Source organism: Boleophthalmus pectinirostris, unplaced genomic scaffold, assembly GCF_026225935.1.
Source record: "Boleophthalmus pectinirostris isolate CB_2022bp ecotype Guang Dong unplaced genomic scaffold, ASM2622593v1 HiC_scaffold_23, whole genome shotgun sequence".
NCBI lineage: Eukaryota > Metazoa > Chordata > Actinopteri > Gobiiformes > Gobiidae > Boleophthalmus > Boleophthalmus pectinirostris.
The window spans coordinates 26,373,584-26,445,672 of NW_026571207.1; the positions used below are offsets into that span (position 1 = coordinate 26,373,584).

Consider the following 72,089-nt stretch of genomic DNA (forward strand, 5'->3'; position numbering starts at 1 on the left):
TTGTATAAATTTTTAATGATGTATTCCTTTTATTCATTCCATATTTTTGTGTGTATCCTCTAATATATTTTTTTATTAGTTCAGCAGTTACTTCATCTCCTGAGTTTTTTCTTCTGGGTTCTTTTTTGGCTTTTTGACTTCAAATAGAGGTGAAGGTTAATTTTTCAGTAGTTCACATGCTGCACTAGGTCAAATATCTCAAAGCTACCTGTACAAAGGTTAGATTAGTGTGTTAATGTGATTGTTCCACAGTATGCCATAAAATATATGTATCTGATGCTAAGTCAATTATAAGTATTTTTATTGCTCAAAAATACTTAAACTTAAAAAAATACTTAATAAAAACAGGCATTCTCATTGTCAGCGTAGGCACCTCTCTACAGATCTGACCTGTAACTTGGCCTTGTAGCATCACTTGGTTATTTCTTTGGAAACTGATATGTTAAAAGATGCACTGTGTAACTTTTTGGTTGAGGGTCCGTCACCTGCTGATTCCTATGAAGATGTCATTGCTCTGTGCAGAATGTTCCACAGTATGGCATTAAACAGCTCTACTTTATATTGATTCAATTACACATATGGTTTTATACCTCAAAAACACCTTGAAAAACACACATTCTGACTGTGAGTGGGGTCGCCTCTCCACAGATGTGACCTGTAACTTGGTCTGGTTTGGTGTCCATGAAGATAGGAAGTTTTAATGCCATACTGTGAAACATTCCAGACAAAGCAATTACATCTCCATGGAGAAAATTATGTGATGGACCCTCCATCAGGAAAGTTGCACAATGCACCTTCATGCTGTAGAAAATTCCAAGCTAGGCAAAGACGTTTCCATGGAAACAGAGTTGGCAGACCATCCATCAGAAAAAATTACACAGTGCATCGACCATCCTAAGCTTCACTTGATGATGATGATGATGATGATGATGAGGGTTCTGTTGTCCAGTGTTGTTACAGTTTTTCTGAATCAGTGCAGAGCTTTCACTAGTTTGATGTCCATCTTTGTGATCAGGTCATCTCCTTGTCTCTGGTCCACGGGAGGGTCATTCTGATCCAAAAAGATGATCACGTCTCCAGGCTCCTGGTCACCCTCTCCGTGGAATGTGATTTTCTGTCTGTCCTTCATACTTACGAACAGATGGAGAGCAGGTTCATTCAATATATGCCTTTTTTGTGGGAGCAATAAAGTCTAGTCAAAGTCTATACGAGGATATATGACTAAGTAAAACATCAATAAATTAAATAAAAAACAAACAGATAAGTACCTTTGTCAATGTGGACCTCCAGGATCTTCTGAATCATGCCCAGACCAATCTGGTGACCTTTGACCTGCACCCCTCTGCCTTTACACGATCAGGGACTTCTCCAGGACTCCTCCATATCCTGTGGAAGAAGATAAAGAAACAGATTAGATAAAGCAGGTAAATAACTAAAGAATAATTATTGTCTTGACTGTTTTGAGTTCACTGTATTTATTGCTTTTCTATAATTAACCCCGTTTTCAGTTCTTACTGAAAACTGAATAGTCAAAAGCACTTCTAGAGACTGTTATTGTTGCTTACAATTTTAACAACTTATAATGTTATAATGCTGTTATCACCTCAAGAACATGCCTGGAGTTGTGTTTTGTTTCAGTAATCCTCTAATATTAGTTTGTCTAAACTGCTACAACTCAAAATGCTCTCTTCCATCTTGTGATGTCATGTAGTGCTACTTTTCATGTTAACAGCTCCTTTTACCTTTAGTTCAGTAGTTTAAAAACACAGTGGAGCACTTTCTGTATTACTGCATGACATCACAAGGCGAAAGAGTGTTTTCAGTCTGAGAGAAGGACTCCAGCCAAACATGCAGGTTTGTGATGAGAAAACAACATTATAGCATAGATCAGACAATCGCGTTATATGGGCCTTTTAATTGTTAATCTATTTGAATACAGACGGATACAACAAAAATATACAAACGCTGTGCCCCGCAAATGCTGCGCCCTGCACCAACCTTAATAACTGTTGATCCCAACCACGACTCTTAGACCCTAGCCCGAATCCTAAAGCTTGACCTAACCCTAAACACAACCCTAAGCTTAAACCTAACCCTAGTCGTAACCATAACGCCTACCCTAACACTGCCTATTGTCTAAATTTTAGCAAGTATATTTAAAGGCGGCACGGTGGCTGAGTGGCTAGCACTCATGCCTCACAGCAAGAAGGTTCTGGGTTCGATCCCCAGGTTGCCCAGGGCCTTTCTGTGTGGAGTTTGCATGTTTCTCCCTGTGTCTGGATGGGTTTCCTCCGGGTGCTCCGGTTTCCCCCATCAACCCAAAACATGCTCCAGGTCTCCAGAACAGTTGATAGTCATGGTCAGTTAAATACAATCAGTCAATGAACCTGTCCAGGGACTACAGGTGGAAATTAGCACTGATGCTACAACCTGATATACAATGCATCTCTCCTGTCAAGGTTAATGCGAAAATTGTGCGCTGTCCCTGTCTCAAATAAATAATAAATAAATAAATAAATAAATATTCTATAATTATCATGTGAACATTTTCTTTGTAGTAGGGGAGATTTTGGTATTTTTTTGTAATTCAATACAATTTGAACTGTAGAGGACTGAATAGCTCACTTCTATGGCTAATTATTGGTTCATTCTGCTATTTATTTGTTGCAGTTCAGGCCTTTTGAATGACACTGTCTATTTAAAAATGGTTCACTTGGATTATCTTGCATTATCGTTATTGCGTCAGAGGCATAAAGTAGTTTCAGTATTATCGTTTATCAGAGTATATCTCTGTAACAATATATTCTGCTTCAAAATGTGTTATCGTCACAGGTTTACCAACAGCGAAATTTGAACTAAACTTTTAAAACCACCTTTTAGTGATTCTGTTGCTGTCCAGCTAATTTGGTTCATGTCAAACTTGCCCTTTTCCCCTGATTCTGAAAACATGAGCTCCAAGGGCAGAATGTCTACTCTCTGAAACATCCCATTTACAACCAGTCTCAGGTGTCAGGATAAAGAGGTGAGTTGCGTCAGCCACTTTAACTGTCAGTAAGACCAGATCTATGTTGCTCATTTATATATTAAAATAAACAAAACTGACAATTCTTAAAGAGCCCATATTAAATCACTTTCTGATCATGTTTTTGCCTCATTGCAAACATACCTGGTGTTGTGTTTTGTTTCATTCACATGTGTAACACACAAACCCTGCATATTTAGCCCGAGTTCTCTCAAACAGAAAACACTCTGCTCCACCTTGTGATGTCATGTGGTAATACAGGAAGTGCCCCACTGTGTTTTAAAGGCCATGCACCTTCACTAAAATAATTTGGATGATTTCAGCTCCTGATTTGCCAATCTGTACTGAACAAAAGGTAAAAGGTAGCTGTTAACTAAAAACTGCAGTTTCATGATATATGGTGGAGCAGAGCATTTAGAGCTTTGGAGATTTAGACAAACTAATAATAAAGAGTTATTCAAACATGTGTGAATGAAATAAAACACAACTCCAGGTGGCTTTAAGCTCACAGGAGTCAATTTGGTGTAATATAGGACCTTTAGCACAACCCATACACAAAAACAAAAAGACTTGAAATTCTAAAGGAATGAGTATGTAATCCATCAAAGAAAAACCCAGGAGTAAAATAATGGCCTTGAAAAGTGCACACATACGCAGACATGATTAAAGCAGCGATAGCCTGTCCACTAAGATGTATTGCCTGGCCCACTAACAAACAGCTCTTCATCTTAAACTGCAGCCAAACAAGAGATGATTAGTTTTCAGGGTTAGGGGTGTCCTGGTGAAAAGTACAGGCATCCGCAGAGCTGCAGTTTCACCATAATAATGAAGAGGCAGTAGTTTGTAAAAGTAGTAGTCACTCAGCTACAAACAATGCAATAAAGGCAATTTAAGTGCCAAAAATGTTCCTGAGGCTACAACTTCTGCTTTATCACCGACAGAAACAATGGGACTACAGGCTTGAAGTTTCAACACCCTGCAGCGCTGTAATAAAGGCATGGGCTGATTATATGTGTTTATTTTAAAGGGGACGGTGCTGTTTTATAAATCACATGATTAAAAATTTGTTAAAAAGCCAGAATTTATATGTATTTGTATTTATTTCTATTTATAGTGATATGGTAATGTGATTTTTTTTTAATTATTATTATTATTTTATTTTTTTCAGATCAATTAAATGTGGTTCTACAGAATACTCAAAGGTGCATTGTATAACTTTTCTGGTGGAGGGTCTGTCAAATGCTTCCTTGTGGAGATGCTATTGCTTTGTCTGGAATGTTTCCCAGTATGGTATTAAACTTTTGTAGCTTCACGGAGACTAAACCAGACCAAGTTACAGGTCAGATCTGTTTTCAGATCAGGTCAGAATGTCTGTTTTTCTAGGGATTTTTTTTTTTTAGCTATGAAATCACTTGTAATTGAATAAATGTAAAGTAGAGCTGTTTTATGTCATACTGTGGAACATTCCAAGCAAAGCAATGACATATCCATAGAAACAAGCAGGTGATGAACTCCTAACCAAAAAGTTACACAGTGGACCTGTGAGTAAATACAAAAATGTAATGACTTTGAGTTTGATCTACAAATAAAGTTGGTTGTGCTGGATGCTATATTCTGCTTTGATTGTATTAAGGAACATGTTTTGCCAGGTAAAGGTATATGTGGTTTTAATCCCTTGTGATTATTTTCTATATTTGGCCTGTCCTTCACCGTTGTGGTGAAGCGGGAGCTGAGCCGAAAGGCGAAGCTCTCGATTTACCGGTCAGTCTTCGTTCCTACTCTCACCTATGGTCATGAGCTCTGGGTAGTGACCGAAAGGACAAGATCGCGGATACAAGCGCTCGAAATGGGTTTCCTCCGCAGGGTGGCTGGGCGCTCCCTTAGAGATAGGGTGAGGAGCTCAGTCACACGGGAGGAGCTCGGAGTAGAGCCGCTGCTCCTCCACGTCGAGAGGAGTCAGTTGAGGTGGCTCGAGCATCTGTTCTGGATGCCTCCTGGGCGCCTTCCTCGGGAGGTTTCCGGACATGTCCCACCGGGAGGAGGCCCCGGGGAAGACCCAGGACACGCTGGAGGGACTATGTCTCTCGGCTGGCCTGGGAACGCCTCGGAGTTCCCCCGGTGGAGCTGGAGGACGTGTCTGGGGTGAAGGAAGTCTGGGAGTCCCTGCTTAGGCACCAGCCTAAGCAGGGACTAAGACGAAAATGCCTAAGACGAAAATGAATGGATGGATGGATGGCCCGTCCTTCAGTCTTGAGCTAGGATTGGTTAGGACTATCTTTGACAGAGAATTTTACCTACTGTGCCACAATGGTGAAGATTCTATTCATGCGTTAGAGGACTTTTGCTAATTGTTAAATGGAAACCGCACTTGAAACTCATAGATAGGTATGCTGGCTAAAGTAATATTTTTTGTAGCATTTTGCAATAATGCTTAAACCAGGAGTCTCCAACCTTTTTCTTCCATGAGCTACCCTTACAAAATGAAAATGCCAAAGAGCTACTTATTATGGTGGAAACTGGGCATAAGAAAGCTTAGATGGGGAGTTATGTATGTATGTATGTATGTATGTATGTATGTACGTATGCATGTATGTATGTATGTATGTATAGTATGTATCATAATGTTACATTTACAATGGTAGTTCATCAGATTTGATTCATTCAGCGCAATATGTATGAAAATCCTTTGGTGAGCTACTTGGAAGGGGATGGAGAGCTACTGGTAGCTCCCGAGCTACAGGTTGGAGACCCCTGGCTTAAACTGACTGGTCTATAAATACAAAAATACTATACATGTGTAGTAACAAGGCATATTTGCCTTTAAACAGGGATTTAGAATAGGTCTTTTAGAAGAAGACTGAATGTGTGGGAATGTATGGCCAAACTGCCCACTCAGGCTTAAATACTGCATATTTTTAACCCGTTCCAGTATGCAGAGTAATGAGTAAGGCATTTAATAGTTGTGTTTTGCTGTTTTCCTATTATCTAAAGGGTGTATTATAGATTTCCTTTAAATGGCATGGCCTGGCTTTAGACTTAACTAATTAAAACAAATCGAGTGTCTGTAGATGCCACTCTGGTCCAATAGTGCAGTGACACCTGAGATGTTTTTACAAAGAAGTGTTACTGCTGGACTGGTCTTAATTGTGATCCTACAAGCGCCACAAAAAAGACCCCCACCTTTGAATTAATGTCTGGCTCTGAGCTAAGACCTCTGTCACCATGGTTACCCAAAGAATAACTCGCAAATTGTCCATAACTCAAAGTCCGCTGCTTTATTGTCAGTTCTGCCACACGTCGCACACTGAGAGCACAGGGCGGAAATGTGCTCATTCCGAGACTCTGGGTGCACATAACACTAAATAATGCAGAAATACATTTGGAAAAATCCAATGGGACAAAGCTACACTGCTAACAACATACATTATTATATATACTTCTATCAATCTGCCTATGTTTTGGTAGGTTTTGGTGGTTTGTTTGTTAGCAGGATAATTTAGAAAGTGATGCTGATTAGTTAACAGGTATTGTGGGTGGTTATTTATCACTATAAAGATAAAAATCATACATCTTTGTTATTAATATTAAAAAATATAAGCTATTTCCAACCACATCACAATCACTGGTTCAACTTACTAGAATTTAAACCTCAAGGACTTTGGCCAGCTTAGTGAATCTGCCTTAAATGGAGCTAGCGTAAATTCAGCCTGGCAGACCCAACTTTGCTCCTGTCTACCTCACCGCTTCCACAGAGTTTATATTCTATACTGCCTTCATCACCTCAGTCCCATTATTTCTCCCCGCCACTCGCTGCACCTCCTCCTGTCCAATCAATGCCCAGTCTGCCCAATTTAAACCCGGATGAACGGCTGCTTCGGTTTGTGCCATGCCCCACCTCCTCCCCAACACCCCTTCGTATTCTGAACATCCCCTTCTCTCTTCTCTACCTTACTTCTACCACCACCACCAGAGTCCAGAACCCGGGAAAGACATCTCCTAAACATCTAATCAGCCACGCCTTCATCGCCGGGGTCTGAAAAGCAAAGAAAACTCATTCAATAAAACTACTAATACTTTACCTTTGTGTCTGTCTGAGTCTCCCCAGGTTGAATTAAGTTTTTTGTGTCTCAAATTGTCTAGGAAACATAATATTCCAACTTCCAACATAATGTTCAAGATGATCTACTTATTATGAAACTTAATGGACAATGACAGCACATTTAACTACAGGTCTGAGTTTAAAGGGTTAAACTATGGTCAGAAAAGAACAAAATGTTTAACCTATAACTTAGCACTTCAACAGCCATGTGGGGCCACCAGAGGTCAGTAAAGACAATATTTTTAGTGTTAATAAATGAATTTCCTTTAGAAAATCGAAGGCCTTTTTTGTTGAATGACCTAAGAATTAACCCATAAGCTATATTATAGACAAGCAAAGCAGCATGAAGTTCAAATCTTAGTCACTGTGAAGTAAAAAAATATGTTGAATTGCTTGTTTGAACTGTATAGCCAGCTCTCTCTCTCTTCCACATCCAAAAATATACTTTCTATGTGCTTGAAACAGAGTTATTTTCCACTAAGTAAATCAAAAAGCTCTGCACCAGGGTGACTATGTTTCTCTTTGTTTCCTATTATTTGAGAGCACTGCTGTGTAAAAAAAAATCAAACACTGGAAAACAATGCCGCATTATCAGAGGCGAGAGAGGCGTGTTGGTGAAAGCACAATGAGAAATCACAACCTTTAGTCTCACAAACCCCACTGTTTTCACTTGACAGAACATGATGCCAGTCCAATCGACTGAGACCACACAAGCAAAACAGCCAAGGCTAAAGCTCAATACCTGAGCTGGGTCATAATTACTTGTTTACTGTCTTATTTACTTCAGTAAGTTTTTAATCATGTAGAGGTATTTTTTAATCACACACTGTTCTCCTTATTTCTGCAGGAATACTAAAGTAACAATACAGTATGCTAATTACTTCAAGGTGCACTGTGAAACTCTTCCGTTGGTCCTGTCCATGAAGATGTTGCTGTTTGCGTGGTATGTTCCACAGTATTGCATTAAACATATCTATTTCCATGGTAACAAAAAAGTAACACCATCAGGCCAAATTACAGATCTGTGGAGATGTGACCCTGCTTACAGTGAGAATGCATGTTTTTGTGGTGCGTTAAAGCAGTAGCACTTGTAATTGTAAAGACAGATACCGTTCATGCCATACTGTGGAACATTCAAGGCGAAGCAATATCATCACTGTGGAGACAAGCTGGTGGCGAACCCTCTATCAAAAAAGTTAAAAAAACCAAAAACAAACAAAAAAAACAACGTACCTTTAAGAGGACTTTTCTAAACCCAAATTTGTTGTTTCAAAATGTTCTTAAGTAATATTCAAATGTGCACTAATGTTTCCCTGTGTATACGTTTGTGTGTTTGTTTTGCAATTGTTTTTTGTGCATCACATGCAATTGTAGTTGAATGGGAGACAGCTGGGAATACCAGGTGCCACAGTGGAGTGCCAGTGGCAAAAAACTGTTGTTGTGTAATTAGGCAAGACACTTCACCCACATTGCCTAGTACGTGGTGTGCGAGTGAGTGCTGGTGGTTGGAGAGGGCAGATGGCGCAGATTGGCAGCTTGACTTCTGTCAGTCTGCCCCTGGGCAACTGTGGTTACGACAATAGCTTATTACCAACAAGTGTGGAGTGAGGAAATAATGCACAAAATTGTTAAGTGATTTTAAACATCTGGAGACTAATGCATTATTTTTGTGCCACGGATTCATTACTATTGTTAACTCTAAAACCTAATTATAAATCCTTTATTTATACAGGTAAAGCCTCTTGAGACGTAGTGTTTCATTTTACAAAGGGAACTGTAATAAATACCTAATCAAGTCCCTCACTATCCACTAAATATTTGAATTACATCCATTTGTAATTGAGTAATATTTTTGAATTAATAACACACTAAATAACAGATTGTGGCTAATCTGTCTACAAATGTTAAAGGTGCACTGTAACATTTCTAGTTGCTTGTCTCCATGGAAATATTGTTGCTTTGTCTAGAATGTTCCACAGTATAGATTAAATCTGTCTGTCACGAGCGAGAGGAGCATTTTACAGCACTACATTACATTACAATTTAGATGTGTTGAGAGCCACTTCTGTTCACAGAAGGAATTACTGTATTTTTGAGCAATAGGAACACCCGCAATGAATAAATGCTAGATGTATATGCTTTAATGTCATACCATGAAATACTGCAGGCACAGTAAAAACATCTCCATGGAGACAAGTAGGTAGCGGACCCTCGACCAGGAAAAATGTGCAGTGCACCTTTAATAAAAATATGAAAAATAAAATAGTGCAACAAAGCAAGCTATCGTCGTTGTATGTTATATCAGCAGATGTTCGGTGTTCCCTCCCTCTCTCTCCACTGAGCCCTGTGCATAACGCCATGTTTACTGCATGTTGACATGGAAAATATTTTAGGGTGAAATAGGTAATGATTCATATATACACACTAACTGTACTGCAATGTTTGTCTTTAAACTTCACTTTTCCCAAATCGTGTATATAAGCCTGGTTTAAGAGCCCCACAATGCTCACAAGCCTCCAGTCTTCTAGATAGGACTACAAATGGGACTTAACTGCTCGGATTTTTCATATTTTCTAATGGAAAATTTGGATGGACCCCTAACCTGTACTGGATATGCTGACAAGGTGATGACGGCTCTTGCTGTACCGTTAGCTGTTTATATTCGGTCTAACAGACAAATCTTTCATGTTTCAACAAGTCATCTGTCATTGAACTTGCTCAAGGGGGATTTGATGTTCTTTTTTTTTTACTTGGACTACAAAAAGCATAGATGATTACTTTTATCTCAATTTGTTTAACATGACAGGCTTCTACATTTAAGCTTGACAAGAGGTAGATTTCTGATGTTGTGTATTTAACCTCCAACGATGTAAGTGAAAGGTTATCAAAAGCTCTTATGTCCTTGGCACCTGTATCTTGTGCGTGGAGTGTGCTTGGATGTTTACACAACAGGAGGTGGTACTGCCATGGGCCCTCTTCTGTGCTGCAGCTCTGGGCATCAGGATAGGTCTCCAGCGTTTACTAAACAGCCTGCAGAGGACAAGACTGTTTTAGTGTATACAGAGGCAGCACGTGTGTTTTGGGTTATGGGGACCTGGGACGTGGGCAGTTTACCTGCAGACAGTGAACTTTGTGCAATAGATGAATAGGATTGAACTGGAGAGTAACTTAAAAGACCCATATTATGTTATTTTCTGGTATAATGTTGTTTCCTCATCAAAAACATACCTGGAGTTGTGTTTTATATTTAGGCTGAGTTCATTTCTCTCACCCTGTTCCAGTTTGTGATGTCTTGTGGTAATAGTGGAAATGCTCCAATGTGCTTTAAAACTCCAGACACCTTCATTAGAATCATTTGGATGATTTTAGCCCTGGAATTGCCAATCTCTATTAAACAAAAGGTAAAAGGTAGTTGTTAACTTGAAAGCTACTGCTTCATGACATCACAAGGAGCATTTTGAGCCTGGGGGATGTAGACTGGTTAATAATAAATCGTTGCTCAAAAACAAAACACAATACCAGGTGTGTTTTGAGGAGGTAGCAACATTCTAACATGGATTAAAGCTCACAAAAATCTATTTTGTGTAATATAGGTCCTTTAAGAAACTTTTTAAATTGCAAACAATGTTTTTTTTTTCTCTACTGCTATGCTTGGGTACTGTTAATAGGTGTCCCAGTGGTACTGAAAAATATTAAATAAATAAGGTGAGCAGCAAGTGTTAACAAAACAAAAACAATTTCATCCATGTCTCACCAGTTTGAACCCTGCCCAAGCCCATACTATAGTTTTTGTTTTAAAAATAGATGCAGAATTCATTCAGAAATTATAGCTTATCAACTTCACCAGTTGCAGTCAGTTATTATTTGGATGCTATTTTCTCAGTAATGATATTTTGAACCGCAATATTAATATTTGAGTATAAGTTCTGGTTACTACCCTATGTTAAGTTTATGTACCCTGCCCCATCGCTGCTTGTAAAAATTTACTTTGTGTCACTAACTCTTTTTCCACCCAGTGACACATGAAATCTTCTGCACAAGGTTCATATAATCTGTAAACTTACAAAAATACAAATCTGTCAAGCGTATCAGCTTGGGGTGTAATGGCTGTCTATCTCCGTTTGTAATATAAACATGGAGCTCTTGCGTTGCTATGCAGTGTCTATGTACTAGTAAGTGTGTGGGCCCCATTCCGTTAGTCAGACAGGTGCGTGGAGCCCTGCCACGAGCCGGGCGGCAGGTGGGGAGGAGGATTTATAGATTTTAATCATATCACTGTTGAGCAATAATTTCAGCGCCTAGAGCAAGTTCAGGTCTGCAGCCTCAGTGTTTGAGATTGATGGATGCTACGCTGATCCCTGATTCCCTGACGATACTAACACTACCCATATGTAGTGTAAAACAATGAGACATCAAGGTCTGAAGACACGCTGAACAATTACAGAAGTCTTTAAGTCTTAAGTTTTCAATTAATCAGAGATGAGATTGAATTAATAGTGAATAAGAAGCTATTACTTTTCCTGGAATGTTCCACACTATGGCATTAAACTTCCGTGGTGTCAGGCAGGTGGACAAGATACAGGTTAGATCTGAGCAGCACTGACCAGGGGCGTAACCACAAAAGAATAAAGGTTTTTCAATATATTTTTGGGCCCTAAAAAGATAATGGAATATACATACTGTGGAACATTCCAGGCAAAGCAATAAAAATACACATAGTGCACCTTGAAATATGTTTTATTTTCTTGTTCTGTTTTATCCTGTTTATAGATACTAATTTCATCTACTTAGATTTTATAAGTAGGGCATACGTTAAAAGTTTAATAATAGCAGATATTATTACGTTCTAGGGAAGCCCATTTAGAGAGAAATGGTTAAATAGTTTTATAATTGGAAGATTGATTGAGTGCTTGTCATTTAAAATGGACTAATTACTAGCTGCATATGTATAGATAATACATATGTCAGGGACAAGTTGGCATAATTGCAAAGCTAGCATGTGTAATTATGACATGAATGAAACTGTCATAGAATAGGAAACAGTCTGAGTATGTGCATTGTGTTCTAAGTTTCACATAAACTCAACTGGTTTCAATGGGGCAGACAAGTGCAGTAAATCCCTCATCTTAAAACCATTCTTATCTTAAAACCTCCATCTGTAAAGTCTCTCTTCTCTCCCCTCTCGACCATGTCCCCATTGCTGCCATGATTAACGGTCACAAATTTGCATCCATGTGAGACTACGTCAAGGCACTGTTAATGAGCTTCAGAAGACAAAAGACTGATAATGTTTCTGTTGGCAGACTCAAAGTAAGATCCAGCAAAACCAGCAGGAAAAATGCCACCCCTATGCTCCTACCGCCGCCACGTACGCAAAACCTGAAAGCAACTGTGGAAGAAAAAAAAAAGTATAACTGGCTGCTCAAAGTGCCAAGAAAAGTTTGTTAGATTCGCAACATGTCAGGACAGTACATTTTATGACGTTTACAAATTATCTTCTCTGTTCTTGTAAATGCACTCATGTGTGGATTCCTGTAAGAGGTTTTGCATGCCAGTTTGGCACAAAATGACTAAGGTTATGACATAGCATTTTGCACAGTTGAACCAGAGGCTTAAAAGGATTATCCATCAAATATATTTGGATTTGTAATAAAATGTAATTGCAGGGTCATCATTTCAGTTATGCAAATGGAAATGGGTAGACCCCTCAAAATGCAAGTTTAGTGTGTATGAGAGGTTAGCCCACAGTGTTTAGTGGAATGTACTTAAGTTATATTTAAAGGTACTATATTACACAAAATGGGTTCTTGCACTTTAGGCCATTTCATGATGTTGTTACCTCCTCAAAAACATACCCGGAGTTGTGTTTTAGTTCATTCACATATTTTGAGTCTGTTTACATCGCCAGGGGTCACAGTGCTCCGTTCTATCTTGTGATGTCATGAAGCAGGAGTTACCTTTTACCATTTGTTCAGTAGAGATTGGCAATTCTAGGTCTGAAATAAGCCAAATGGTTCCAGAGAAGGTGTATTGAGTTTAAAAACACAGTTCCTGTATTACCACATGACATCACAAGGTGGAACACAGGTGGAGTGTTTTAACTTTGGGAGAACTCAGCCTAAATATGCAGGGTTTGAGTGTTAGACATTTGTGGATGAAACAAAAGGTATGTCCAGGTATGTTTCTGATAAGGAAACAACATTATAATATAGATCAGAAAACAGAGTAATATGACCCCTTTAAGATTAATACAAAATCTTGCCTAGTTATCGCTAGTTTGTATATTTTTATAGATATAGATATAAGATTACAATTTCACTTCCTGGTTGGGCATGGTCAGCAGGTGAGATATAATATGGATTCTTTATTACTTAATTCCTGCAATTTACTTTTTTTTTTATTTTTATTTTTTTTAACCAACTTCTTCACAAACTGCCAATTGACTGATGTAAAACCACAATAAATATCATGCACATGTACTATCCCCAAATTAATTTAAAGACAAGGGGGGGAAAGAAAATCTCCATGTTACCTTTGCCAATTGTCCCAATCCTCCTTGATCCAAGCTGTGTTGTTTCCTGTATGATTTGTGTATAGTGTAAATGACAGTCATGCTGCCAGTGTTATAGGGTAAATAGAAGGACCTGATGGCGACATGGATCAAAGTGTGGCCCAAAATATCTCCAGTACAAGAACAGCACAGAGAAGCACAAGGTCAGAAGACTTCTCAAGAACTAAAGGACCATTTCTACTAATAGGAAATTGTTTATGCAAATTAAGAATGAGCAGTAGTTGGTGGTGGTTCATGGTAACTTTACTGTTTTTAGGTAACAAGTGATTGTGAAGTGTTGATGTTTTGGCAGATCTGTGTTGTCTTTGCCAGGACTACTATAAACAAGAGATTGGCAACCTAAATGGAACTTCCCTGTTAAACAAAAATTTAATGAATTAATCTGGAACAAAAACACATTTATAACTACGAAATTGTTTTAGTTTTTATTAACATAAAACATGATAAAGAAGAGGGTATTAAAAAAATTTTGGGTTACTAAATATCAAGCAAAAGTATGTTTTTGAAGTACAGTAAATAAATATACCAAACTGGGTACTCGTGAATATGTATAGCATTCAATATGAGCAGAGCATAAGAGACCAGAGCACCACTGTCCCTAAAACTTCACAACAATTTTACAAGTAAAACTAATAAAACTCATAAAAAAATAATAAACTATTCAGATTTAGTGCACCCAACAGCCCATATCTTCTGTGAATTTCTGCAGATTTTTTGTTACTTGGCAAGGCCACTGTCAAGGCGCCGGCATTTTCGAAGATTTAGGTGCTTTTTAACCTTGTGAAGCTGCTATTGTGGACAAAATGTATAGCAAAGACAAAGAACCTTAGCTTTGTCATAGCTTTGGACTTTTTAAAGAGAAAAAGTATTTTGGAGATAAATTCTGCAATCCTGAATTACAAAGCGATTTCATGTGCCCGTCTTTTTATGGAATAAACGATCAAAGAATGTACTTTTTTTTTTTCATTTTGTTTCATATCTTCAAGAAAACACCATTGAATGTTGAATTATGTATGCTTGTCTGTTTGTCTCTGTTTGAAATAAATAAATAAACTGAAACTTGGCTGACTGAATTGATTGGGAAGAAAAAATATAGTAAAATAATATGTAAAACACATAAGTCCATACAAGCCACAAATTTATATGATAAAACAGTTTAAGATATTATCATTTCATTTACGATGGAATGGCTAAGGTACAATTTCTCATCCCCCCAGAGAAACTTCTCCTCCGTATTCGACCTACACCCCAATGCCAGAGTCCAGCTCCAGATCTTGAGCTAGATTCGGTCAGGATCAGGTTAGGTGGACTTTTTTTAACCAGCTGTGCATGTTTTGAGATGATGGGGAAAACCAGAGCACCTGGAGAAAACTTACCCATTCACAGAGAGAACCATGCAGAGTTGTTTTCTTTGTCTAATCTCTTGTGTGGATGAAGCATCTCAACATTGTTATTCAGTTTGTTTGTCTCTTTCTGGTGTGGCCTACCAGAAACAAAAATGAAAAGAGACAATTACAAAAACATAATATGCTTAGATGTAATGTAATAGCAATGTACAGTAGTATTATTTTTGCCCTATTAAGATCTATATTTAGACTAGATCTCCTGAAATATAATCATTCTCATCTCAGATTCTGTGACCTGATACCAAATGTCAAACGTTAGTGTTTTGGACATATTTTCCCATTGTCGCCGTGGGAACATGAGGAGAGGTGAATGCTGAGTCGTGCTTTCCTGTTCACCTCTCCTCGCTCCTATGACTACAGACTAATGAAGTACTTTGCATACAGTCAGCAGTGTCTTTGTAAATGCACTATTCAGGCTGAGCCGCTGCGTGCATGGGAATGTGGGGCTTCACCGTTTTGGAGATACCGTTTCCCATCCATCACACAGGGATCAGGTTTCAGAGACATGCTGGCTCGACTCCTGGTCATCGCTTTTCCAGCAGGACTGTTTTCTGTCACTAGATGCTAAATGTCTTGTTTACATGCACCATTTTGTTTAGAATGTATAATGAGAAGTCAGGTCTGTTAAGGTGAAATATACACTGTTATTATTATTTATACTATTATCTATGTTCGTAATAGGTTGCATCTAAATATACAACCATTTAAGTAAGATTATTTCTGTTTGCCAACTATGTATTCTTTAAGTCGTTTACTCAACAAGGATAGAATTGTGCTGAGTGATTTTCATTTCACTATTTTTATATCTACTTAAAATTTTTCATTGAAGTAAATACAAGTTGGATCGTTATTTTCAATACAATATTCATCACAATTCATCACTTAATAATGTCTACACACCTCTGATTTAAAATAAAACTCAATGAACAGAAATTGACTGAGGCTTTTTATTCATATCAAAAACAGACAACCAGACATATAAAGTATACATTAATAAGAACAGAACCAAACCAACCTTTGTAGATATCATTACCAAACATACAATAATACAAACAATAATTAAAAACAACTGAACAAAGGAATAAAACATATTACAAGTCTCTACACTGCTCAAAGTGAAAGTCTATATTGTTGATCCAATGCATATTAGATACACACATTGTAATTGACCAGCTTGTAATGACATATGCTATTGTTGACTTAGTGATAGCATCAAGAACAATAGCAGGTAACAGTGTAAAAGGACCGCATGTCAGCAGACCTGATCTTGTGTGTGTGTTAATAATGAGTCAGATCTGATAGAGTGGCTTTAGTTGGGATAAAAGCTGACTGGGGATCAGATAGTGATAGCTGAGTATGTTTTTTTTCAGAGACCTAGCCAGAGCGCAGTGTGGCTGAGTCAGCAGTTCCTGTGGGAATCAAAGTCTATTTACTCTTTGTAGTCACGCTGTAGTAGTGATCTCTTGTGTACCCTTCAGTGTAAAGAAAACAGGAGGGCACCTTAAAAAAAAAGTTAAATATAACAATTTCATAATTACAACAAATGGACAAGAGAGAAATATTGTAATCTTTGGGCTAACCCCAAATCTGTATAAGGGTTTTGTCAAAGACAATTAGGATGCAAAGTGATGTTGCTATGGATACCAGAAATAGGCCAAAGTTTTGAAGTTGATTTGCATTTCAAACTTCAGTGCCTTCTCTGATAGATGATGCCAGTTGAGCTGAGTCCCGGGTAGAAATGCCCACTGGTACCACTGTACTGGCTTAGTATGGGGCTTGTGTATCCCAGTGCTGAGTGAGTGGGTGAAGAAGAAAGCACTGAGGATGGAGGCGGCACTTGTGGAACCCAATCTGTACTGCCAGAATTGGGCGAGAAGCTACCGAAACTTGACGGCCTATGCGAAATATCTAAACTAGGCAGGCTGATCGGTAAAGGCCTCGTCAAACCATCACCTCCAAGTTCTCCTGCTGTCGTGCTTACCCCAGACATCTCTGTCAAGAAACTGCTGAGGCAAGGGGTAGATGTGGATGCAGTGGGGGAGGGTATTCGGTCAGATGGAGGGGAGAGGGTGAGAGATGAGCTGCCTGGGTGCTTGGGACTGCCTCTGTCACTGTCGCCTGAATCTTGAGCCACAGATCCGCCCTCTGCTCCGGTGAGAGAGTCGGACTTTCTCTTTCTTTTGCGGCGGAAGTTGCCATTGTCAAACATCTTTTCACAGTTGGGGTCAAGTGTCCAGTAGTTTCCTTTGCCTGTAAGATAAAATGTATATGTATAAGTATTGCATGCACTTTAGGGGACCATTAGATCATTATATTCCACAACAATAACATTCCTAATCAAAATATAGATTCATTTATTAAACTGAGGGTAACAAATTCTAAAACATAAAAGGCTTCACAATCTTAAAATATTGTAAGGGATACTAAAATGCAATAATAAAACATAAAAAATTCACCTGGGTCATCTTCATCTCTTGGCACTTTCTTGAAGCAGTCATTGAGCGACAGGTTGTGTCTTATTGAGTTTTGCCATCCTGCTTTGCTTTTGTTGTAAAATGGGAAATTATCAGCCACATACTGATAAATTTGACTTAGTGTTAGTCTTTTATCTGGCGCCCCGTGGATTGCCATAGCGATGAGAGCAGAGTAGGAGTATGGTGGTCTCACTAACTTCATTAAATCTTCTTGTGAGGGCAGGGAGAACCAGCTTAGCTCCCCTCCTGGACCCCCAGCTCCGGCTGGGCCAAGGTATGGCCTCTGCATCCCATAGTGCTGCGGGACAAAGGGAGGCCCTGGGTTCCCCGGCGGTGCGGTGCTGCCCAGGTAAGATGGTGTAGAGTTGTTGAACCAGAGGTAAGGATTCGGAGAGGGGGTGGTGTAGTCACTGAGCTCATAGGACGTTGGGGTGGTGCGCTGAGGGCTGGGCAGTGATGGAGGAGGGTAGTAGCAGTCGCTGTACATGCTGAGCTCTGGAGGCTCCTGTCCCAAAGTAGGGAACTGTGGACCACACCGAGGAGGAGACTGGCCCTGGGACTCAAACGAGGACATTGTAAAATCTCTTCTTTCCTCTTCTTCCTATCTGTGGTAAAAATGTTGCTAAAAAGGAAATCTTTCAATGAACAAATCTTCTGTCCAACTCAAATAAAATAATAAAGTCTTTGCAATCCTTCGGTCACCCTGTCCCACTTGTGTTGAGACTGTTTGCCCTTGCTTAATGTCACAATGACACCTGTCATACCTGCTTTATCTCCCTGGTAACGCCCCTTCCTTCCTCTGATTGGCTGTCTTCAACAGGTGGGATGCAGGTTCCAGGACTTTTGCTCCTGTCAGCTTATTCAGTACCTTCAGGGCTTTTGCTCAGAAAGCTCCCCCACAGTAAAATAATTTTCCACTCAGGTTGCTGGCTAGCATAACATTTTAGTGGAGACATCTGTGTGTTCATCTTAAATCCTATGCAATCCTAATGCAAAGGGATTTTTTTCTCAGCACTTTTCATCATTATCTCATCACATTAAAAGAACAAGTACGTAAATAAATAAATAAACAAACAAACAAATAAATAAATAAATAAATAATAAATAATAATAATAATAATAATAATAATAATAATAATAATAATAATAATAATTAATTATATTATTATTATTATATATTATTATTATTATTATTATTATTATTATTATTATTATTATTATGTGCAGAAAAGTGTAGCTATGAAGGATTGCGACTGGAGAGCTGCGCCTGCGCTGTTGATATATTGCTGATCGGCGCGAAAACACACAACGCAAAATCGGGAACAACACTTTTTTTCCTCAGACTTTTCTTCATTTATTCACAGTAAGTTAAACGTTTCATTTATCATTAAGTTAAACGTTTCATTTATCATTAAGCATGATACATCTAAGTTAGAAAATGATGAAAAAGTTAGTGAACACCAACACTGCTAAACACTATGGCTAAGCTGCAACTTGCTAGTGACTCAGTAAGCTAGGTTTGCGCTAACTTTTGTACTCGAGTTTGTGGATAATCATGTCCATCCATGTGTGAAATTAACACGTGCGATCTTGGCTGATTTTACCGGTTTTAGATGGCCTCTTATTCTTCCTCTTTACCGCCTCCTGAGTCTCCTGAAAACCCCGCCGACAACGTCGCATACTTCCTGGAGTTAAACAATGCCATGGAGCGCATGATCGAAGAGACTGAAGACTTGTCAGGTAAACCCAAAAGATATGTATGTATATATATATAAATATATATGACCGAGGGCTTAAAACTAGTTGCATAGAGAATAAAAACCTTAATGTGGGCTTTATTTACTAGCAAAAACAATTATTATATAATAAGTATAACATATGCTTCTCAGTTAGTCTGATCAGTTAACGGTCACTCGGAGTCAGATCTTACTCTCCACCCGAAAAGTTACGTAGTGCAGCCACACATTTTGAACTTAATTATTAAGTTGGTGGCTCTGTACTACCAAAGAGGACCACAATATTTATCTGAAGTTTGAGTGTAATAGCCTAGTTTTTGGGTGACTGTTATCTGAAATCCAGCAATATCTGATTGGCATTCTGACAATTTGTTAGAAAGTTATGACAATGTTAGAAAATGTGTTTTTTGTTGTTTTTTGTTCATTACTATGGCATTTATTAATATTGAGAGGTGAAAGACAAAATAATAATGCTTTTTGCCATGTCTAATGTTTTTCATTCTCCTGTCTATAGTACGACTCATCTTGTTGGCGTATGACGTGGTTGACATGAGGACCGATCCGGAACTTGGAGCATCGTTAGATATTCTTGAAGATGCTTTCCAGAGATGCAAAACTGCTGTTTTTGGACAATTAAATTAATAAAATGTGGCATGGCTTTGAAAGTTAATTAGATGAAGAGCTGGTTCTAGATTCTATTCTTTATGTAATTTGTTTGTGTTCTTTGAGGCTTTGTTCCTGTACCTCTTTGCAGTTCTGTATTCAGTATAAATGTAAATGTATTAAATTACAAACTTGAAAATTGGGAATCTTGTCATTTTTTATTTAATTGCGCTCATCTCACAGCTAAATTAATTGCATGTTAATTAGTTTATGTTTAACATAGAGGAAAACAATGAAGAATAATTTATTATATTATATATTACAATTTAATTAATTCAATATAATCAACTTGGTTCTTTAATATAAAAGGCATTTTTAAATGTGTAAGGCTACAGCATACCAGATTGTCATTAAAATTAAATGAATCTATAGTATCCCGGGTGTATACATCTCCTTCCTGGCTGCTCTCTGGGGGTATATGCTTTTCAGTAAACCCACTTTCTTCTGCCTATATTTTAGTTAATGTACTTTGTTTATGTGATGAGAATGTTTTTGGCAGTGGGTGAAAAATCAGCTTGGACAGTACAAATATACAGAAAAGTTTAGCAAATTATTATTTCACATTCTCAACATGATTCAAACAGAACTTAAATTTAACTGATTACGGATAGATTAGATTGAATCCGTGTTTGTTTACGAAAATGACCCAAGAGTTCTGCTTCTTCTGCACTGAACTGACAACAATCTACTAGTACACTGTATTCAGATCTTATTCTTATAGTGAAATTAAGCAATCTTATGTCCCAGATGTCTGAAGTGCCATTTTTATTTTCCATCACAAACTCCATGAATATGTTATGGTGTTGCCTAGAATGATCCAGAGTATGGTATTAAACTTATCTATGTCCATGGAGACAAACAGATGGCACTACCAGCTGAAGTTACAGGTCAGATCTGCAGAGAAGTAACCTTCCCTCACAGCAAGATTTCCTTAACAATTAAATGCCTGTAAGTGAATAAATGCAAGATAGAGGAGATGTATTTAATGCCATTCTTCCATTCAAAGCATCCAACATCTCCATGAAGATAAGTTGAATGATTGATTTCTAAATGTCTGTTATATTCTTGTATTTTTCAGATGGAAAATGTAAAGAAAAATGGAGAGGCAACTGAGTATTCTGATTTGGACAAGATTTTGAAAGCAATGGACTCTTTGTCTAAAACCATGGATGACCTTCTACGTATGTTTTTACTTCTAATTCTCTCCACTCTCTGTTGGCATTTATTAAAGCAGTAAACCAGTAAACCCACCTTGAACACTGATTTGCAAATATTCAAAGTCTATGATGTAATACCTCCCCACTCTCCCACCCCAGATCTTCAGCATGATAACATGAGTGGATTACAGTACGCCAACCGTTGTTAATTTGGGCCAAGTGAGTGGTGCCGTGTTGCTTGATGTCAGTCAAACAGCTCCAGTGATGGGCTGATAGTGCCAACTGACACATTTCAAACACATTTCTGCTCATCTGTCATGTCCTGGCTTTTCAAACCATGATGTTGTAACTTATTTTGTGCCAGAGGGGACAGCAACCAGAACATACATTTCCCTGGCTAACCTTTCAAGGCATCAAAGACGAAAAATTGGACTGAAGGTTCAAAGAAAAAAAACAAGGAAGTGTTATTTGAATGACAGAGTGTGATCAAATGTATGCAACGTTATATGTAAAATGTTGCCTTGAGGAAAATATGCCTGGCAGGTGTGTAAACCATTAAGAGACTGAAATATACTAGAGCTGGAGGACAGGGTTGTAAGATAAGGAAGGAATCATTGTTCACTATTAGCAAATTGCAGTGTCTTTTGTGGGGGTGTACTGTGTAACATTTTACGTGGAGGACTGGTAACCATGGAGAGGTTTTTGCTTTGGCTGGAATGGTCCACAGTATAGTATTAAACTTATCTGTTTCTATGTTAACAGGCAAGTGATGCCATCATGACAAGTGTGCAGGCTATTTTTATTTTATTTTTTAAAATAAACTCTACTTGGATAAATGCAAGATATATACCTTTAATGCCATATAGTGGAATTTCTTGTCATGTGATTCTTTTCTTTTGGATTTTAAAAAATACATTATGTTATAAAAAAATGAATAAAAACATTTCAGTAAGTTGGCCATTGTGGATTGTATTGTGATATAGCATTTGTCTCTGTCTGCAGTGCAAAGTAAACTGAAGCTCTGTGACCTCATCATCTGTGTTGGTCGGTCCTGCAGTGTTGCAGCTCTGAAAGTCCAAGATGGCCATAAGCAGCAGCAGTAGTACACATCATAAAGGTAATACAGTTTAGTTTATAAAAACACTTTTAATAGCACAATATGATTTCTGAGAAAGAATTTTAACATGTGACAGTAATTATAAAGGCTTACAGGGAGACTAGGCAGCAGTAAAGTGTGAATGCTCACTTCATTTCATTTTTTGAATGGATGGCAGTATTGAGAACTATTTGTTTATTCATGTAAAATTTACCCATTCTTAGCTTAGCTTAGCATTTGAGCTCACAACCTCTTATAAGAATTATCTAAAAAGTAAATTCACAGATGTTGAAACTGATAATTTCTGTTATACACTAGATCTAGAACTGGCTGACAAAAGTCACACAAACAAAAGTCTGTGTTTTCAAAATATTTGTTTTAACTGCCCCCATGTATTAAATATTATTGAACTATAGAATGTAGCTATCTGTACCCACCCAGCAATATGATAACATGAAAAGTTTTTTTTTAAATGGTTATAATAATACAGAAACAGCTACCCGCCCATATTTTGCTTATTATTAGTTCTTGTTATTGTTGTGGTCCGACTGGGTGCAGGAGGCAACACAGGGGCCGTGTCTCGGAACTCCGGTCCTTGGCATCAATGAGCAGCAGTGGGTGTGGGCATGGTGGGTAATGATCTCTCTCACTCCAGGGAAACTCTACACACAAAAGCACACACACAAAATGACAAGGGCCTAATGACGCAGGACAAGTTTGCAGCAAACATGCCCCTAAGTGAATGTTGAGATGTGGACTTTGGTGCCAGACTCTCTGCTCTTTCTAAACTGCAGAGAAAATGACATTGTCTTAAAGTTTGGTTTTATGTAACGTCACAATATTCCAAACTGCCCATTGTTTGACACTGAGGTTGAGGGCAGGTCAGAGTAATGGTAGAATTAGCCTTTTAACTGTAAAAATGCACAAAATTGACTTGGTTTATGGTTAATATCACGGTAATTAGGGACCTACTGGACCGGTCCACATGAAACACACCTGGCAGGTTTCTCTCCACAAATGATTATTATTTTTCATTATTTATTGCCGAAAGATATCTGCTTGCATTCATGTAGCTTGTTATGATGTTTATGCCATTTTGTAGAACACCCCAGAAGGTTTCGGACCCTCCATCTAAAAACGTATATCGTGCCCCAAGATTATCATGGTGAATTTGTGGATCCAAGTAATTTCCCTTGTGGATTCATAAAGTTTGTCTAAATCTAAACTAAATTTATTTTAATATACAGGGTTCTATTTTATTTAAGATCTGCCCATATAGAGTGATGTAGACCCATGTAAACCTATTCATACCATTTTGTTATGGAGGCCAGTGCCAAGGAAAAAACAATCGCCTTGTTTACGGATCTTAATGTTGTAAATCTTGGCATCCTTCAGCACCATCAAAGTGTAAGGATGCTCTGCTTGGCCTTTGGAACTTTCTCTTACCACAAATGCACCATCCTAGAAATCACAGACAAATGCAAAATTAATATATATATATATATATTTTTTTTTTTATTTATTTATTTTTTCTATTACAGAACAGAAAAACGTTTCTCTGACCTTGTCCACTTTTGTAAGAGCTACCTCTGCCTCCCGCCTGGTCATCACTCCTCCGTACCATCTGGGATCTAAAGCCTGCATTCAAAGAGCCATATTAAGGACTGTTTCTATGTCGAGATGACATTTAAGTTCTGAAGGTTTATGTTGAGGCAAATGTCATGCATATAGCACACCACTAAGCCCATTAAAGGCCCTGCACCTGATTTTCTACATCTTTTACAACTCTGAGACACCAGAGCAGAGTTTGACCATCATTGTAAAGCTAACAAACCAAAACCCTTTATAACTGGATGCGGACAGTACACAACAGACTTATTATGACCTTAAGAGCTGGTTATACTTGTACAATAGATCTGTTCTAGGGCAATATAAATTTTGCTTAAATATGTGGGAAAAATTGGGCACAGGTTCTTTAAGAGTGCTAGATGTGGCCATAGCGTTTAAAACACTGCCATCTGCTGGTAAGCTTGTGGAAATGCAACTTTAATTCCAGCATATATTTTTTATTGGATATTTGTTGTTCTAGGATAGTTCTAATACAGTGTGTTGATATAAAATACTAGTAGTCCTTTACCTCTTCCAAATTTGAACTTTGCGCAGGCAAGGACTGAAGTTCTCTACAATAAAGACAGGTTTACTACATGTTTGTAAAATGGTTTATATATGGAACTAAAAACTTAAAAAGTTAACATACCTTTGTGTTATGAGAGAATAATTTGCTGAGCCATTATTGGTGGAGAAGCTCAAGTCTTTGTGTACACTGCCCTCTTGTGGATTTTAAGGGAGTGACAGAAATGAGACTACTGAGTGGGCTTGCATTAATTACAGGTTTTATAAATTCATGATTACCTGGTCGTTGGCCAAATCTTTGTGATGCCATAGCAGGCTTTGTTTTCCTTTTGGGCTTTTCTGAACTGGGCTTAGTAAGCATTTCTAGACAAGAAAACATAATTTGTTAACATAATATTGTTTTTATAACTTGGGTCATTTTTGTTCATTTATCTTGGATTTGACAAGATATTTCCACTGTACCATGGTAGACATTTTGTTTCGTTTGCATCTTTATCGTCAAGGATTCACCTAGACTCGCATTGTCATATACTTGTTCATCCAGATCCTGAAAAAGAACATGGTTTGTAGAGTTGATTGTCAAAAAATTTATTTTTTCTTTCAGAATATACTGTATTGAGTTTTTAGCTAAATTTACACCATTTACAATAAAAACATCTACAAAAAATATATATACTGTGTAGAATTTGTTTACCATTCACTATAACTTACATTCTTCTCATTGTCCTCTTCCTGTTGAACAACTGCTGCTACAGGAAGAAGTGACATTTAAAGACACCAAACCATGATTAGTGTATATTTATGTTACTACCTGGTCTGTGGTTGCTGTTAAATCTAAAAAGAATAAGACAGAGCTAGAGATTACATACAATAAAATTGCAGCGTTTCACCAGTGTATGTTGCTTACCTTGAACTAGGGCTTGTGTTTGATATGGCTTTTTGTAGCTCTTTAAGTTTTCTGTTGAAATAAGAAAACACACAGGACTCAATAATACTGCACTTTTCAATACTTAATTGTTCATGAAAATATTACTACTTACTGACAATAATAACCAGGGAACACTTGGAGATCACACTCAGACATTTGCTGTCAATAATGTTGTTTTAATTTTAACAAATCACTATTGTGTGGTATATTGTAAGCTTTATACTTACCAAAAAATGTTTTCCAGTTATGTTTAGTTGTACTGCAATATTGTCACAGCCAGACAACTTAAGCTGCATAGAGAGTAGGATTTTTTTTAGTATTTTATACAACAAATTTAAAATAATATCATCGTTAATAATGTACTAGTTGTGAGTTGTTTGTCAGCTTTTGGCTTCTTGGTTCTTCTACACCAGGGGTGTCAAACATAAGGTCCGGGGTCCAGATCCGGCCCTCCAAGACCTTTAATCTGGCCCTCAGCTGATTTTCTACTCAGATATTTTAATTATATTTTCTATTAAAATATTGTTAATTTTCTGTGGTGTTTATCACAGCAGCATCTCCAGTGCCTCTGTACGTGGCCCCTCCCACCAGAGCAGCACAAATGAAGACTTGTCTCTTTCCAAACGCTCTTAAAGGACGATCGTTTTGACTGTTGACCATGACACCTTCATCAGCAAAATGTCAAAAATGAGCAAAGTGGACGCCGAGTGCTGGATTTTCCAAGAAAAATTAACTTATTCCTATTTGCATACAAGTTAATGTTAAAACATTGTGTTGAAATTGCATTTTTCTTAAAGTTTCAGGTTGATCATCATATTATAATATTTTGTAAAAGAAAGATTATAGATAATAGATTTGTGTTTCTCTGCACAAATATTTGAACTTATTGTTATTTTTGGGGTTTATATGCCATGAGCTTTCTGATCCGGCCCCTTTGGATCAAAGTAGGTTGGATACAGCCCCCAGACCAAAATGAGTTTGACACCCCTGTTCTACACTGACCCCCTCCAAACTAGGAATGCGCTGATTCAGCTTTGTCAGTTCCAATACCGATATTTATACTTTGACTTTAAGTGTCTGCTGATACTTGATATTAACCGATACCAGTGTAGGGTCAGGAAAATTACACAAGGGGTCAAATCGTGTTATGCTTTTCTCATTTATCCTACAAATAATTACTGAACAGCTTTGTATGAATAAAAGTTCAAACAGTATGAGACGTTCTAGGCCAAAAGAAGTCTGTAATAGCTCAGTCAGGATATGGGCTGAACCAATATCATGAAACTAATACCAAACACAAATTCAAAAGTCGATCCAGCTTAATTTTTCAGTATTGGTGCTGACATTCAATAACGGTAACTAGGGGTGTGCAAAAATTTTGAAATATCGATATATCGTATTGTTTAATGTGATGATACAGTATCGATATCATGGGCTGTATTGATATATCACCAAGATATATATTTTTGGTATATTTATGAAATTATTTTGTTAGAGAGCCACAGGTTTGTTGTTTATTTGGAGGAAGGAAACTCGTTTATGCAAAACATTTGACATTTTCACTGTTTTGATGATTAAAATGGGTGTGTTTCATACCCATTTTAATCTCCGTCTATGTAAATGCATACAGTACAAATTTTACTCCAGCACTGATCAAACATGTGGTTAACAGAAATGTAGCCTTACCTTTTTCATGTAGTTAGCCAGTGTCTGTGGTTTCCAGCTCATCACTTCATATTTTGAAGGAGGAACACTAGAACTCATTCTAAATGTTTGTTGGTACTCAGAACTGTTGTGTGTTGTATGGTGCTTCTTCGCTTTATCTGTTGTTTCTTGTAATGGGTTGATGCTTTTAGAGTAACCAGTGAAGACTGAAACTTTCAGTGGTTTAATGACAAATAACGTCAGACATGTAAAATTAGCTAAGAGCACACTCTTGAATATGCACTGGTCACTAAAAATAGTTGTTGATTGTTTCCTTTCTGCTAGCTACCACATGCAAGCACACACCAAGATTCTATGATAGCATGCTAATATGTAAGTAGACTTTAAGCGACCTCACTGATACATATCTCTAGTTACAAATGGGTAAATACGTAGCAATCTTTGTCAGATCTTGTTTTCCAGCCTGAGCACGTCCTGTAGGGCCATTGGTATCTCACACCCGGGTGAAAGAGGAGGGCAGCCCAGGCCAAGCATTGATCAATCATCCTCAGATCCCCCCAGAGCCCCAGGCCTCATGAGTGTGAATATTTGAGTCCTCCTGGGGGGTCCTTGTGGGAGATTGCCTCCTCCCACCACAGACTTTTCTCCTCTTCTGATAGAGAAACATTTCATTACACTACCCCCCGTACCCCACACCAGTGTAAAAGCAATGATGGAAGAATACTTTGAAAATGTATTTAGTTGCAGAATACAGAATACCTGCATTAAAATGGATTTCAAAACTAAATCTGTTACATGGTCCATACAGAGTACTATATTCTGAATACACAGAAGACTTTTACATCAAGTTGCATTTAGTAAGCATAGAGTAAAAATGCAACGTAGCCAGTGAAAGGGCTTTGTTTGTTTCATCGTGTTTTGCATTTATGTATTACTAATTGGCAAAGGAAAATCACACATGCACTCACCATGAGCGGCATTTTATATTTTTCTCTCTCTGATATCGAGCCATTTGAAACCTAAATTTTGTGATCAGGTACAACAATGTATTCCTATGACTTTAGGAAAGTAATTGTATTCTGAATACCACCAAATGAAAAAGTACCTGCACCAGAATATAGTTACTCAAAATGTGTATTCTGAATATATATTCTTGGTACATGTATTCAGTTACTTCCCAATACTGTGTAAAGGATGCACTATGGATTTACAGACAGCCAAGAAACTAATCAAAATATTTTTGTTACTGCAGTTGCACACATTTTGGGGATAATAGTACTTTTGGGGGAGGTTTTGAAACATATAATTGTAGCCATGTAATTGTAAGGTAGTTTTAAAATCATAGGAGTACTGTCTCACCTGTGTGTACTTAAAGGCAGGAGTAGAAAGTAACTACCAGTAGGCCTTCTTTATAGATTTGGAGTATTTATGGTAGAGTTTAAAAGACATGTCAATTTAATTAGCTACATTTAAAATCATAAAAGTACAGCAAAAGTCACAATCATCCCAACCCCCTACTGTGTCACCTCTGTCTCTACACCTTTCTGTACTCACAAACATATGTAATTGGCAGCAGTAGTACTTGTACTTGTAACTGTTTATATTTTAGCCACGTAACTGTACTTTTACTTGAGTGCGAAATGTGAGTGCTCTTTCCCCCACTGCTTACAGCCAGTCAAAATTATGTGATTGCTGTTTCACAAAGCTCAGAGAAGAATGGTTCAATAAATACATACTGAGCACAAAGCATCCATGAAATTGATTTGAGAATAGGTTGCGCTGATGAGAAGCTGTGGCAATCCAAAAAAACTGTAGCTTAAACATGTGGTGGAGTTAAGTAAAGTAGTAGTATTTGCCTTAAAATTGTAATGATGCTTGCCCTGACCTTATATATTATTAATATCTCTATACAAATTAAAAATGGTAAATGTAATCTTGACATTTTTATCAAACTGCATGATTTTTTTGTATTTGAAAGCATCCAACAGTAACATTGCACGTTTATGGACCCAGACCCTTACAATAACTGCTGAGGTTAAACTTTTCTGTATAATAATCGCCGATGGAGAGATGTAGGCCTCATCTATTCATCTGAGATTATGTCATCATCAAAATCCACTACATAAACAACAACTTCAACCTCTTTACAAGTAAGTAGTTACAGCACTGAGGCAATAGCATAAACAGCAGACATAAGTGAAGGTTTCCAGTAGGGCAGGTCTTCGTTAAGACACAGCAGGGAATCATGGGAAAAACAGGGCACTTCCACAGGTAAACAGACAAATGGGCAGATTGGTAGGCTATGCTTCGGTCTGTCACAACATTAGATGTTTGTTGAGACTTAGAATTACACTTTCTCTTATTCATCATTTGCTCAGACAATGTAAACAAGCAAAGGACAAATATGCTATCTAATCAGGTAGAATTTGTCCAGCCATTTTTGTAGTTCTCAGTTTTAACAAAATATCAAAGCTTTCCATTATAGCTACCCACTTATTCTACCTTCTTTTACAGTTAAGTTTAAAAAGGAAAATTTGGGTGGCCGCCTCCCCCTTTGCCCCAGGCACAGACCCCCTGATGCAGGTAATATCCATGCCATCACTCATTTAGCCAGGACCCTGGCAGATTTATGACATGCCCAGCTGAGAAGAAGATTTTAGGAGATACAGGGGGTCAGGAAGAAAAGGTACCAGGAGATCACAAGGCGGAGATAGGGACTTTCCAATTCTATTCTAAATGTTATCAATTGTAATTTACGGGCAGGACGTGATGCCCTCTCTGATGTACTTTTTTCATGCTTTTAGTACTTTTTCAATATTGGGTTCTTGGGGAAATCCGAAGGTTATTGGGTCCCACTCCGACAGTGCGAGACAGTATTAAAGTATATGGTAAAGTATAGCCTACTCTTTGTGATATGAGATGATTTAGTAAAGATTATGCAAAATAGGCCTATTAGTTTGTTCAATATTGGTAAGCCTAAACACAAACAAACAAACGTACATACAGTATACAGTTACTTGTTATTTGACACATGGACTATTAAAAAAACAGTAATTGAAAATTAAAATAAAAAAGCATACAAAATCTATTTCAGATAAACAAGTTGTGTGTCAGCTGTTGAATCTGCAAAAAAAATATTTTTTTAAAAATCTCAGTTAAATCCTGACATACCCGTCAACGCGTTTCCCTTTTTACTTTGATGTATTAAGACTCATTTACATTTCCCAGAGAGCTGCAGGGGTCTAGGCTATACAGGATTATCCTTGGGCCAAATAACCAATTTTACCTCAAGACACTTTGTTTATTTATCTTTTAAAGTATTTTTATTCCCTTTGAACAAAGTAAGAATACACATTAACTACAGACTAATAGTGGATCAGCGCTGGATCAACACCTGGGAAGGTGTGAAGAAACGTCGCGTTATGCGTGTAATCCCCATTATAATGTACGCATGGCTTTGTTATTCAAATAGACACCACATGGTTCTGCCTTGATCCCAAACTCATCTGACCACGGTCTATCCACCCTCCCAGAATTAAGTGACACAGTTATCTTCAATGTTTTTTTAAAATATATATTTTATTTGAGTGGCATTCCATAAATTAATATGTAAAGAAAATAATAAAGTGCAAACATTGGACAAGCTTTTGCGTCAAAAAAAAAAAAAAAAAAAAAATCTGCTTCTTTACCCAATACATTTTGTCTTTTTCTTAGAGATTTTTTGTTCAGCTTTTACTTCCCCCAGCTTTAGACGGAATCCAGTTTAAAAAGTTCGTTGTCAAAGAGATGCTATGACTTTTGTCCTCGCTGTCTTCTCCTGAAGCCGTTGCTATCGTGACCGTCCCTCCTGGCGCACACGTGTTTGACCACAACGTGTTCGCACCTGTCACAGTTTACCTGGCAGCACCAGTGGAACTTGCAGTTGCAGCTGCTGACCACCTCCACGCGCCTCTCCTCCACCCCCAAGCCGCACTCATGGCACAGCCTACGACAGCTCTTCGTCTCCCACTGGGAGAGACCATCGCCCTGCGTCAGACACTCGCGGCCCTCCGTACCATATAGCCCCATGCTGCTGTTCCTCCGACAGTAGTCCGGGGAGTCCTCCAGATAGATGAGCTCTGTTGGTGCGATGCTGCGTAACGCGTCCAGGATGGCACCGCGGTTGTCTGCACTGTTACCCGCCCTCACGCGCTTTTTATCAATATCCAACTTTTGCGCCTGGTTGTGCTTGTTTTTCAAATAATTTCCTATGTCTCTGAAGTCTGACAGCTGCATCCAACAGGTTTTGACGCTGCAGCTCTCAGACATCCCGTGACATCTGCAAACGCGCTTCATCGTTGCCTTTACAGCCTGCCAACAAAGAAATAGAACGTTAGTCATTCTTATAAGTTCTATTCTAATATGTAATTTGACAAATAAATCTTTACGCATACCAGACGACCAGCTTCGTTGTTGTGAAGGTTCACAGCGGCCCTGGAGTCTTGGCCTGTCTCTTGCGCGTCCACGTACTGTTTGGAAATTGTTTCACCAAAATCTACGTTGTCACTGCAACCTCCCCATAACCAACCACGACCACCTGCACAATAATATTTTCAAATTATACAGTATTACTATTAAGAATGTATCTCTTGTTATTAACGTATAATTCATGTGCACCAACGGGTAACACAGGCTACAAGATGTGATGTGTCTGTCACGTGACTCACCAATTTTTCCGTTTTTGGAGACGTCACAGCCGCAGTTGTCGAGGTCCCCCAGACTGCAGTTCCTGGTCAAAGTGTACATGACCCCAGCGGCGCTGATAGCATGGACGAAAGACGTTTCTTTTGTGGCTAGAGAGAAGTGAAGATTTATGTTTAAGGACTTGTGTTTTAACCAAGTTTAGCCTAAGTTTTACGGTACAAGTATTTGCATATTTTACAACATTGCATTTGGAATAACTCACCTCGTCTCAATCCCCTCAGCTGAGTCGCGCTATCAGGGCAGTTCCACCTGTCTAACACGAACTGATGCTTGCACTCATTGATGCCATTCTGTGTGCCCACCTGCACACTCATGGCGTATGTCAGAAAAGCCTGTGCAAAAGGCGAAATTATATTAAGTTTGTTTAGTTTAGTCTAAACTGAGAATTTTTAATACTGATGAATAATAATCTCACCTTTGGTCCCGTCATCAAAAAGTTACTTGCCACCCTGAAGAAATTGCACATAGAAGAGTGGTTAGATGCCAGTTTTTTCTTTTTCTTTTTTTCTTTTCTTTTCTTTTCTTTCTTTTTTTTTTTTTTTTTACATTAAGTTAAAACATACATTCAGTAAAGCCCTTACCAAGCGTGTGCGGGACACAGTCTGTGCAAAAGCGGCAGGAACCAGAACAGAAAACGCACCATTCTTACAGCAGTACCGTTACTCCGCATTGATCAGCCTCAGTTGTTGGAACTTTCTCTTATTTAAACGCAGAGCAAACAATCGTTTTGAGCAGAGAAGCTGATTGGGTGACCGATTTTGGAAACGCCTTATGCGCACTTCAAAGCTGGTATTAGGGGAGGTTTGTTGCAAGGCTCTGTAACACCCCGGTGCCAATATACAAATAGAAAGGAATTTAACATATTTTAGAACGACACAAGACGTATATTTTATAACATACATTTATTTAAAAAATAATAGAAATAAATACTATTTACAGTCCTTCCGTGATTAGGATCAATCCAAAATCGTCGTTTTACATCCTCTAAATGTATCTTAATTCATCAAATAATCAGTCTTTTTTCTCTATAAGGCAATATACAAATAATACAATATAATATAAAGTGCAATAGATGCAGGGAGGTGAGCATAAAAGATATTTACATCAGCAAAAAGTCAGTCTTTCAGGGACGGCGCAGATGCTTGCGCTTGGATTTGCTCTGTGGTTTCCTCCCGTGTTTACGCGCACAGTAATATTTAGTTACAACTTGTGTACACCTTTGACACTTGACTGTGCAGCACCAGTGGAATTTACAGTTGCAGCTGCTGACCACCTCGATGCGCTTCTCCACCACTCTCAGGCCACAGTCATAGCACAGTCTGCGGCAGCTCTTTTTCTCCCATGCGTTCTTTCCACTCTTCACACACTCCCGGCCCTCGGTGCCCTGGAATCCCAGACTCTGGTTCTGGACGCAGTAATCAGGAGAATCCTCCAGGAAGATGAGCTCTGTTTTGGCGATGCCCCCCAGAGTGAGCGCCCGAGCTCCGCGATGAACCGCACTGTTTCCAACTCTCGCAGGCTTCTTGTCCATCTCCAGTTTCTTGGCCTGCTCGTGCTTCTGCTTCAGGTAATTACCGACCTCTCTGAAATCGGCCAGTTGCATCCAGCAAGTTTGAATACTACAACTTCCAGAGACGCCGTGGCACTTACAAGCTTTCCTCATTGTGGCCTTAATTGCCTGTTAAAGAAAATAAATAAATAAATAAATAAAAACGCTATTAGCGCCCTCCGGCTTCTTTGTATACACACAGTGCGATGTAACGATGTTTTAGCTAAAAGTAAGTAAGATTAAAATATTTTACCAGTCTGCCTGCCTCGTTGTTGTGCAAGTTGACAGCTGCGCGTGAATCATGCCCATCTTCCAGTGCGTCTACAAACTGTTTAGAAATCTTCTCTCCAAACTCCACATTGTCACTGCATCCTCCCCATATCCACCCTTTGCCTCCTGACAATGAAAATGTATAAATGTTTAGTTTGCCATTGAATACGACTCATTAAATTTAAATTAACTGAAATATACCTGCTTGCCCGATCCTTGAATCATCGCAGCCGCAGTTGTCAAAGTCTCCCATGCTGCAGTTCTTGGTCAGGGTGTACATGACTCCAGCTGCGCTGATGGCGTGGACAAATGATGTCTCCTTCGTCGCTAAAATTGATAACAGCTATTTTCAGTGTATTTTCAAACTACAAACACGTAACAGTTTATGATCAGCAGGCTTAAAAATGTGCCTAAAACATGCGTAAACGTGCGCAACAAGAGACCCACCCTCCTCAGGTCATACTTTTAAATAAGTAAAGTGTATTTAAGGTTGTCTACATATTATACCTGAGCGGAGGCCGTTGTGTGTAGATAACTGCAGCGTACTTTCTGGGCAATTCCACCTATCCAAAGCAAACTGGTGCTTGCACTCTTTGATACCGCTTTGTGCGCCAGATTGCACACTGCTTGCGTAGGTCAAGAACGCCTTTGGTCCAGTCATAAGAAAGTTATTCACCGTCCTATAACAAACAGGGAAATTGAACAAATAAAGTTACTAAGTTGCATGAGTTTATGAGTTAATGCATACGTCGTTCTTGAATTTAAAGTACATACCAGGTGGACGCGCAATGAAAATGACAGCTCATTTGCAAGAGAACCGTGAAAACAAACAATAATCCCATATCTACAAAATCCTAAATGGTCCGCTAGAGTAATCCAGATGTTTATACCAAGAGAGGCTGGGTGAGTTTGTGACTGTGGCGCGCGCAGATGATATTTATATGGGCTTGCCCCTTTGATTGACAGGTGTGTCCTGCAGGTAGCGTTTCGCTGTGAAAAGCGTCAACGAAGGTCCTGATAGCCTTGTCCTAGAGACAAATAGGAGCCGTAGGTGCATAAGTGCACTTCAAAGACGTGACGCAGACAGTAACTGCCCCTTATTATTCCCCTGTCTTTCCCAGGCTCATCCCATCAGCCACTTCCTCCAAATAAAGTTAAATAAATACATAAATAAAAACAACAACAACAAACAAACAAACAAAAACATATTGGCCCGTAAACATATTAATATATCATAAATGTAAATTATGCGTTTCTGTTATGCATTTTGAAAAAAAGTAAAGTGTCTGAGCTTAGTGCATTGTTTAAAAACATGTAGCCAAGGCCTTACGCCACAAAGTTTTCTTGGAACCAATATCACACGCCCATAGAGAAATGTCCCGTTGGGTCCGTTGTGAATGTAGAAGCCTTTGGGAAATGGCACCAGTGTCCTATGGGGCTCAGCAGTGAGTACAAAGCCATAAAGTCTTTCAGGAGCTGCCTGCATATAGTCATGTAAATACTCCCTCACACGTCGGTGGCTTTGGCGAAGCTGTGATAATAGGATAATAGATGTTTCCTTGGGAAACGACACGGTGTGAAAACAGTCTGGAATTTACAAGAGCATAAGCAAATAGACATTTAATGGTGAATAAAACCATATGACATTTGCCATTGTGCTTGCGGTTTATATCATTTATTTACCATTTATTTGATTGATTGTTTGGTTGTAAAATACGCATTTTTTTGAAAGGTTTAACTAACCACTAACGCAAACATCACATTTATGTTATCATTCCTCTACCGAACAAAAAATATGATGCGAAAGTAGTTAGTCATTTAGAAACGATCATAGTTTCCCCAAGTCACATATACATGCCAAATCCCCGTAAGCCACTCAAATAGATAACAACAGCCATTCACTGAGGGCCGTGCTCAATGGTCTTAGGATGGGCGAAGTGCTCAACACAATGACACAGGCCAAGTGCTGGAGAGGATAATCCCCACTAATTAGATATGAGCCATATTCATTATGTTTATGACTGAAACTTAGAACCATAACACCTAATTAGGAAATAACACACAACTATTACAAATCCACATGAAGACCGCTGTTAAACCGCTGTAGAGGCGGGTTCGAGCAGGTAATGCGCTGCAAACACTTCAACTGGGCGGGCTTTACGTGATGGTTAGGTTAATTACAACATCGAAACTATGCCATCGTTATATGAATCAATTCTGACCAGTAATGCAAGTAGAATTGTAAGTAACTGTTTATTGTTCATATTGCTAAAGATGATTATTATTACCTTCCTGATGGTCAAAATTGGGGTTACAAAAACAAATGGAGAAATGTTCATTCTTTTAGTTTGTGGCGTTATAGACGCAAAAGAGACATTATGTCGCGCACAAGGCGTTAATAGAAGATTTATGACAGCTCCAGGTGTGATAAATGGAACAATAAAGGATCAGGAGGTGATAGGCTTCACAGGCCGTGGGGAGACACGTAGGAACAGCGACGCCAATGCGTCAGATTAGACAGGGAGGTGCGGGGTCTTTACAGCCTAATGCAGACTGTCATTATGGGATCATTATGATACGTGCCTGCAAAGTACCCAATCTCTATCACATTATTACATCTTATGTAGGGTAAACTGCGTGGACCTTTATTTCAATGTCCTCTTAGTAGGTATTATGGAATAATAGGTCAACTAGGCCCACTAAAAAATAAAAAAAGATTGATGTGTCATTCTCCAATTTTCCATCTAAATCAATATATTAGCATGACAATACTGGGAATAATACTCATTTAGCCTTCTGATAGCACTCTATTGTGTATGATGGTGCATGTGGTGCATGGACATCTTCTGGTAGACATGTTAGTACATCTAGATACATTCACCTGCATACTTATCTTGAATGATTTTGTTTAGATTTAGACCTGGTTCATTCTGGGCTCAGCTCTGGTCTATAGCACTATTGGTACTTGGAAAGGCAAACATATTTGAAAAGTGGATGTTAAACTTATGGTTAATCACATTTGTCTGTTTTATAACTTATTTCATGTTGAGATTTTGCACGGTTTTAATTGAGATTTACAAATTTTGGTGATAATCAGTCCTGCCAGTTTCAGTGTATTCTATTATAATTATAATTGCAATTATAATGATGTATTAGTCTTATATAGCTCTTTTACTGTTGCTCAAAGACAGTTAACAATTTTGTGTGTTATTCATTCCATACACAGCTGCCCTGGGATAGATTGACGGAAATGAGACAGCCAATGTGTGCCATCGCCAACTCTGCCCACTACCAATCACTCACGTACACACCACACTCATACTAGCCAAGGTGGGTAAAGTGTCTTTCTTGCCTAAAGGCTCAACAACTGTCTGCACTAGATCTCCATCTCATAAAAAGCTGGCACGCATCTTTACCAGTCTTGTAGAATATGAGGTGAAATTTTAGATATGAATTTATATTATAAGTTAGAATTTTCATATTGTCTTCGTTCAGATATTTGTGACTATTGTGGTTGTAACAGACAGAAACAAATATCCAAAATATCCACATCTTCATATTTATTTGACAAAGAAAAGTAAAAAGTTGATTAAGAAAACATCCCTTTGATTATCCAATTTTCTCTTCAATGTAAGCCTGGATGCCTGTCTTTTGCTCTGCGCTACAACTCTACACCACTCCCTAGTTTGGCAATACTGGAGAACATTGGCTATACAGTAACAAAAGCAAGCACCCAGGCAGTACATTCCTCTCTCCCTTCCAGTAAGAGAGCCCCCTGGTAGGATGCCATATACCCTTATAACACCCTAGGGAGCTCAGAGCACCCATTTACATAGACAAACAACATATTCAAATACTGTTATGATCAAAACAAAGTGCTTTTTGCGGTGGCATCTTTCTTCTTTTCTTCCTGTGCTCACAAGTCAAGGTGTAGCATCGCCTTTCCTCTCCTGCTCGATGGCTAAAAAACAGGAAAACATTGCAAGTCAGCATGTTTACTGGAGATTTGTTATTTTTTCAAGTGTGTGCTGATATTGCAGTTATCTTCCCCTCTGTGGCTCCTTTTGATTGACACGTTACAGCGTTGGACATGGCCGACTGTGTTTTGACACACAGACATGATGGACCCAGATGGGAGACTCACTTTCTTTGGTGGGCAGGGGGTTTTTCTCTTTCGTCTCCGTCTTCTTCAGCTTTGTCTTGTCAAAACTAGCGATTTCTGCCATGTTGGGCTTGTCAGACATCTTGGCTGCAAAAGACGGAGCAAAACACTTGAGCTCGCAACTTTGACCTTTCCTGTCATTCATAATACAATCGTAAACACTCAGATTAGCATTCACCCCTACTGCAATAACTGTTATATATAGCAACAAATAGCTCGGGTTTATTTTGAACACCTGATTTTATGCTGGTAGTTGTATTGCTTGTGGTTCTCTGGAGGGGGTGTGGCATTTCCCTGAATGCGCTGTTTTGAAGACAAATTTCTGCTTTATTTTGAAACAGATACATAAAGATCTATTCTAACGTTGTATCAAGCTTCCGTTAAAAGACCAATTGCTGTACAGTGTTACCAGATTGCAGAGGGAGTGGCTGTACACTGCAGACGCGTCCAGTACATGTGAATGGTGGCACGTGCTGTCTTCTCCCATCCAGAACGCATGACTCCAGCATGTGCCTATTTTTACCTTGCGTTTCTTTGTCTGTGGCTTCCCCTGTTTGCGGCCTGTGTCTTTGTTCCCTTTTCTCTTTCCATCCACCTTTGAGCTGTTCGAATGCAGGTTCTCCTCTGCAGGGTTTCCTCTATACTGCAGTGTATTCCTGACCCAGCCTTGGGAATAGGACTAATCTTCCTTGGAACAGCATGGCCGGTCACGCCTCTTTGCAACCACTGCTCTGTCTGCCAGTGTGTGGAAATGTGCTAAAGCCAACTAGCCTGCAGCTAGTCATTTGCAACCCAAGCTACTGTAAAATCAGCACCGTGGATTTGAATAGGACCTGATAGAATTGGTTTAGACACAGTTGGCAGGCAGCTTGAATATCTGAAACGAGGTGCAGTGATTTTTTTTTCCTGATGAGATTACAAATGAAGCCTGTAAGCATCACTCTTAAACACAACCCCGATAACGGCTTTTAAAAGGCTTTCTTAGCTTAATCATCCGAACATTCAGCCCTATTGTTTATTTATGGTCACCGTTTACCACCATCACCCCTTCATTCATCTCTCCTCCACCACGAGCTGCCACACCCCACTCATTCCTTTGTCTGCCTTCTTGTGAATAAAAAAATCCAATGAAGCTAACAACTACAGCAGGCATACAAGAGAACATGGATGATTTTTGCTTACCGGTTTTTGAAATAGCAGTGGGCTGAACGCACCAGCAGATTGAGCGAGGAGGGTAGAGAGATAGAGATAGCGAACAGGGAAGCAGTGAGTGTGCCAGTGTATCCAGGGCTCGGTATAAGAGGGAGGGTGAAGATACACACACAGGAGAGAGAGAGAGAGAGAGAGATGGAAGATGAGAGAGAGAGGGGGAAAATGACTATAAGCTTGGTCAGCCTCCCATTTTTATCATCAATATTAATGTTGAGCCAGCTTAACCCACCCCACGAGGAAACAGCTGTGCCTCAGAATCTTATCCGAGATTGATTATAATAAATACCGTAGATGATGCAGTGTTTTTGCTGCGTAGGTCTGGAGTGGATTTGCGATGGAGCAGGCATATGTTTTCACCCACATTTTTTACCAAACAGACAAAATGTCGTGCCCCGTAGCTGAATATATGAACTATTCAAAACCATTGCTAATGTAAAATAAATAAATTATGATGGATGATGGTAGGTATTGCACTGAACACAAGCAATCACGGTGACTAATGGCTGATTCACCAAGGCTGTGTGAGAAACTCAAGAGGACAGATTATGTGTTTGCCAGTTTTTATTTTTACAATACACACTAAATCATCAATACCCCTAAAGGAAATTTTAATATAGCTTTAATATAAGTCCTATATTACACAAAACTGACTGAGCTTTGGGCCATGTTAGAATGTTGTTACCTCCTGAAAAACATACCTGGAGTTGTGTTTTGTTTCATTCACACTTGTTTGAGTAATCTTTTATGATCAAAGCTCATTATCCTCTACTCTGTGATGTCATGAAGCAGTAGTTTTCAAAATACCATCTACATTTAACCATTTGTTTGGTAGAGATTGGCAATTCCCAGGCTGAAATTATTAAAATGATTCTACTGAAAAAGGTGTGTGGAGTTTAAAAACATAGTGGAGCACCTCCTGTATTACCACATGACATCACAGAAAGAACCTTTACTGTTTCAGTAAAGAACTGGGCCTAAATATGCAGGCTTGTGTGTTAAACATGTGTGAATGAAACAAAACACAACTCCAGGTATGTTTGTATGAGGAAACAACATTGTAACATAGATCAGAAATATAATAATATGGGCCCTTTAATTAAACCACATTCTAAATTAACATTGACAACAGAAAGAATATAAATCAGAACAAAAGAGTTCACAAATCTTATCGAACCATGTTCTAAAGATGTCATATAAGTGACACTGATACTAGTGTCACTTATATGATGGTTGCCCTTATGATAGCTTTGAAATGTTTTGCTATAAAATGTGTAAACATTTTCATGAAGCTGTAAATTGTCAGACTAAAAGACCTGGTTGTTTTTAGCAAATTCTTATGATTGTCTAAATGTAGGCCTATGTCAATGTTTTGATTGATCTATATTTGCCAGGACTCCCTTGAAAAAGAGATATAGTTATTGCAATGGGACTTTTCTAGTTTACTTTCAAAAAGGCTTATGTCAATGGTTCTTTGCCTCAACCCCAAGTCATGTAATAGTGATTATGTCTGCGATATATGATTATGTGAATATATTTTCTTGTTGTAATCATACACAATATACTCTTTATTTTCAATTTAATCCAAATCATATTTTATTTAAATATATTTTATATTAACATACTTGTGTAGCCTTCCATGGTTGGGAAACACCAGCTTATGTCACTGTCATAACAAAGTCATTATGTATTTAACTTCATTGCTACTGACATCATATCTCAACTCTCACTTTTAATCCATCCACTCAGAGATCCAGTTACTACCCTGATGCCAACCACTGGAACTGTTATTTAAGACCAATGAATCACCATCTCTGTACGCTTGTGACCTCAGCCGATAACACAGAGGGCATAACAAGCTGTGTGGTGTCAGCTCGTGTTACTGTATGACATAAGCTGCACTGTGAATGACTCTAGTGTTTTTACTGGTAGGAGCCGCATCATTATGAGGTCACTGTTACTGTGGGGGGCTCTGAAAGGAGGTAGCAGCAACACCTAGTGGCAAAACTCAGCAATTACATCCTAAAAGTTTTGTACTGAAGGTGCAACGTGATGACTGCAGAGGCGGGTGAAGGAAGTGTTATGACAAAAATGCAAGTAAACCAAGCAAAAGGTGGCCACCCTAGTTTAAAAACAAACTGAACAGAAAAATGTTAAAACAAAGTATACTTCAAGTAGTATATTTATAACAGTAAATCACAATTAGTCCTTTTTTGATCAACAGAGGCTTCAAAATATTATATAAATATGAATTGCTTGCCCACCTTATCAGTGGAAAAGGAAAATGCTTTAGAGGGCCCATATTACAGTATTTTCTACACTTGTTATAATGTTTCTTTATCAAAAACATACCTGGAGTTGTGTTTTATTCCATTCACACATGTTTAAAACTGCATTGCACAACATTTTTGGTGGAGGGTCTATCATCTGCTTGTTTTCATGGAGATGTTATTGCTTTGTGTAGAATGTTCGTTGATACAGATTAATCCTATCTATCTCAAGTGAGACAACTATAGGCTACATTACAGGTCAGATCTGTGAAGCGGTGACTCTATTCACAGAGAATTATTGTATTTTTGAGCAATAGAACCACCCATAATGAATAAAAGCTAGATAAATGTGTTAAATGTCATACCATGGAACATTCCAGGAAAAGTAATAACATCTCCATGGGAGTGATGGATCCTCCACCAGAAAAGTTGTGCAATGCACCTTTAACACAAACCCTGCATATTTAGGCTGTTCTTCTCTCATATAGAAAACACTCTGTTTCACCTTATGATGTCATGTAGTAATACAGGAAGTACTCCACTGTGTTTTTAAACTCCATGCACCTTCACTAGAATAATTTGGATGATTTCAGCTTTGGAAATGTCAATCTCTACTGAACTAAAGGTCAAAGGTAGAGGTTAACTTGAAAACTACCACTTCATGACATCAGAAGGTGGAACAGAGCATTTTGAGCTTTAGAGATGTGTACATATAATATATATATATATATATATATATATATATATATAATATGTACACATGTAGACTAATAATAAAGGGTTACTCAAACATGTGTGAATGAAACAAAACACGACTCCAGGTGTGCTCTTGAGGAAGTAACTCAAGTAACTTGGTAAAAAAAAACAAAACCTAAAACAACAAAAAAAACTAAAAAAAAAACTCAAGAGTTGCTTTTGTGATTTTGTGTAATATAGGACCTTTAAGTGATAATATCTCATTGAAAGAGTTGCAAAGTGCATCTTTAATTTATGTGTCTAAGGGTCTAAGGTACTTTTAGAGTTTGCACCTCTAATCCATGGATTTTATTTGTACTTGCCTGAAGTAAAAATGAAATGATTAATTTTCCAATCCAGTTACAAGTTTTAACAAACAAATCCTGTATAAGCCTTTACCTTATGCTTTATTAACCATTGACCTGTTTGTTTTTTAATGAGAAGAAACAGTATTTGACCTTCTCTGGATCCACCCACCTCCTCCTATTAACCTTTCCATGTGAAATGTTAGCAGATGTGAGGCCTGAAGTTTGGATGTGCATTGATAAAGGTTAGAGCAAACTGTGAACTCCACCTGTCAGAGCATTTTGACATTGTGAATTGCTGCCTAGACATAAACAGACATTGTAGAATAGATCAACCACAAACCTTTGCCATGTGACTTAGGTTTCAGCTTCCTGTTATAAGCACCATTTTGAGGAGTTTTCACTACTCAGAACATATTGCTTTGATTTCACATTACTGAAATTCAATGGATTTCATATATTATTGATGATTATCTGAAGAGGACACTTGATGGCAGCACTAGACTGTCTGTAATATAGAGGCTGCATGGCATTGGTTTGGTAGCAGTTCTTCTGTATCCACTAGGGGGGGCTCCAGCATAGCCTTTGAGAGATACAGTTAATCTTTGTAACCAGCACACCAGCTTGTGGAGGCTTTAACTGCATATGTCAAAATTTGCAATCCAAAACAATGCACTTTATTTCCAAGCAATAAAAATTAGCATTACTGATTCAAAATGTATTACGTGATGTAGAAACACATAGCGACAACATTAAAATTAGCCCAACTGATATTTTTATCAGAAAGTCATTTTTGTTAGCAGTGTCTGTAGTGTCTTTCAGCAAAATGTATTTATGTATATTTAGTAAAAAGATTGCATTATAATTGAAAAAGTTCAAAACTTCCATGGTTTAATTTCAAAGTGCACTTTTCTGGTTTGGAGTTGCTATGCTTATCTCAGTGATGTTAATGTTTGTCTAGAAGCAGAGGGCCGATCGAGGGCCACAGACTGGTGCTCATCACAGTCAATAATTGAAATATGTGCATGTTTAACACATTAGAATCAGCCTTTATTCAAGATAAGATCGTCAAAACCACACTAAATATTAAATATTCGCTTTATCAAGGTACATTAAAAAAAAAAACTTGCAATAAAAAGTTAACTTTTTCATTGATGCAAGGTCATTTGCTCCAATTCTCCTGGAAGCCTGAGGGCCAAGAAAAAAATGTCTGAGGGCCGCATTTGGCCCACGAGTTTGGACATGCCTGGTCTAGATGCTCCATCATATGATATTAAATTTACCAGTCTCCATGGAAACATTCAGGTCATGTTGCCAAGTCAAGTTACAAGTCATCTGTAGAGAGGCGAACCCGCTTACAAGTAGTAGTCGTTTGTTTATTTTAAATGATTTTTAAATACATTTTTCAACAAAGAAAAAAAATGAAAATGAATAAATATATAAGTTTAAAGCTACCGTCCATGGGGAGTGGGGATCAGTTTTCACATTTGCCATCTACTGGTAAAAAAGGAAAAAAAAAAAGTATAAACTTATGGATGATAGCTTTAATGCCATACAGTGGAACATTCCAGGCAATGCAATAACACAATAAAAAGCAAACTACTCACCCTTCACCAGAAAGGTTACATTGTGCATCTTTAATGATTTAATCACTGGCAGAATAAAATTAGGGATTAACCTTCCCTAAATATTTTAGGCAGCCTATACTTTCCATTTCATACTGGTAAGATGCCTACAGTGTTTTTTAGAAAGAATAGATACAGAATAGTCAACTTGCACACAACCCTTAAAGGCACAAAGGCACAAGTCATTGTTATTCAACAACTGCCTCTCTTGCTCAAGTTTAATTACAACGACGTTCATACAAATTAAAACCTGACGGTACTAAACCAATAAAAAGATTGAGTCAAATTTGCAGAGGCCATACTTTGTCACTCATTGTAACAGCGCTGAGTTATCTGGGACTGCTCAAAGGGGAATTAGGTGTAAACATAATGGGTCCGTTTTGAAGACAAACACTGAGTGGATAGTGCTGCAGTTTCACTCGGACCAGATAAGGGCACTGCTTGAGTGCACGGACTAATGATGCAATGTTTGATTGGCTGATTTCGGTGGCCAATGAGCTACGAGGATAGTAGCGTGTGGGAGTTATCTCTCTAAAGCAGCTGGGGGACAGTGACAGAGATGAAGGGGAGCAGTAGAGGAGGACGAGATGGAGGCAGAGATGGAGAAAGGGAAACCAATAAGGAAAATACATTGGATAGATAGACCTGAGATTAGTGCAGGCTCTAAACCCCAAACATGTCAGTAATGCCTTTATCTGGAGCCTCTGAATTTGATGCTTCTCTAAAGTTTACAAAGACTTCAGTAATTTCACTTTCTGTTGTTGATATGTGTTTTGTAACTTTCAGGCTTAAGGAAAAGGTCAAATACTAAATGCAGTATTTATAGCTAAGATCTAGAAGTTTTGTTGTTCAACCTGTTAAGCATTTGTCAGATACTGTTTTCAGTGTTTAAGTTTACATATTCTGGAAACAGAATAGATGCGTTAACTGACTACATATGTACACCACATTCAACCATTTTCATTTATCCCAGGTTATGACTCACCCAAACAATATATATTTTTATTTTGTTGAGAAATCTTGGTTTATTAGTCTGTCTACATATCCAAAGTTCAAATTGCTCTGTTCCACTTTGCGATGTCATGTAATGGTAGTTTTCATGTTACCAGCTACCTTTTACCTTAAGTTCAGTAGAGACTGGCAAATCCTGGGCTAAAATCATCCAAATGATTCTAGTGAAGGTGTAAAGGAAGTTTAAAAACACAGTGGAGCAGTTCCTGTATTTCCACTTGACATCACAATGTATAACAGAGTGTTTTCTGTTTGAGAAAAGAAAGAAAGTCTAAATATGCAGGGTTTGTGTGTTAAACATGTGTGAATGAAACGAAACACAACTCCAGGTCTGTTTGTGATGAGGAAACAGCATTACAACTTAGATCAGAAAATAACATAATATAGGCCCTTTAACTTAGTCTTGAGTTTCAGCCTCCAAATATATGCAGCAGTTTGAGGGCTTTTTCCTATTCAGAACATATATATTTTATTTTACATAGTTAATTGCTATGACCATGGTCCTTAATTAGTTGAAGTATTGGGATTCAAGATAATGACTTCCTGTGATGAGTCCTCCATGATACAATTTAAACTGCAAACCACTAAAAATCTTTCCCATAGGATTTTATATATAAACCTGATAACCCTGAAGTTTAGATAAAAAAAAAAAAAAGTTTTGAAATGTTTAAATTTCTATTATTAACATTTTTTTCCACCAGAGATGAAGCTCTAAACCCACAAATATCAGCAATGCCGATATGAAGACATTGGACTCTGTGAATTGGATGTGTCCCTATATTTACGAGTTGAGTAATTCTGTTTGTGTTTATCTCCCAACTTCCAGGCACAGCTTAAGCTTTATTTACAAAGCTTATCACATCAAAGTAAATATCACCCATCCATCTTTTTCTTATTTTTATACCGATTTCCCCTCAAGCTTTTGTCAGCTCGCTGCCATAACTGCAGACTTTAAAAAGATTAGGAAATGATCATTGCATTCAGACCACATCACGGCGCTTTAAATTAAGCAGTGAGCGACAAGACAAACAAGTCTACTCATTTGTTAAAAATACTACCGTGAGAGTTATGAGAGAACACTCCCTCAAGTGGAATTCTGTAAGAAAAAGATATTCAGAGTAGCAAAAAGTTAATTTTGAATACACAATTTCTTAAATGGACACATTCTGTACTACATCAGTTACAGCTTGGCCTGTCACGATAATTACTATATTGACTTATTGTTCAATATATGAAAGCTGGAGCAATATATTTTGGGGCAGTATATAAAAATGGGGAGGTTTGGGGTATTTTGTTGTATTAAATATATCTTTGAACTGCAGAAAGTTGAAAAAGTTACTTGGCTAATTATTGATTGATTTTGTTATTTTTCTGTTTTATCTGTCTTATATCTTTATCTAATCCATGCCTTTTAATGATATTGACTATTAAAAAAAAAAAAAATTATTATTGGGATTATCTGACTTTATTGTTATTGAGTCAGTAGTATAAGTAGTTATCACAGTATATCTCTGTAGTAGTATATCGTGCTTCAAAATATGTTATCATGATAGGCCTAGACGCAGCAGGAAGTGGCTTTTTTTGTTGATCAGTTTCCTCAAAACAGTATTTTGAATATTTTTTATTGGTAAGTTATTCCATCACGTCATGACATCATATTATTAATGCAGATACGTGCTTTCACCAAGCACATTTTGTATAGTGATACCTACACAATTCAGTATGAAGAAAATAGTGTGAGACAGATAAAAATGTGACCTAGTATAATGTACTGTTGAGTTGTGTACAGTATGTTTGAGACTATTGTATAGAGATATGGGTTGTTTTACTGTAGCAAATCAGGGGATCAGGTGCAGAGCTGCAGAGGCTGCTCCACTGTGTGCGTCAAAAGACTGTCAATGCTGTAGTCTATAGTACATATAGTGTATATATACAGTTCTCTCTCAGGAAAAAGCAGTGTGCATGTGCTGACCCAAGGCACCTGATTTTTACTTTTTTTTTTTTTTTTACTAGAACTTTGATCTATTTTCAACAGTCCAAAGTTATTCCTCCTAATTATGCACCAAGTTGAATTTATAAACATGTTTTACAGCTTTCTGAAGCCAGAGTGGAGTTTTGCCTACTAGCATGCTAAGACCACACTTCCTGATTCTCAAATGACATAACACTTTATAATTAGATTCAGTCAACATGTAACTGAGCTGCCTATACATTTTAACTACACAGAATAAAAGACAGTGCAACCACTTTAATGGCATATGGTCCTTATATTGTATTTCCTTATTAATAATGAATTGTAAACCATTTGGCGTATCTTGAAAAATGGTTAATTACACATAATAATTACCGAAATATTGAAGGTAAGGTCATTTGAGGTAAGTACAAAACCCCAAAACTTGAAACATTATTGGTAATAACAAAAGATGATGCAGTCTGGTCTAGTCTTGCATATTGAAAGCACTATTTGTGGTCGCAGTAAAATTCAGATGTGTGGGCTGGTTGAGTCAGAGCTTTTCAAACCTGTCGCCTCAATGTGCCACTCTTTCTCTCACAGATATTAAGTATAAGCTGAGTAATGGCACCCAGTGGCACACTGATGAAGCATAACATTATGACCACTGACAGGTGAACCCACTAACAGCTTATCTTCATCATAGCACCTGTTAGTGGGTGGGTTATATTAGCATTAGCGAGAGAACATTCTGTCCTCTATTTCTTATTTTAAGGTGTACTGAGTAGCTATCTGATCTTTTAGTGACAGTCTGAACGACACAGATCCGATTTTTTCAAATGCGACCCAGGCCACTTGGATATGTGCTCCTGAAACAGATACATATCAGATCTTTTGACATGTGACTTCAGTCTGAATGGCCAAAGCGCATTCATCCGACCTACACGTTATCAACAAGCCACAAACGTCACTATTCTGCGCTGAAATAGGTGAAAAATTGTTAATGAACTCCGTGTCACTGAAGCAAAGCACATCACCACTCACCACTCTTGGCTACGTCTCCACATCCATACTTTCAACAGACGCTGCTGCCGCTGTCCAACAAAACACCACGGCCAAAAACCGCATCCTTCTCCTTCTCAATCTCTTCCTTAAAACAAGTAAGTTGTTCATGTTCTGGCTCCAGTACAAGAGAAACTTTAAAATCGCCAGGTGCTCAATGCTCGTGTCCATGTTTGGACAACTTCCATAAACACAGAGCACGCTCACTGAGGTTGACGCCATCGTGTCCTCCAGTGCGAGACACTTTCGGGCCGTTTAATGATCACACTGGAGTTCACATACAAGTCACATTTAATTAGAAATGTGAACGACCTCACAAAAAAATCGGATTTCACAAAAAAATCAGAATTGAGCTGCAGTCTGAACGTAGCCTATATGAACTTTTCTTTAAGTTAGTTTCACACGTCCCTTATAATCTACTAAAGATGAGTAGTGGTGATACATTATGTCCACTAACATATGGCAGGAGGTGCTTATGTCTGATTGGGCCAGAAAATGTTATGGCAGACTTGATTGAAATGGTCAAATCCTATCCGCTGTAGCGCAGTTATAGTAACGGAGAAAGAAAGAGAGAAGAAAAACGTATACGTAGAGCTAAACCCTCCCATCATACTCTGAAGTGTATTTGATTTAGCCATGATGAATTGTAATGGCTTTGTCAGCTCTGTCAGCCCGACATTTCACAGCTTTTGAAACAAGAGATCAATGCTGAGCTTGGCTTGCCACATGACGGAAAGTGGCAAGGTCAGCGCATGTGTAGTGTAATGGTGAAAGCAGACAAGATGTTCAGAAAAAGCACAATAAAAAATAATCACTTATAATAGAAAGTAGAATTCAAAAAGCAAGGTGCAAGGTTATCACACTTCCCAGGCACACGGCGTGGATGTTGAGATTTGCAGCTCGCATTCAAATGTGTTACAGATAGCACAGATGACACTGTTTCTGCTTTGACAATGAGGAGGCAATGTTCTTCTCAGTATTGCACCAAAACTGAAGAACCCAGAGTAATTGTTCTGTTTTTCCATTTCTGCCTTTACGGTGGACTGTGTAACTTGTATGGTGGAGGGTCCATCACCTGCTTGTCTCTATGGAGATGTGCCTAGAATGTTCCACATTATGGCTATAAACTGAAGACTGTCCATAGTGACTTGCAAACCAAATTACAGGTTAGAATTGTGGAGAAGTGACTCACAGTAAGAATTAATGTCTTTTTAAAGATATTTTAGTGATAAATAGTGATAAATAACACCTGTAGTTGAATAAAAACAAGACAGATTAGTTTTATACCATAGTGTGGACAAAGGTTGCAGACTCCCTCCAGAAAAGTTAAACAGTGCACCTTTAAGACATTAAAATTCATGTGAAAAAGCATAATGTTTGCAGGTTAAACTAAAGAGGAATGAAAATATGTAACTAGTTCAAACAGCAAAACAAGTGAATAATTGTGTTTTGTTTTGTAGTTGTGCGTCACACTGGGGCGGTACGAGCTGACAGCTGTTCAGGAATCCTTCCAAACACATCTCCAAAGCTTTACTGTCTGAAATAGAGCGATTAATAAATGTCCCTCTCTCAGTTTAAGGATCAAACCAGCGCACACATCAGCACGTTGTGCACGGCAACGCTCTGGCGCTGCATCATCCGCACAATATGTGTACGTTATCTCCACACAGCCACCTGTTTATATGAAGGCAGTCAACAAACATCATCAGAATTCCAATAAGGCTCAGCACACGCACACTCTTCATCGTCGTAGAGACGAGGGTAATCTCAATCCCACATGTGAGAGCTGTGAGGGCTGTAAGAGACACAGGGCCACTGCACATGGCCGCAGATTAGAAGTGGCAGTTTAGAGGGGTTAAGATAATGGCCCTTTAATATTAGCCTGAATTGAGCGCAGGGTTAATTAGCACACGACATGCTTGTCATGAATGTGACAAGTAAACTGGAGATAGTGAGGTGTTGAAACGCCGCCAAGAGGCTTTTGTGTTTGACAGTCTGTCTGCACGCTTTCCAATATGAACTCTTCCCAAACTTATTTTTCCAGCTGATAAAACAAGGCAATAAATGGCTGGGATTGTTCCTATTCGCCTCACGTGCTGCCCCTATTTTCAGCGAGGAAATAGGACTTTTAAACTGGAAACGTGTTGAGAATTAAAGCTGCTAATCCAGAGGATTAATACAATTGAGTTTGCTGGATTTCGGTAATGCCCTGTTTCCTAAGCTTTGCCCATTAGGCACCTGCTGCTGTCACACTCCAGCAGCTTCACAGGAAATAGTCTGTTTTTAGCGGACCAGGCTGTGTCAGGGCATTTGAACTGAGACTCTGAAAACCACTTGACAAATGGACACAGAACATGCACATAGCGCACGGTGCGCTGGGAGATTGGGGCACACTTATCTTCCATCTTCATGAGTCCAATTACTGCCTGTGTGTTGTGTTTGTGCAGTGGGGCTGGCAGCAGGTACAGGAGCCGCCCTGACGCACACGTTTCACACACCGCAGGCCGTGATCCTGCAGAGATACAACGTGTCCCAGGAGACATGACAGGGCACAGATGAAGCTTTCACAAGTTTCGAATAGTTTAGGAATACATGTCCACACAAATAGAACAATATTTTTGTAGTATTTGTGTATATGAATCATTTAAGTGATTCATAACTTTCTAATCTATTCTTTCTATTCATCGATGTCTTGCTTATGTCAAAAACTTTTAAATGCTATTATAAAACACTATAGTATCTTGTATGCGGTATTAGGATTTTGTGTACCTTTGGATATACTATGTGTTTATGCTTGGGTGGTAAACAAGCCTTCTCACGATGTAAAGCTGGCTGCCAAATGAACCTGACAGGCAGGGTATGGGGGAGCTTTAATAGGGACATAATTACTGTAATAACTTTCATTCAGAGGAGCGCCACCCAGGGATACTGCTGCTGATTTGGCAAACACTTGCAATATCTGTCACTGTGCTAACATTAATAATCTAAATGTAAATGTCACTTTGTATTCTTTTCAGTGGACAGCACAGAGAGTTTAAACAGTCAACAAGAACTCGCAGCCAAACTAAAGCATATATGGGACTATCTATTTCTTCCACTTTCCAATCCACTTTATTTATATAGCTCATTTTATAAACTGTAGCATTTGCAAACTGTGGCACAGAAAACAATAAAACAAACAAACAAACAAAAATCATTAAAACAATGTTCTAGTAAACAAAACACTGGTCTGTCAAAAAGAACCTTTATTTGGATATAAGACTGGAAGATTGAACTTGACCGTTTTGAAGAATTGCTCCACCAGTTGTCATAAAAATAATGATAAAATCCTAAAACATTAAATATTTCTTGTGTGACTGCTTGTTTCCTACCTGAGCTTAACATTTATTGCAGCTTGATAAAAGTACACTGAAATCGCTCATCTAATAGATACAACATATGTTTTCTTTTTGGCTGACAACTTGAAACTTTTCTGTTTGTCCTTTTAAAGTTCCTTTATATTTCAGCGATTTATTTCAGGAATCTGGCAACACGAGACTCCCCCACACAACTGATTTTAACAGTAACACTCTGATTTTGTGAAATGGATTTTACTATGTGAGGAATGTCCCAAACTGGATTATGATAGTCGTGTCATAATTTTTCAGTAGTAATAGGACCATAAATTAAACTAAAAACTCTATGAATTTCCCCATTCCCCAATTAGTATTTTAACTAAGCTCTTCAGTCTCTGTGTCATTCCCAATTTGTCCTTAGAGTTCAGAATATTGATATCACCAATGGGTCCAGACTCATGCCACAAGGGCTTCCATGAGATAAAATAAGAGATAATCAGTTACACCTTATATATAATAAATCTTGTTTTGCCCTGTTCTCGTGAACCCAGTCTTGCATCTTGTCCATAGACTGCAGATGGACATAACTAACCCAGTAGCCGCTGTGTTTCAAATAGGAAATGAGTATGGGGCCGCTTCTGCCTGCATCCACTCCAATTGACTTTAAACTGAAAAAAATGTTCACCCCTTTTCTGTAACCGCTGCAGTGAGCTTCATTATTTGGGTCCTAAAATGTTCGCATTAACCCGTTCTACATGATCCTATTTCGCTATTTTGTCCATTAATACATCCCTTCATTTGACTGGAACCAAGCGTTATTGTAACTAGGGTTGTGCAAAAATATCGATATATCATATCGTTTAATGTGATGATACAGTATCGATATCAGGTGCTGCTGTATCGATATATCACCAAGAGTATTTTTTTGGTATATTTTACTAAATTATTTTGTTACAGTGCTACAGTTTTGTTGCTTTTTTAGGGCAAGAAAACTCATTTATGCAACACATTTGATATTTTCACTGTTTTGACAATTAAAATGTTTGTGTTTTATATGAACTTTACGCAAGAAGTAGTTAAACAAAGACTTTTAGTATCACAGCCATGATTTTGTGTTCATTTTTTATTGAACTGTATCGAATCGATTTGAAATATACCTTATCGAATCGAAAGTGCTCTGTATCGAGATATGTAGCGTATCATGGCCTATGTATCGAGGTATGTATCGTATCGACAACTTCTTAATGATGCCCAGTCCTAATTGTAACGCTATTCACACTCCCTTAGCCCACTTATTTATAAAGTTTATGGTTCAAAATATTGATATCAACTATGGGACAAGATTGCATAAAAGAAACACAAAAATGTATTACTTTGTTTTTTGTCAGTATCAACATCATGAAATATGGGTTTTCGACCAGGACAGAAACTAACAGAAATATCAGATATCAGTATTGGCTGAAAGAATTCCTCATCGAATCAACCCTGAACTAGCTGTTAGTCTGGGAGCAGCAAGGTCAGTGCACTTCTAGCCTCTCTTACAAATGTATTATGACCAAGGCTGTCTCAAAACAACAGAGATCCCCCCTCTCTGTCAGTGAAGGTAAACACATGTGTTCAAGGCTTGCTCCTGTCACACACTCTGCTGCAGGAGCCTGTGTACTCTCCTTTCACATTTGCACTTTGCTCATTCCTTGACACTCAAACCATTACGCTGCATATAAATAGGCCAACTTGAAATCCCCGCTTGAGTTTTTTTCTGCAGGGTCTCCTCCTTCATATAGAGTTACCAGCACAAACGACCACCAGGCTTTTCATTATATGCACAGTGTTGCTCCACTCCTCTCTCCAAGCACCCACATCCAACATCTTTATGTACAGTGCCCTAGAGGCGCACAAGTTGTAATTAGCATGTTCATATGCGCAATGAATAATATAAAAAGGAAAAAAAAAAAAAAGAAAGAAAACAACTCACCAACTGCATTGTAATTAATGGTCTCTACAGAGATCTTTAGAATTATCATTCCACTGGTTTGATAATTTGAGTTTATAGTTATATTTATAGCAAAATTACATAATCAGGATTACGTATTATTATATATTATTATGGATTGTATAAACAATTCAATATGTTTACTGCTTTTATTGAATTATAAATGAAAAAAACAACCAAACAAACAAAAACAAAAAAACTATATACAGGGTAGCCGTGGGGTCTTAAAAGACTTAAAAAGGTCTTAAATTTCATGTTCCCAAATTAAGGCCTTAAAAAGTCTTAAATTATGTTGTCCAAGTCTTATTTTTTTTCACAAAGGTCTTAAATTTCATTAGCCAATTTTTTGTATACTCAACCAGGCTGCAGTGCAATGTTAAATGGAGGGAGTATGCACAAACAATACTTTGCTTTCAGGCGCCGGCAGCAATGAGTAAACAATCAGTTCCGTCTACACCATCTACAATTTTAAACAACATAGTATTATTAAATATATTTTTGAAAGAGAAAAGAATATGCTGCTAAATATCATATATACCATGTTTCAACCCTGGTATTTGCTTTAATAATGTTGCCTGCGATTGTTGACACTTTTTAAGGCCTACTGTTTAACTATGTGCTGCAAGTTTCACAAAATCATAATGCCAAAAAAATAAATAAAAATACAAACTATCCACTTTGTTATAACTTGTAATTCTAATACTGACTGCTTTCAGAGATCATAAGTTCAACCCATATATTCGGCTTTCCTTTCACCCACACCCGACCTCCTTACATACGGTGCCCTGGGGGAGTCATAATTAGTATGCTGGTACGTGATCAGTACTGTTGCCATAACTATTTAAACAGCCATATCCACCTCTCATATCTCACTTGTATATGCAGTACTACAAATACAGTTAGGTATACTTACATGTATTTTCTAATGAGATTCAAACTGCCACATAGTACACGCCGTTCTTGTCAAAGGTATAATATTGATGACAGATGCTCGCACTATGTGGTCTAGCACTGACTCATTCAATCTGATCTATCTTTCTTTTATATCCCTGTCTGTCCCTATGTGCGCATGGGGTTACATAAGAATCCACACGAATTCCTGTGCGATATGTACTTGTTTCGTTTGTGCGAGCAGCAGAGAGGAGAGGAGAGAGGCGCGAGGGAGTGTTACCATGACGATGGCATTAGAAAAGCAACCTTACATCAAACCCGTGTGTGTCATCCTGCTGCGCTGTTTGTGCCTTTGGGGGGAAGTTACTCTGCAGCCAAAAATAAAAAATAAAAAATCTGATCCAGAGTGAAAAATCCGGGGCTTATTGGTGCGATTTGAATGGAAAAAAGGAGGAAGAATAAGGAAGGATGGGTGATTTGGTGATGGAGGAGGAGCAGGATGGAGGGAACATGGAGAGGAAGTTAATTTGAGAGAGAGGGAGACAGAAAGAGAGAGAGTGAATGTGGTCACAGATGTTTCTAAATGATCCATTGAAAACAGCTTTCCCCTCTTCCTCCTCTCAGCGCGCTCCAAATGCGTTTTTTCACCAGAGCTCTGAGCAGCCACTCCACCTTTGCCAAAATGATGACTGTATGGAGGATGTCAGTGCAAAACTAGCATTAGGGAAATAAGTGCAAATGTTGCCTTGTGCCTTCTTGCTATGGGGGTTGGCGCTATTGAAGAAGCATATTATCGCCATTTTTCTTTTTTATGATGACAATTACAGGACTTATGTTATGCTAACCCATCCAAACTGTGCTGAAACTTGGCTGCAAATGTGAATACAAAAGTGGCGAAATATCACCCTGATTTGAAAGATTACACTCATAGACTGTAAATAGTTAGACATAGTTAACCCGCTAGCCTCCGTATTCCAAATAGGAAGTGAGTATGGGGGGCGTTTCTGGCTCCATCGACTCTGGCTCCAATTGACTTTACATTGAAAAATTGTCACACTCTCTATCTGTAACTTCTACAGTGAGCCTCATCATTTTGGTCTTAAAATGTTCGTATCAGTTTGTTTTAATTTCACTATTTTGTTTGTAAATAAATTCCTATGTCTAATATATGAAACTTGTCTCCAAACTTGCCCCTATAACTTCTAGCAACGTGAGCTTCATTTGTCTGAAACCGAATGCTATGGGTGCCATCACACTTCTTTAGTCCACTTCTCTAACACTGCAAAAATGTTTTCATTAATCAGCTCTTTTGTAACTTTTTAGTTTTAATGGACATACACTATACACAATTCTATATATTGTTGTAACAGTTGTTGTTGTTTTTTTTTGTAGTTATTTATACCAATAAGGTCTGATGCTTTTTCAATCACCTGCAAAACTTGTCCAAACTGATCTGATAGCACTTTAAAATCTTACTGTTGCTGTTAACTGTTGCCCATTTGGACACAACCTTTCACTGTCAATGCTTTATGTTTGTATGATGCATTACTTTAACCCTATTATGATACATTTAGCTTCCTATTATAAAAGTACTACACTTGATGTCATTACTAACAGCACAGTGGAGACTCTGGCTTTGTGTGTGAATGAATACATTGTTGAGATTACCTTGTGTCGTTCTCGTATACAGTGTCTACGCTGTGACCTACACCGATCACATTAGTGCTATTTGCTGCTCCAGGCTGTGGGTCCACGCTTGACCCAGTGCTCTCCCTCTGACCCCCCCCCCACACACACACACACGCCCTCACCACCCCGTCACTCCCCCACACCCGCACGGAGGGAGGCAACGGCGACCCAATCCCCCTTATGTCGTACAAATACATGAACCGCATCATTGGTGTCACAGATTTTTTTTATTTGGGTTAATTCATTACAAGCAGACTCATGCTCATAAAGGCTGCTTCTTATGAGTGGTGATTGAGGAGGCCATTGTTTGTATGCTGGGAATTAAAGTCTTATTAATGACTGACAGTTCAGTAGTTTTATATTAAGGAAATGTAGACTAGAGTGTATGTGAAGCTGGATGTGCTCAATTTAAATAATCAGACGTTCAAAAAGGCATTCTAACAAAGACAGTAATAAACAATGCAAGAGGTTCTGTTTTAAAGCCTGTCGCTATTTCTTCACCTCATGTTATGCACACACGTTGTACACAGTATTTTGAGTAAAGTGTACAATGAAAACTCAAGTTTATTGGTACACTGTGACATCTTGTTGCCAGATGTAATTTCCTCAGCTTCATATTAAAGGTTCCGTATTATGCAATTTTCTGGTCTCTGTTACAATATTGTTTCCTCATCACAAATATGCCTGGAGTTGTGTTTTGTTTCAGTCACACATTAACACACAAACCCTGCATAGGCTGAGTTCTTTTCTCCTTCTGATGGCATGTGTTAATACAGAAAGTGCTCCTCTGTGTCTTTAAACTCCATATACCTTCTCTAGAATCATTTGGATGATTTCACCTCTGGAATTGTCAATCTCTACTAAACAAAAAGCAAAAGGTAGCTGTTAACTGGAAAACTACTGCTTCATGACCTCACAAGGTGTAATAGAACATTTTGAGCTTTGGAGATGTAGACAGACAAATAAAAAAGATTACTCAAACATGTGTGAATGAAACGAAGCCAAACTTCACCTCACCTCACCTTTTTGAGGAGGTAACAATATTCTAACATGTCTTAAAGCTCACAAGAGTCATTTTTGCATAATATAGGATCTTTAAAAACATAAATAAAAGGTAAAATGTAAGTAGATAAAAAGAGAGGTTACCAAGTAAGAATTTCATTATAACAATATACACAAATTTATACAAATTTAAGGATTATACAATATACACTTATTAAAATTTTTGATTTAATTTTCTGGTCCGAATGGTTTATTGGATTAAATAGTGTGAAATGTAGAACAACCATTTCATTCCAGTTAAAGTAAAGTTTTGGTTCATTGCTGTCAGTGTTATTCATAATTTGTCTAAATGTAATGGACAAGGTTGAATATAGTATTATATCATCAAATATTATCAACAAGTAATGTGATAGTAAATATTGATAGATGTTCTTGCCATTAGAAGTTATGTTAATAGTAAGACCCTCAGTGATCCTATATTGTTTCCATTGACTGATTGGTTTGAATAAGACATCTTCTCATCATGGTTAGTTCCTCTGCCGAGTGATTGTTTCAGCTATGGGTGATTTGCACCTCGATTCCCAGGCCCCTCTTGGGACAGCTCTAATAGAGTCATCAAATTCGCATGAATAAAGGTGCGAATTGTCATGAAACCAGTTGGGTAAACGTATCAGAAGAACAACGCAATGCAGATTCCCTTTTCCTCTGAGATTCACTATGTTTTGTGTCAATGTCACACCAGCTATAATGAAGTAAATGCAGATGTGTATGGCTCAGGAGTGGAAGTGGAAGACATTTGTGTATGAGGAAATACACCGTTGTTTTTTTGCCAGTGCATCAAATTGAAATTCAGGATTGTACTAAATAACACAGCCAGTTGCTAATAACATTTTAATAGAATTGAATAAAAAAATTTGAATAGTATTACAAATCAGATGCATCTGTTGGTGACACCCTTTTTTGCGGTAAAAGAGTAAACCATTTTGTCAACACTGAAAATGTGAACTTCTATGAGCAGATAGAGTGGTCAATATATATATATATAAAAAAGTAAAAACTGTGATTAATAACTCTGAGGAATTTAATTGAGAAACTATTATTGCAAGACATAAAATCTGATCATTTGAAATTAATGTATGTAAAATATATAGGATATTTTAAAAGTATAGACCCCACAATGAGAAAAGTAAATAATTTCAGGTGTCGGGTGATGCAAGAAACACAAACGTTCAAATCATTTTATATTGTTAACATAAAGTCACAGTAGGAAGAGTCACCAAATTCAGTTAACCTGTTACACTGAAATATATTACGTAAGTAGGAGTAAAGTTACGGTGTCTGAAAACATTTTAATTTCAGTATTTCTAAAGCAGATGTAACTTGACCCACATGAGCCCACTGAGCTGTAAGGATGTAGTTTGTTATTGTGAATGGGGCTGCTCCAGTTTGAGGACAAGTTTCTCTCCCATTGAGTTCAGTCCTGATCTAATCAACCCACTGCTGTTTGACTGTGTTCTTTCCATCTGGAGCCCATTGCTCATTATTCTTACGTTTGTATTTGGTGTTAAAGCAAATGTTGACTGCACTCTAAGCTGCTGTGTGGATATATTTTAACAAGCTCTGGTCTGGCTCAAATGGCTCACATAAGCAGGACAGGTTTGCATTAGACGATTAAACACAAAAGTAAACACAGTGTAAGTTCAAACTGGCACCAACATCTGTTTACATTTAATGGTCCGAACAGGCTACATTGGCATGCGCAATATCAAACAGTTAAATAATCAACAAAACTAGCACCAAGTCAGTTTGGCACCAGATTCAGTTACGTTTGGTGCCAAATGCTCAGTGATAAGAAGAAAGTTTGTTTATTGAAAGATTTTGAATTTTCCAGCTCTATTCATCACAGCATGTTGGCTGAGGCAGTGGTTATTTATTTCATCTCATCTTTATAATTGAGTTATGAGAATACAATAAAGGTAAATAATGCGATCTATACAATACAAAACAATCTGTTCTTCTAATTGTTATTAACACATAAGCCTGTCTCTATAATTACTACATGGTGTTGAATATGTGAAATCTGAAACAATATTTTTTGGGGCTCAGTTTATTCTTTGTATATTTGTAAAAGTGGGGATATTTGGGGTGTCTTCATTGTAATACAATAACATTTAGCTGTAAAAGGTTGAATAAGTGACTTCTATAGCTAATTATTTGTCCATTCTGTGATTTAGTTGCTGCTTAATGATACTTTCCCTTTAAAATTGGTTTTATTAGGAATATCTTGTATCTTATTGTTTTGTATCAGTGGCATAAAGTAGTTTCAATATCATTTATTACAGTATATCTCTGTAGCAATATCTCATGCTTCAAAATGTATTATTGTGATTGGCGTATTAATACAAATGTCATAATCATAAAGTATGTACCATCCAAGGACGCATATTACTGCAATAGAACCTTAGAAGCTATCATCAGACCCCCAAAAACCTATGAAACTGATAAAGATAGCATAAACTTTTACTGAATAATGCTATTACTGCTACCCATTGACTACCAATATAGTGAAACTTGTTTAAACCATGTGAAGGATCAGTTCGTTTGATAAATTCAAATAAACCTTCAGTTACAAAAGTGATCAAAATCAGCCCCTTGATGCTATTTTCGACATTTGATTAGCCTTTTATTCCCCTATTGACTACCCACTGCTACTGGCATTGATTAAAACTGCTTTAAAATGTGAGTTTTAGCCTTGACAAAATCATGAAGACTGCATTCAAACTAAAGAATGACATTGTGGCATTTTTTTCAGATTAGTTTAGTATGGTGACTGAAACAAAGGTGACCCTTGTTTAAAATATAAAAAGAAGGAAAGTGAAGGGACAAAGGGAAAATGTTTGCGTGCGTGTGTTGTCTGTGTGGTTAAACTGCCATTCAGGCTCTGGAGGTTTGCCTTTGAGGGAAGGGCACAGGGCTGAGCTGTGGGGACCATATCAATGTGAACACCACTCTGAGATGTGACGGCAGGTGACCACTAGGGGGAATAGGTAATACTGAAGAATGCATACCACATTTACAGCACATAAGGGCATAGAATACATCTGAGTATTGTGAAAACCTTTATTGTATTGCAGTAGTTGTGGGAAGTTTAATAAGACAATCATTTCATGTTTCACCATTGTATGTTGGACATTTAATGAGGGCATTACATACCGTATTTTCCGCACTATAGGGCACACTGGATTATAAGGAGCACTGTCATAGAATGGTCTATTTTCAAACTTTTGTCACAAATAAACTGCACCGGACTTTAAATGAAACACAACAGTTAGATGGCTCAGTCGGACTTTGTTTGGAGCATTCACTGTGACTCTCGGCTTTGTTCAATACATGCATCAAGAATTTCGGACTTCCGGTCATTTAGCAATGCATACTGGGAAGGATTTTCCGAAAAAGTGAGCATCAAACCGCCATGTTTGTTTTCCCAGTGGGATTCGTCTATTGACAAAGCTGATCTTTTCTATTCTTTTGAATCATATTGCTTTTGTTTCTGGTTCTGATATTGTCGTATTTTAGTTTTGGGATTCGGACATCATAATTGTGTGGTTGTTGGATGTCCTAACAGCGGAAAACGGCTCGAGACATTTGTTTGCGAACTCCTTAAATGCAAAAGGGAATCATATATGTGTGACTGCAAACCTACGTTCAAACTGTTTCCCTCCGCAAAGGAATTGAAAAATCGTGAAAGGTGAATTCGATGGGCAGTATTGATCCACGGGAAGGACGAAAAAGGTAATCTTTGACTGCCTAAATCACCCCAAGTTTGCAACGAACATTTTGTATGTGGAGCTCCATCAAAGCAAAATCCCGATCCCTCACTCAACCTTGGTTACAAATTTAAAAAGTCAATGCCAAAGCAAAAGGCACCAGCTGTTCGCCAAGAAACAACTTCCACTGCAAAGCGACCAAGACGTGATGTTGCTGTAAAGCCACAAGAACAAGAAAATGTGAGCTCAGCCTGTTTAACTTCTGTACCTCTCGCTTAACAATCGGGATCCCGCTTTGATGGCGCTCCACATACAAAATGCTTGCTGCAAACTCAGGATGATTTAGGTGGTCAAAGGTTTCCTTTTTCGTCCTTCCTGTGTATCAATCCTGCCCATCGCCTTCGCCTTTCATTATTTTTCTATTCCGTTGGGAAGGAAAACAGTTTGAACAGAGGTTTTTCGGAAAATCCTTCCCAGTATGTATTGCGCAATGACCAGAAGTCCCAGATTCTTGATGCGTGTATTGTGGCGCGTAGGGAGGGTGCTGTCTGGGACTGGATTGTTGGGGTGGTCACAGTCACTCAGTTGTTCAGTTGTGGCTAGAAGTGGCACACTGCACTTGCTTTTTCCGTTTGTTCCTCCGTTCCATTCCTTGTCTGCGTGGAGTGATGAGTGTGGCTGCGGGTGTTTTTCGCTGCGCAGTTACTGTCTGCTCCGTACGTGTTTGCTTGCGCTGTGGGTGGTGTGGCTTTGTAGTTTACTGAAGTCGTGGTGGGACACTCGAGTGGATTCGTGTATAGGGCGCTCTGGAGGCGCGCAGTCATTTTTTTATTTGGTTGGAGGCTTAAGAGCGCACCCTATGGTGCGGAAATACGGTATTTAAATTTTTTTCGGTTCCAGTACATCCAGTTCCAGACTGAAATTATCCAAAAGATGGAGATTATGGAGATTAAATAGTAGAGTACTTCCTGTTTTAGTACATGACATCATCAGAGTATTTTCTTTTTTGAGTGAACACTTAAATATGCAAGACTTGTGTGTGTGAATGAAACAAAATACTACTCCAGGTATGTTTGTGTTGAGGAAACAACATTATAACAGAGAATAGTGTATTGTGGGCCCTTTAAACAATACATATACATTTTTTCGTGTCAGTATTTTAAAACAAACAGAAACTGTAGACTTCATTTATTTGTTGTGATTTTGTCGTCTGTCATTTGTTTTTTTGTAGTACTCTCCCTGGACCCACCAGACATCGAAACTTCACTGAGTACCTGAAAAAGAAAGAAAAAAACAAACTTTTTAAAAGCTGTTTCCCACCAAAAAATATTTCCTATATTCATTGGATCTCCAAATGGCGTAACAGATTTGGTCCTAGTTACGAGCCAGTACATTATGAATTGCATGCTGTTGGGAGAGATCATTGGGTTCTTTTCAGCCTGTGATTTCAAGTTTGGTCTGTGATTGCGTATTGACACATCGCGAGTGCTGTAATATTAAGATAAGTTTGACCAGGAACATGTCTCTTACCTCAATGCTCATCTCTGTACAAGCTTAAAATCAAAAGTGAAGAGGAAATATTCCGGATGAGTGCTTTTCCCCAGTGACGGCCATGTTTTCTTGCCACTTGCGCTGACACATGCACCGTCCTATAGACTACAAGACAGGGCTCTTAGCTAAGCACTCATCGCTGTAAGACACTCAGACATAGCATTAGCACTGAGTCCATAATGTTAGCATCTGGGTGGATAAATCATTTTGACAGGCGAACACGGATTATAGGTCCCCGCGCTCACACCACAAACAGAAAGATGGCAGAAATCCCCACGAGGGGTAACACAAGGAGGAAGAGTTGGCACAAGTTATAACAGCTCCTCTGGCTCAGGAAAAACACACACGTTAACACACGCCACGGATGATGAATTGGTTTTATATGGAGCATTGCATGAATGTTGGCCCAGAATAAAGTTTATAAAATATTTGAAGCCCCTGCTGCGTGATTCATACTTTTAGTTAAATGTTTTGTTTTTTGCAGTTCCAGACCATTAAGGATCATAAATTGGACTGGTAATATAAATGAGCCGTACCTATAGCTAAACAGTTGAATAGGCTATTTTCTTTTCCCTGAGGTCATCATTTAAAGTTGTAGAGGGTTTAAAGTCTTAACAACTTGAAAAACAGAACTTGTTTTAACTGTTTACAGTGGTCCAACGTCATACTTCCATTATTCCTAGCATCCTAATTACTCACCACAATGAGCTTAGATGCATATTTCACAACTTTCAAAATCTAAAGCAGCATTTTGTTCTCACTGTAATGCTAACAACAACTATCTATCAACACACTTCCTAGCTTGTAATGTAGAGGATAAAACACTTTATAGTTGGATGCAGACACCATGTAGTTGTCTCATTTTGACCATAAGAGCTGTTATACATACTGCCCTATCTGACACAAAATGTATGTCTGGCTTTTAAAAGACATGGTGAAGTGTTGACCCTTTTTGTTACCTTTCTTTTATACAAATTTTTAAACCTTATTTTTAAAGCCATAAGGGGCTATACATAACTCCCCTTATATGTCCCATGCCTCAAACTTGTAAATTGGTTGCTTCAGGAAGAGAGTTTCATACTGTGACAATAGCAGGCAGATGATTTGCCATGGGGACAGGAGAAGCAAAAAAACTTAAATAAAAAAAAGATAATAGACCATTATCCAAATTGCTGACGAGCAGCAAGTCTAATTGCTTATGCCACTTAGTTTAAAACACTCTCTTCACAGTTTCTAAAGACGATGGAGTCTAAAAGGAGAGTATAACTGGTGATAGACTGTTAACTAACTTCATGATAAACTTTAAACACATTTTAAAGGTGCTGTACTTGACTTTTTTCTGTCTTAAAAACCTGGAAAAAAGCATAACTTGTCTATTTAAAACTTTTTGCAGTTAACTATATTCTCTTATTACAGCTCTCAGTCCAGTGCAGTTTTGTTGTGATGGTAACGCTAATGACAGCTAGCATTTTAACAGCACACTTCCTGATAATCCGACAATAAAGCTCTTTAAAATAGCACACAGGGGACTTATCTTGACCTATATAAAATATATCTGTACCGGGGCAAATACATTTTCTCAAATACATGGGAAAAATCAGGTACAGGGGCTTTAATTTTTTTTTTTACATATACATAGAGTACCCAATGTATTGTATATAGTAATATGTGAGGATTTTCCCACACTAAAATGATTAATCAAACCAGCCAAAACAAACCCGAGTCTGTCATTATTGAGTAAACTTGTTGACATTTCCCGACCAGTGGCATGTATTCATTATGTTTGTGAGAGTGTAAATAATGTCCCAGTCCTGTGTCATAAATCTCATAAAGTTGCCACAGGTTTTTCATCACTTCCCAATGCCATGTATCACATTCACTGACTTTAATTAAAAGTTACACTTGTGTGACACGGCATCCATCTATGAGAATCGATGTGTCTTAAACTTTTGAGGTCTTTGAAAAACTACAGACAGAACTACAGACATCTTGTGTGTGTGTTGGCTTGCTGTATTATTATTATTACCACAATAACCAAAGGAAAATTTTGTCTTTTTTTTTTTTTTTTTTTACTATGGCTCACACCTGGACGACAGAGGGAGTACACAGACATTTTTTACCACAGTATTCATGGGTTTTAGAATTATATATATAAAAAAAATAATAATAGGATCACTGCCATAGAAATTAACAATTTACAACAAAAATGTTATATCATTTGAATGGTAAAAAGTTGCTTAGAACAGAAAGCTGAAATGCTAAAATGATTTATTCTAAAGTGTTTTGAGTTAAGACCCTCAAGTGACAGAATATAAGCATAAAACAGTAGTAGCTCTAATTGTTACTTCTAGATTCTAAAGAAGCACTGTCTAACTTTCCAGGTGAATGGTCTGTCACCATGGAGATGTGCTTTGTCTGGAATTTGTCACAGTATGATTACCTATTTTTATGGAGACAAGCATCAAATCAATTAACAGGTCTGTTTTGCGGAGAGGTGGGCCATTTACAGAAGAATACATATTTTTCAAAAAAAAAAAAATACCTATAGTTAAATATTAAGCTAAATTTAATGTCATACTGTGGTACATTCCAGTGAAAGTAATCTCCCTATCATATCTCTATGGACATAACCAGGTGCTGGACTCTTACCAGAAAAGTTACATAGTGCATCTTTAAGCCTGACTGACCAGCGCATTCCCTTTTGTCATTTTTATACAACCATCAATTGTTGTCTAGGCAGTAGATACAACATCCATAATTTATATAGTAGTACAAGTTTACCACACTGCATTGGTTTATTTACACTCCAGCAAAGACCTTGCCCTACCGGAAATCACCCCAGTGCTAAATAAGAGCTACAAACCACTCTCATGGGGAGCAGTGATAAGGGAGCTGTAGGGCATGGCTCTGTCCAGGGACTGACTATAATCCCCCTTTGAACAAGTGTAATTTTCCTCTTGACGTTAGAACAGTGGCTATGTAGTCCTAAGGAGCAGTTACTGTAGTTGTAAGTATGTTTTATGTGTGTGAGAGATACATTTGCTACAGACAACAAACAAAGATGTTATTGGGATGTAAAATATTTCACTGACAGATTAACTCCAATGCAGGATAATTACATAAATAATTTCTAAATGAACCGTACTGTCAAAGAAAAACAAGAGCTGCAAATAAAGCAAAATGAAACACATTGATAGTTAGTATCTATGAGCCATGTTCATAAATATAACATAACCCTTAACAGTTCAAATGATGTACCACAAAAAATAACCGAAAATTCCCCACAGTAGATACTGTTCCAACTTTCTGTTAAAGGTGCACTGTGCAACTTTTCTGGAGAGTCGGCCACCTGCTTGTGCCCACAATGATGTTATTGTGTACCTGGAATGTATGACATTAAACATGTCCATCTAGCATTTATTCATTATTGTTTTGTTTTGAATTGTTTACAGCTATGGCCACTGTCCTTTTGACTACAACGAAACCCATGAATAGACTTGTCAAAAATGTTTGTTAACTGCATGACCTTACATTCCTTACAACCAACAGAACATAGAGAGAAACCGGTACAGTTATAAGGACCAATCAGATGCAGAACAAATCACTGAGATCAGCGGGTTGAGGGCACGTCTAGACCTCCCGTGAACGAACGCCTTGTACAAGATTTATTGTCCATGGCGCGACACGTGCTAAATCATGCTGTCACAAAGAGTTTGCACGCGCGCTGATCTGGGCGAGCCACTTCCACGAGGCCTGATGGGACTCTTGGGATTTGACCTTCTCACAGTGGGCCAGGACCAACAGCACCCTGCCAACATGTGTCTGCTGACAGGCTGCTGCAGTGACCCCATTCATCCTGAGGGAGGAGGCACTCTGTCTTCTGGATGTAGAGTACCAACGAAGGGCCTCTTGAATCGCACAATACCACAAACTGGATTTCACTTCATGTGTAGAATTAAATTTGATTGGTAAGAAATACATGCTGAAAGGCCAAAGGTCACATGTGGAGATGATACCACCAGGCCATGTCTCCATAGTGATTGATAATGTCATACTTTGGAACATTCCAGGAAACACAAAAATATCTCCCTGGAGACAAGCAGGTGGCAGACCCTCCAAGCTCCACCAGAAAAGCTATTGATCACCTTTAAAAATGACTTGTACAAGTTTGTTTTTCTATAGACATATTTTTGTAACAAGAGAATTGACATGTTTTAGTAAATCTTGAAATTCAGCTTCCTGGCTGTGTTTCTCGCAGAAGAATTGATTTGAGTGTGTTTTTCACAGAAACAACCGAAAAAAAAAAAAAAAAAAACAGGAACCAGGGAAGAAATTGTTGTTGTGGAAGGAATATTTAAAAAGTAATCTAACATCTGCTGCAAACTGAAATGAAATGTACCTGTCATGTCGCTACAAAACTGTAGAAAATACTAAAACAAACGGTGATTTATCACATTACCATAGCGACAGTAAAATCTGTCAAACAAAAAATTACAACTTTATAAATAAAAAGATCTTGACTTCACTATGTAACAAAAAACTGTTAGGATTAAGAGCTGATTGAATCACAAAATCCTTTGATCACACATTGTTAATCAACTGAGTCATTGCTCATAAAATGTTAAGAGTTTTATTTGATTTCTTTTCTAAAAATGAACACGCTTCTGGATTTAAATATGTAATAGGGCACCAATTAATCAACCAATCGTCACTAGGCAACTATAACAAAATAAATGTATAGTTTTGATAATCAAAATCGTTACCTGGATTATACAGAACCACATACAAAAACATACATTTTTGTAACAAATATATAGGTATTATTATGAAACCATTTCTTGTTTTCATTAATAATACAGCATTGAGGCATAATTTTATCTGCCTAGAAGCCTTTACTTTTTTGTCTTATAATGTATTTAAAAAGTCTCAATAGTTTCACTAGTCCTAGTCCACTAAAAATTCACTGACTAGTTGGACTATTACAGTATTAATGTTGTCCTTTGTGCATTTTTGTAATTTTCACCTTACTAAAACTTTGGCACTTTGTATTTGATTTCCTACAGAGAAAGAAAACAATTTGGGCACAGTGTAACTTTGCCCATATTTCTATTAAGTCCATTCAAATCTCCCATCTGCTCCGTACCCCCTGCTCCCCTCCTCTCCCTTCACTTCCCCATGCAGTCTTCCTCAGCCAAACGCCCCTTTCCTCTTGGCCCATTACATTTCATCATCTCTCCGATCCCTCCTGTCATAAGTGGCCATCGGCTTTTAACAAGACACGGGAGGCCAGTGAACCGAGCGTGCCTAAACACTCTCTCTCTTCCTCCGTCTCCCTTCTCCTCCCCTTCTCCTCTCTGTCTCTTACCCCCCTCTCTCTATATCTTTCTCTCCCTTCTCCCTCTGTATCTTCTCTTTCACCACCCCCTCTGTCCCTCTTCTCTTTCTCTCTCCCTCCCCCCCTTGCTCTTTCTCTCTCTTTCTCTCACCCTTCTCCTCTCTCTCTCTCCACTTTCTCTCCTCCCTCCCCCTTCTCTACCTCTTCCCTCCCTCTCTCTTCCCTCTTTAACCCTTCTCTCCCTCCTCCTCTCTCTCTCTCTCTCTCCCTCTATGTCCCTTTCGATCTTTCTCTTTCCCCCATCTCTCTCTCTCTCTCTCTTTCTGTCTCTCTCTTGAGTGTACAGTGGTGATGGAGTCTCATGTCTGGAAGTGTTATTTCCCTGGTGGCCACTCGAGCATATTGCAGGTCATTTGTAGAGCTTAGATGGCTGAGCTCTGGAGCAGATCGGGGCCTAACTCCTCTGCGCTGTGTGCCTTCGACTCTGGCTCCGATCTGGGGAAGAGACGGAAGCCAGCACACAGAGGAAGCTCCGATCTTGTTGAATGAAGGAGGGAAAAATGAGCATTGGAGCGATACAAAATGCTGGTTAGTGGTCCGTTTGAAAGAAGGGGGAAGTGGGGTTCAGTGCACTGGGATATTGATTGAGTCCACTCTGTCATCCATTAACCTTAGGGCTTTTTACATTGCTTTCATGCCACTGTGAAAGCAATATGTCCAGAAATAGGATATAGTATGTAACTACAAACAATGGTCTATAAATTTGATCAGATTTTTCTGGTGGTCTTCATGGAGATCTTATGACTTTGCATAGAATAATTCAAAATATATTCTACCTGCATTTTAACATCTACAGGTGTTTTTATGGTTAAAAGCACCTCTTGTGTCCTCCTGCTTGTTTCCATGGAGACAGATAAGTCGAATGTCACTGTGTAACATTCCAGCCAATGCCACAGTAGCCAGCCGGTAGTGCACCAACCACCAGAAAAGTTACTTCTTTAACAGTTTGTGAGCGTGGAAAAAATAGAGGAGCAAGAAACATCTGGAATGAATGCATAAATAAAGGGCCTTCTATATTTTCATAACTCAAGTACATTTTCCATCTATTGCATTTTGTTTTAATACTTTGTGGTGACATTGCTCTGGGGCTGTTCTACATGTATGAATTCCGAAAAGGCTTTAACCCTCTCAGGCTCAAATTAAATTTTAGTAACAGGAAAAAATCTGATATTTAGGGAAAATGATCATATGGGGTAATAATATACAATCCTGACTTTTTTTTGAGAGAGACCTTCACATCCAATGGGTTCTGGGATGTTGCAGATTTGCAGTATTGGTCCGTTGTGGTAAATTAACACTGAAGACTGAAAATGATATGAACGCTAACTTTATGTGTATACCACTTTTCATAACAATGAAAACATAAAGCACAGTGTAACAGTGCTTTACAGTGGCAGAACAACATCACTTTTTTGTGTGGTACTCCAAGAAACAATTTTTATCCTTTGTAAACAACAAAGCTACTTTGCACTTCTGGCAGGTCATTTGCGTGTACCCATTCTTGCACAGTCTGTATCGTCCACATTTATCAGCATGGGTGGGAAAAAAGGCTCCTGAGTAAAAAAAGCTCATAAAATATGGATTTGGAGTAAGTAGGTAATTGGCATTTAGCTGTTGCAAATCTGCAACGCCTGCCTGGAGAGGGTTTTAAACAGCACGTTATGAGTGTCCAGGGGCCTCTTTGTTGTAGTTTTTATTTTTCAACAAAAAGGTGAGAGTGATTAACTGACCTGTTTTTTTCCCACCGAGCCTATGCAGTATACATCACACCCCCAGTGAATATTGATGACATCCACTACAACGTATTAATAAGCTTACTCCTTTTTGGATCACAACTATACTCTGTCAGGCACAAAACGTTTAACAAATACAGTAAATTCAATTATGTCTCGTGAATGTTTATGAGTGATTGTAAAACCAGTGTTTACAAGAACTGTATCAACCAAATCCGCTAATCTGTCCAAATGGCTGTTCAAACAGATACGGGAACAGTGACACCAATTATGGACAAAACAGAGAATTAGTCTACTGCATGAAAACATTGTACTGAACACATGAAATTAGCCTAGTCCTGATCGCCAATGGTGTGATGAAGCAGATAGAAACTTGTTGATGTAGCTGTTTGGACAAAATGCAGAACCGTGTATTCGCAGCCAAAGTAGAAGGCCATCTGTTCAAACTGCTTTTCCGTACTGAGGAATAAGCCGGTGACAAGTGCACTGGCTTCACGTAATTGTACCGGATATGGCGGAGAGACTTGTGAGACTGCCACAAAAGAGCACACATAGCTGGAAATCAAGACAGATGATCTAGTGTTCTTTGTACAGCAATGAAAGCTTTGTAGAGCGTGTTTTCATGTGACACAATTGTTTAGTGTGGGCAAATGATATCGGCGTGGCGATGTGTTTTGTTTTCAGGTTTTTTTGCTCTTGTTTGGATGAAAGAGGCGCGTGCAAGAAGACAAAGCTGTCAGGAAACGTCAGGTAGAATCAGCCTCATTACAGACATGGGCTCTGCTTCACTTCATTACTGTCACATGGGGGATGTCTTTTGTCTTTTCTTCACAACAAGCTACACTTACACTACTCCTTCCCCCCAAGATGTTAGACTGCAAATTTTCTGTTATAACACGTACTATATATTATTATAGATCAAAGAAGGGTTCTCAAAAAACTCAATACATTAATATATATATAGTTACTCTAAAACTAGTATCAAACTAGATATTTGCTGTAGTGACATAATAAAAATAAAACTAAATAAATAATTAATTATTAATATAAGACCACATGGTAATATGAAAATAAATGTATTAATTCATTTTGAAAATAACTTCATGATGTATTAAAAAGTTAAATATATATTTTAAAGGGCCCATATTGTGCTATTTTCTGATGTATATTATCATGTCATTTCGTCATCAATAGCTTACCTGGAGTTTAGGCTGTGCTCTTCTCTCAGACAGAAAACACTCTGTTCCACCTTGTGATGTCATGTGGCAATGCTCCACTGTGTTTTTAAACTCCATAGAATCATTAGAATTTAGAATCATTTGGATAATTTCAGACCTGGATTTTCCAGTCTCTGCTGAACTAAAGGTAAAAGGTAGCTGTTAACTTAGGTACCACCTAATGACGCCACAAGGTGGAATAGAGGATTTTAAGATTGCGAGATGAGGACAGACAAATACTAAATGATTAAATTGATTATTAAACCTTGAGTATCAAAATAGAACTTGAAAATGGGACAAGATTACTTTAGAGCACATTTTGTGAAAACTAATATTGTCAGTTTAATTGCTGGATGTATAAATATGTGGTTGGGACAAACTCGTCACACTAAAATAAATAAGTGCAGTAGAAACATTTGCAGTCCAGACACAGATGAGTATATTACATTTTCTAACAGATATTTTTGCACAGCTCCGATAGACCCTGCTCTGCCCTGGTCCTATCCCTCTCTGTGATCCGTGCCTCATTATACACAGGGCCCGGAGCTCCCCCCTCCTGATTCAGCCCAAACCCTAATGGAACATAATGAGCCTCACCGAGTCCCCGCTGCCTTATACCAGACACTCAGCACCGGCCCGTAACCGCGGAGACCGGAGCGCTGCAATGTCCCCAAAATTTACCAAACAAACGATGAAAACAAGACCATTTGGGTCATTTGAGATTTAATGATGTACAACTTCTGACTACTTTGGCAAGACTGAGTTTTTTTTAAACAATCAGGCTTCACAACTTTCAAACAACTAAATAACTGGTCTAAAGTAAGTCAACCATTTGCATTTATACAACATTTCACCAATTTGATCAGGGTGTTAACAATATTTTCCTGCTATTTTTGAAAGGAAATTCAATCTAATCTTGTATCTGTAGTTGAAAGACCAACTAATAACTGCAATCAGTGAACCGTTTTTCTTACAAAATGCTTGAATGTAATTTAAGAGATTTCATCAGATGGTGAATGACAGTAAATTAGCTTCAAACCTCAATTTGAAATGGTTTGCAATAATTATATGCCACAGACTATGACTCAAGTCTGGCAGTGCTGTCGCTCCCGTGTCAAACTGCACTTAAGCTAGTGATGCTATGATTCAGCTGTGTATATGTCTTAATGAGGAACTCAAGAAGCTATTAAGTGGCTACAAAATACCAAAACATTAAGTCGTGGTAAGTTTGTGTTTAGAACATGGTATGCAATAAAGCCTCACTGTCAGATAACCGTGAACGTGATTGTGTGGTTTTGAATCAGGTGATTTTTGGGCTTAAGGACCACCAAACCGCAAAACAGGGTCATGATCTTAAAGCAGACCATGCAAATTCATGCAAAATTGACTTTTTAGAGCTTTTAAACCATGTTATAGTTGTTTCTCCACCTCTGACATTCATGATGACCTCAGCTCCCATTGGGCACCTCATTTTTTTTCAACAGACTTGTTTCTTTTATTAAGTTGTTTTAGATTAATATTAAAATTTAAAATGAGCAAAATATAACATAATGAGCCATGAGTGTCATAGATTATATAATATGGCAGACAAAAGCACAAAAGGTCTTCTTAAATTATAACTTCTTTAATAACTGTATCTTTAACTTAAACAGGCATGTGCAAAGCAATGACAAA

At 38.1% G+C, this 72,089-nt stretch overlaps 5 protein-coding genes and 1 long non-coding RNA gene across 6 annotated transcripts; 2 read left to right on the top strand and 4 right to left on the bottom strand.

The window, feature by feature from the left end:
- Positions 1-16,045: 16,045 nt before the first annotated feature.
- foxi3b (forkhead box I3b) lies at positions 16,046-18,299 on the bottom strand. The gene is made up of 2 exons (XM_020927205.2): positions 17,555-18,299; positions 16,046-17,348 (listed from the first exon to the last, which is right to left on the bottom strand). The coding sequence occupies exons 1-2, from the start codon at positions 18,144-18,146 to the stop codon at positions 16,786-16,788; spliced, it is 1,155 nt and encodes a 384-aa protein (XP_020782864.2). The 5' UTR covers positions 18,147-18,299; the 3' UTR covers positions 16,046-16,785.
- Positions 18,300-18,862: 563 nt separating this feature from the next.
- Positions 18,863-19,961, top strand: syce3 (synaptonemal complex central element protein 3). The gene is made up of 3 exons (XM_055158870.1): positions 18,863-18,935; positions 19,186-19,312; positions 19,823-19,961. Exons 2-3 carry the CDS (start codon positions 19,186-19,188, stop codon positions 19,948-19,950), a joined length of 255 nt encoding a protein of 84 aa, XP_055014845.1. The 5' UTR covers positions 18,863-18,935; the 3' UTR covers positions 19,951-19,961.
- A 1,091-nt stretch (positions 19,962-21,052) lies between these two features.
- LOC129410520 (uncharacterized) lies at positions 21,053-23,835 on the top strand. Its single transcript, XR_008632898.1, has 3 exons — positions 21,053-21,152; positions 22,131-22,245; positions 23,766-23,835. It is a non-coding gene; the product is annotated as an uncharacterized LOC129410520 (long non-coding RNA).
- Positions 23,836-30,739: 6,904 nt separating this feature from the next.
- Positions 30,740-32,336, bottom strand: LOC110162259 (protein Wnt-8-like). Its single transcript, XM_020927128.1, has 6 exons — positions 32,275-32,336; positions 32,109-32,142; positions 31,896-32,025; positions 31,657-31,782; positions 31,384-31,526; positions 30,740-31,300 (listed from the first exon to the last, which is right to left on the bottom strand). Exons 1-6 carry the CDS (start codon positions 32,334-32,336, stop codon positions 30,740-30,742), a joined length of 1,056 nt encoding a protein of 351 aa, XP_020782787.1.
- A 480-nt stretch (positions 32,337-32,816) lies between these two features.
- LOC110162260 (protein Wnt-8a-like) lies at positions 32,817-34,188 on the bottom strand. Its single transcript, XM_020927129.2, has 4 exons — positions 34,020-34,188; positions 33,714-33,839; positions 33,496-33,638; positions 32,817-33,371 (listed from the first exon to the last, which is right to left on the bottom strand). The coding sequence occupies exons 1-4, from the start codon at positions 34,171-34,173 to the stop codon at positions 32,817-32,819; spliced, it is 978 nt and encodes a 325-aa protein (XP_020782788.1). The 5' UTR covers positions 34,174-34,188.
- A 2,867-nt stretch (positions 34,189-37,055) lies between these two features.
- tmsb2 (thymosin beta 2) lies at positions 37,056-38,983 on the bottom strand. Its single transcript, XM_020927294.2, has 3 exons — positions 38,857-38,983; positions 37,657-37,761; positions 37,056-37,473 (listed from the first exon to the last, which is right to left on the bottom strand). Exons 2-3 carry the CDS (start codon positions 37,754-37,756, stop codon positions 37,436-37,438), a joined length of 138 nt encoding a protein of 45 aa, XP_020782953.1. The 5' UTR covers positions 37,757-37,761; positions 38,857-38,983; the 3' UTR covers positions 37,056-37,435.
- Between the last annotated feature and the right edge of the window lie 33,106 nt (positions 38,984-72,089).

What these genes read in the sequence shown, in the direction of transcription:
- foxi3b (XM_020927205.2), bottom strand. Translation starts at nt 18,146, where the DNA reads ATGTCCTCGTTTGAGTCCCAGGGCCAGTCTCCTCCTCGGTGTGGTCCA. An exon ending in AAGAGATGAAGATGACCCAG is followed by an intron (nt 17,349 to 17,554) that starts GTGAATTTTTTA and finishes TTTATCTTACAG; the next exon opens with GCAAAGGAAACTACTGGACA.
- syce3 (XM_055158870.1), top strand. Translation starts at nt 19,186, where the DNA reads ATGGCCTCTTATTCTTCCTCTTTACCGCCTCCTGAGTCTCCTGAAAAC. An exon ending in AGAGACTGAAGACTTGTCAG is followed by an intron (nt 19,313 to 19,822) that starts GTAAACCCAAAA and finishes TCCTGTCTATAG; the next exon opens with TACGACTCATCTTGTTGGCG.
- LOC110162259 (XM_020927128.1), bottom strand. Translation starts at nt 32,336, where the DNA reads ATGGTGCGTTTTCTGTTCTGGTTCCTGCCGCTTTTGCACAGACTGTGT. An exon ending in GCTGAGGGGATTGAGACGAG is followed by an intron (nt 31,783 to 31,895) that starts GTGAGTTATTCC and finishes ACTTCTCTCTAG; the next exon opens with CCACAAAAGAAACGTCTTTC. An exon ending in ACAACGAAGCTGGTCGTCTG is followed by an intron (nt 31,301 to 31,383) that starts GTATGCGTAAAG and finishes CTTTGTTGGCAG; the next exon opens with GCTGTAAAGGCAACGATGAA.
- LOC110162260 (XM_020927129.2), bottom strand. Translation starts at nt 34,173, where the DNA reads ATGACTGGACCAAAGGCGTTCTTGACCTACGCAAGCAGTGTGCAATCT. An exon ending in ACACAACGGCCTCCGCTCAG is followed by an intron (nt 33,840 to 34,019) that starts GTATAATATGTA and finishes TATCAATTTTAG; the next exon opens with CGACGAAGGAGACATCATTT. An exon ending in ACAACGAGGCAGGCAGACTG is followed by an intron (nt 33,372 to 33,495) that starts GTAAAATATTTT and finishes TTTCTTTAACAG; the next exon opens with GCAATTAAGGCCACAATGAG.
- tmsb2 (XM_020927294.2), bottom strand. Translation starts at nt 37,756, where the DNA reads ATGTCTGACAAGCCCAACATGGCAGAAATCGCTAGTTTTGACAAGACA. An exon ending in CCCCCTGCCCACCAAAGAAA is followed by an intron (nt 37,474 to 37,656) that starts GTGAGTCTCCCA and finishes CCTGTTTTTTAG; the next exon opens with CCATCGAGCAGGAGAGGAAA.